Source organism: Phyllostomus discolor, chromosome 8 (genome assembly GCF_004126475.2).
Source record: "Phyllostomus discolor isolate MPI-MPIP mPhyDis1 chromosome 8, mPhyDis1.pri.v3, whole genome shotgun sequence".
Classification (NCBI taxonomy): Eukaryota; Metazoa; Chordata; class Mammalia; order Chiroptera; family Phyllostomidae; genus Phyllostomus; species Phyllostomus discolor.
The window spans coordinates 3,886,171-3,957,980 of NC_040910.2; the positions used below are offsets into that span (position 1 = coordinate 3,886,171).

Below are 71,810 nucleotides of genomic sequence, written 5' to 3' on the forward strand. Positions count from 1 at the left end.
CCGAGTTGGGGGACCCCTGGTCTAGTCCCCGTCAGCCCCTGACGCTCACCGGCGCTTCTGCCGCCCGGTCCCCCAACAGCAGCCTCAGCGCTGAGGCTGAGTTCCCAACAGGACTTCCCATTCCCAGCTCACGAGGAGTGGCTCCTACTCCTCGCCCAGCCCGACAGAGAGACATCACAGATTAATCCTTTTTTTTTTTTTTTGCATCTGAGTAACCCAAAATGTATTTCATCTGCTCACATAAAATATTGAAGTAGAAGTTAAAAATTCACATGGTTGATGATAGAACCCATTTATTTCCCACCGATCATTTTTTAAAATACAGTAGAATCTTTTTTTAATAAAAAATATTTTCATTTTCGGAAAAATACCCAGCTTCTACCGTCGATGGCATTTTTTTTAAGGAAATGTATGACCTATTTGGCAAGGTCATATTCTGGGGAGAGAGAGCTGCGGTCTTGTATTTTTAGAATACGTTTATGCGAGCGTTAGATTATAAGTTACCAAAATGTCACGTACAAAGAGGGCAACCAGAAATAAACGTAGTTGATGTGGTTGTGGCGTGCTGGCCTGTGAGGGCCGCGGAGAGAAAGCAGTGTTTTTCCTTAACTGTCAGCGGCCACGCTGGGCCAGAGCCACGGGAGAGAACTAAGGCTTGGATGCTTCCCGGGATGGCTGGAGTCTCTGTGACATTAAATATTATGGACAAAACAAGCCAACCAGCCAAAAGGCTCCTTTCTTGTGTTTATTTATTATAATCTCCCCTTCAATGCAGTTTGATTAATCTTCTCACAGATAATAGCTTTAAAAATGTACATATTTACACCATCGGGGAGGTTTCACCGGCTTTGAAATTCACCAGTGAGGGGTATCACAGAGGCCCAGGTAAGGAGAGATACACTGTAAGTCTTCACCGAGTGTTTTCCAGTGTCGAATTTCAGGCCTTTCTTCTCCCATCTGCCCCCTAATCCTGCCTCTCAGAGAAAAAGCAGCGGGGCCACTGCACAGTGTGGCACGGGAAATATAAATAAAACTTAAAAAAAAGAAAACACCCCCTCCAGTAAACCAGTCCCTACTGAAGTCACGCCAGCCTGCGAGTTGCAGTCCGCTGGAGCTCTCGAAACAAGAATAGAATTGCAGGAAATTATATCCCATGTGAAATGGAACACCCCTTTTTTCTTGCACACGCTGAACAGCAGGACAGGACTGCGACCGAAGTGGATTCTCTTTGTACGATACTGTAGGGTTTCGGGCCCGAGGCCTGTCATCCATATTCATCAGTCGGCCGGCTGCGCGCAGGGTTCACAGCACTCCGGCTGCCACCGAACCTCCTGCCCTTGACAGTTGTGGGCGTGGCTCCAGCCTGACCCCGGAGCACGTGCTGGTTAACCTGGGAGAGGAGGATAATTATGGCGTGTGGAGATTTACGGATTTATTTGTCCCTGGAGCCTGCTAATATATTAGTTGCTAAACGGGTGTTGTGGGTCTTCCAGACCCTGAACTTGCATGAATGATATAAAAATGCCGTAACATGAAATCGCTACTAATGGTATGAACTATGCCTGACCTTTAATAAATGAAATTGGAAAAACCAGTTTCTACTGTGTAAATGGTTTATGAAGAAAGGCCAGACGTGGTCCCTGCTATAAAAGAACTGATGCCTGAGACCAGGGTGGGAAGAGTTGGCAGGATAATATTTTGCCCTATCGGCTGTGGCCTTTTATTTTACCCCTCGTGTAAGCCCACCCCTTCCCTGCCAGCCGCACACCACCCACCACATCAAAGCTGTGGTGCTCCGGCACAGTCAGAGAAGATCATGTTCACGGAAAATGCCCACTCCTTGAGCGGGGCTGGGATGTAAAGAGCACAAGAGGAGTAGGAGAAGAAATTGCCTTTTCTCCAAGACCAGCTTTCCTGGGAGGGACCAAGGACTAAGGGGACTCTATGAATCCCGGAGGGGGCGCCTCACTCCTGTCTGCCCTGGAGCTCAGCCCGCCACCTCTCCTTGTGAGATGCACCCAGGTTGTTTGCAGAAAACAATGAAAAAGAGACCCTCTTGCCCTTGTTTGAATAGAGTTCAGCGCGGAGCGAGAGCCGGAGCGCTCCCCACGCTGCAGCCGGTAGTGCCGTGGGAAGTGCGGAGGGTGGGTGATCTGCCTGGGGCGGCCTCCACATCTCCCTCGCCCCCACAGCGCACAGGAGGAGCGTTAAAAATATGTTTAAGGCATAAAGAGGTCCAAAGTGGAGATGCATGGGAACATATCTATTCATCAATTAACCTAAGAAGGAAAAAGAAGCAAAGAACAGATAGAACCCGTGGAAAATACTCAGCATGTCCGTAATCACATTGAATGTGAATGGTCCAGAGACATCAGTTGGAAGAGACAGATTGTGAGGTTCATCAGGATCCAAATGTCAGGGCAGGGCAGGCTGCCCCAAATATCCCCAGAGGCCGTATTGATTCCTTTGAACCGCCTGACCAGCAGGCAGCCCTGGAAAGACACTTGACCTTCCTTTGTTTCCATGAAGGAAGCCAGTGCTTTTCCCTGTAGCCACAGCCTTCTCGCCGCTGCCCAGGACGCTGAGAGAGACGCCCTTCGCGCTGGAGTGGAGAAGTCCCGGGTTGCAAGTTTGCACAAACAAGCCTCCTCACTCCCTCGCTAACTCACTGCCACCCACACCCCACTTTGTTTAGACACCTCGGGAGGGAGCCCCCGGTTCCAAAGGGTCGCTGGCCTCTCGTTTCTCTACAAATGTATCGTTTCTTCGTCTAAACAGTGTAAAATCATGGCTGATCCATTGTTGCAGGGAGCGTGATTTATAGTATTCTGCACGCATGTATTAGATTGGTTTTCCTTTTGTCAATCTGGTGTTAACTCAGTTTTATTAGTGTAGCCATAGGAACTCAAGAAGGGGAGAAGAGGAGGGTCCCTCCCCCTCCTCAACACTTTCTACAGGAAACCCATTTTAAATATAAAATACAAGGGTGTTGAAATAAAAGAATATAAAAATATGTACTAAAAGAAGGCAGGAGTAGGATATAGCAGACTAATTAAGGAAAACATGCAAAATTCTTAATTTAGAAATAGTCTTTATAAAATACAACACCCATTAATGATAAGCACTCAGAGAATAAGTATGTGTATATTTATTATATATATCATATAGTTCTCAAAACTCAATAAGAACCAATATAATAAATGGCAAGAGATTTGGCCATATCACCCCAAAAGATACATGGATAAAAATGATTTCACTAGTTATTAGAGCAATACAAAGGCTAAAATCACTAGGAGATAGTACTATAAACCTGTAAGAATGGCTAACGGTTTTTTAAAGAGGGTTAATGCCACATGCTCACCAGCATTCAGAGCAAACGGAAGCGTCACAGAATGCTGACAGTACTGTGAAATGGGACAGCCACTTTAGAAAACGGGTTCGCAGGATCCTGTAAACACATGGACCATATGTGGGGGCTAAACAAAGAAGACTACTTGCCCTCCCACCTTCTCCATTCTTCTGGCTGGGCTAATCACAATCGCATTAACAGAGATGGATTCACAGGGGAAGATCAAATTTTAATGCCTACCAACAGGGAGTGCACGTAAGCATGAAGACAGTGAGGCAGCGTTGGGTGTGCGAGGTCTGTCCAGAAGGCCTCCAGCCAGGGACCATGAAAGGTAGAGACTTTTCCTGAAGAAGATACGAGATGCAAGAAACACTGTACGTAGGACACTGATGCCTCAGTCCCCTTCGAAGTAGGCACCCTGGGACCTCACACAGTTCTCCAGTCACCATCAGCTGTCTCGTCATCTTTTCCTGAATCTCATCAATGGTCTGAAATCTCTTCCCTCTCAAAGGTGATGCTAGTTTTGGAAAAAGCCAGAAACTACAAGGCCCAAAATCTGGGCTGTAGAGGGGCTGAGTCACCTGCGTGATTTGATGTTTCGCCAAAAAGCTCTGCATAAGACGTGATGCATGAGCAGGCACATTGCTGTGATGAAGCTGCCAATCACCAGTTGCGCATAGCTGTGGCCTTCCGAATCATCTGGATAGCTTTTGCAGAGGAGTGTTCAAGTTTAATGCAAAATTTGATGCAGATTCATTGCTCTACTCAGTCATTTTAATAGCATATTAAAATGCTATTTTAGCTGCACAGTACACACACTCAATAGCATCTACCGCCCCCCCACTGACTAGTACAGTGAAGTTGTCATTGTTCATGCATGCGCATTCCAGTCCACTCTCCTTGGCTGCCAGGTGACATCGATGTCACACAAGCCATTCTCGTTATATTAACAATGGTTGGACTGTTCCCGGACAGACCTCGTATATGTCATTTTGGAGAAAGGAAAAAACAGGGGAACAGTCCCCTCTCAGATTCCAGAAGTGAGAATGGTGATTCTCAGGTAACTGAGAAAGAGTGGAACACACACGGCAGGCAAATTTGTGCCAGGCAGCCCAGAAACAGTGGGACCCGGGGCTGGCCCAGCCCCATCCCCAGCCCCTGCTGAGAGCCCCCTCCTCTGCTGGACTCCGTTTAGAGCAGGCCAAGGTGACGACATCCTGATGTCTGTCCTGAAGCAAGCCTTCGCATCTGAAACTCTCGGGCAGAAAGCGGGGAGGGCCCAAGGGCCTTTTCTTTCTGAGTCCTTTGTTTCTTAGTAACCCGCTTCCAATCAGCCTCCCAAAAGGCCCGGTTCTTAGAGTGGCAGAGCTTTGGTTCCCTGCACGTGATACGACCCAGCGATCCCATTCCTGGGTGTCCGCCATGTGAATCAGAATCCTGTGCTCACACCAAAGGCCGTGCATGCATACTGGTAGCATCGTTGTTTGTAACGTCCCCAAATTTAAATAACCCACGTGGGTCTCGACAGGAAAATAAACTGTAGACCATCTAAATGGCTGAGTACTAGTCAGTAATAGACTTACTGGCATAGCAATGTGAATGTGTAGTCCATGCGTTTTGCTAGGTGAGAAAGTCCAGATGCAAACGGCTACATGGTAACGTGCTTTTGCACCACACAGCCTTCTGAAAAAGGCAGAACTGCAAGGGCGGAATTCGTATCGCCTGTTGCTGAGGACGGTGTGCGCGGAGGCAGGTACGGGCAGCGTGGCTACAAGGAGGGACAGGGGAATTGGGGGGAGGGGACGCAACTCTTCCAGATCATCTTGATTCTGCTGATGGCGGTTACTTGAATGTATACATTTGCCAGACTCGGTGAACAGAGACGCTAAGAGTGGGAAACTTTACCGTATATAAACCATACCATCATGGTATAAATTAAACACTATTGGAACCTGTAAAGTGAGCATCCGGGTCAGTCTGTGTGCTAAGGACCGTCCCGGTGACCAGCTCTCTGCCCGTGTGGCTCGGCCGCTGAACACCAGGCTCCAGGCAGTGGAGATGGCGTGACGTTTGTCTTGCACCCCAGCACCCAGTAGGAGGTCTGGCAAAAAGCAAAATTCTCAGTAAAAATTCGTAAAGTATATACATCGAGTGGCTTAAGAGTTTTAAAGCTAAGCTAACAGATTGACTCTATAAAATCAGTATCAGGAAGAAACTAATATTGATACCAAATATTTTTTAAAAGGCACACTACACGTGGATGACAGAAGAGCCAAATTTAAGAGTCCCGAATGGTTACTGCTGAAAGGTTCATTACGAGTACAGAGCATTTATTTTAAGAAAATTCTGGGTCTGTGACCTAACGCTGATGCACTTAACAGCCGGGGGCAGAAATGGCCGCAGCTCAGGCTGGGTCCCGGGAAGGGACCTTGCACACCTTCACCTCACTCACCGGGTCCTAGAAGGTCAGAGTGAGTCTGGTAGCGGGAAAGGAACGAATCCCCCAACACAGAAAGCGGAAGCTGTTCTCCCAGAAGGTGACGCGAAGAAAGAAGAGCTCCAGCCGCCCCGGAGCCTGAGGGATCCAAGGATTTGTATTTCAGTCTGCAGCAAGCCCGTGGGCCCTCCCTGCGACAGGCCTCCTGCTGTCCCCTCCTTCCAGTGCGTCTGATGGGCAGGGAGGTGCCTGGAGCCCAGAGCCCCCAGACCCCCTGAAGGCACTGAGAGTTAATTTTAGCCAGCAGGAAACACTCCGCTGCCTTGCTTCCCAGCCAAAGCTGAGAGCAGGGAGGAAAGGGTTCTACTTGGTAGACATTCAGAAAATTACTTGTTGAAAGAATACACGGATGAATGAACGCATCAGTGACTGAATGAATGAATGAATGAACGGGTCTGTAATTTCTTTGGAGTTTTTGGGTGCCGAAAACAACAGAAGCTGGGCGATTAACAATGATGCGGATTCACTTGGAGACAACAGCCTTTCAGAACGCCCTTTACTAATCCCCTTCCTTTCACATGGGTTTGCCGGTGGCAAAATTCACTAGCTTCTCTCATTTTTAATCTCCGAATTCTAGAGAGAGTTATCCCTGAGCAATTGTTATGTCATCTCATTCGCTGCATTTTAATTTTTCCAAAATACGTTCTCCTCACACAGCTCTTTAGAAAGAAGACTCATGCCTTTAAGAGCCCACAGGCTGTTTTTCAGTCTCATGACCCAAGGAAAACAATATAATACGCTTGTTTTCTCGTATTGAAGTCGAGATTATGCCCACTGTGGACAGCCAGAATCGTGCCATACAGGTTTTAAAATGTGGCAGTATTCCATCCCGTTACTGATTCATCATGGATGACTCAAACCTCTCTCTCCCCGCTGGAAAGGAGAGGGTACGGCCTGCCGTGCACCTGCCCCACGGAGCTAACGAGGAGATTTAATGAAGCACATGAACAAAACTGTGGACTCACTGAAGTCTGTTATGGAAGAGGGAAGTGTAACGCGTACTATTTAGGAGGTTTTTCTCTCTCAGCGCATTAAGCTCTGACTAGACGTCAGTTGGATCGATGGGCATTTGTAACTGATGGGCTGTACTACGTACAGGCATGGGTCTCCCCAAGGTTCAGCTTTTTGCATGCCTCCCCGTGCCCAGGTGCGCACAGTGACCTGGAGAAACCATTATCTGTGGGTCTGTACAGAGCAGGGAATCACGCTCTTCCCCCTAGGATTTGTCTCCACTGGACCTTTGACCTGTCCTCCTGAAAGGCTAGAATTTTCTTCCGACGTGACTCATCTCCGACGGCGGAAGAACCAGGGCCCGTTCCTTTAAAAACATCGCCCGCAAGTCTGCAAAGGCTTTTATTTAGTAGCGCTTTGCAAAATTTGGGTAGTTTAGTCCCCAAAGAGAGGGAGTGTTTTTGAATCTGAGGCAAATAAACAAATTGGATCTCTGATGATTTCCAAAAAGGCATACAGATGGCTTTCTGCTACAAATTACCTTGAAATGATACATACACTTCTAAGAATTTTTCCTGTGTGCATCTGACACATTAGTGAATACCATCCTCTTTTGCAAAATATAGATGGTAATGATTTAGGAGATACGCAAAGGGTTTCTGACATTTTATTAAAGTCTCTGAGGGTGAAAGATTCTTACTGTGCCCCTAATGCTTTGGATTGTATTTTGTCACTTTCTCCTTCCTTTTATTGCCTCGCATTTTCAAGTTTTTCTGTTATAACAATAATCTCTTATTTTTAATGTTACAAAGATATGAGACTTTTTTTCACGCTGTGCTTTGTCAGTGGTTCACTCCCAGAAAAATTAGGCATGTTCTAGCTTTAGAGTGAAGTTTACATAACAAATGGGGAAGGAGGGTATGGCCCTGGCTGGTGTGGCTCAGTGGATTGAGTGCCAGCCTGCAAATCGAAGGATGGCCAGTTCAATTCCCAGTCAGGGCACAGGCCTGGGTTGCAGACCAGGTCCCCAGTAGGGGGCACTCAAGAGACAACCACACATTGAGGTTTCTCTCCCCTGGCTTTGTCCCTCCCTTACCCTCACTCTAAAAATAAATAAATAAAAATCTTTATAAAATATATTTATAAAAAGGGGGGTATATCCGAGGCACAGGAGACAATGGAAAGAATTCCCAATGGCCAAGTTGGGCACAATTTGAACAACAAAAAATAGTACTGAATTATAATGCAGAGTATAAAATGAATATGTATGAGTTCGTATTGATATGGACAAATGATTGAATAAGTTAATAAATGAGGAAGGAGAGACAAATATTTAATGCAGAAACATTCCAAATAGTCACATACTACGTCACCTTAAAGGAGGGGGAACGTTTCACTCTCGGATGAAAGTGAATGAAAGGTTGAGGGCTTCTGCCCCCAAACTGCCCCCAGAGAGTTCAGTGTCAGTGCGGGGTGGGGGTGGGGGTAGAATAACCTTACAGTGAAAAATCCCAGTAAACATCCCTTCCACCCGGTGATGGGGATCAGCACGAGCAGTTACAGAGCCGGCCGACCCTGTGTTCTCTTGATCCACACGGTGAAAATGGTGCCTCTGTGGTCTCCCTCCTAAAGCCCCTTGTCCAGCCTACTAATGAGATGCACGTTGGACAGTCTCCCGCCGAGCAGCACCCCACCACGGCTCTGGTCTGTGCTCTTCAGAGCCACTAGGGTCCTCACGGACAAGGGCGGCCACGCATCTCAAGGAGAAGCCATGGCAACCCATACGCACCCTAAGGAGACAGGATAACGAAACTTAATGCGGTTTCTTAAATGGGATCCTGGAAGACCAAATCACATTAGGTGAAAACTAAGGAGAGCAAAATAACCTGTAGACATTAGTGAATAATAACGTATCAGCACGGGTTCATTCATTGTAACATATACGAATATAAATGGCTAATAATAAGAAACTGTGTAGACGGAATTCTCATTCAATTCTAAATAGAACGTTATGAAGTAGACAATGGAATGACAACAACTTTATGAGACTCAAGTTTAAAAAAGTTAAGTTCTCAAGATTCTGCAGTCGGTAAATATCACAGCTAACAGCGGACCCAGGTGTCTTTGACAAACCTGTGCTCTCAGCTCCCGTGCGACCTCAGCCATGAAGCAGCCACACGTCCTCGCAGGTGCCCTGCGATCCTAAGGAGCCAGAGCAGCGCCAGCCTGTGCTTTCTGCTCTCAGACTTGCAGCTGAGTGTGAACTGGAGTGTCTCCATATTACACCTTTAACTGTCGTGGGGCAGGAGACAAAGCACCCTTTCCCTTCTCCCTTCAAAATTCTTTCATCTGTCTTCTGTTGGATGTTAATTTTAGATGTCGTGTTTATATATTTGTAATATGCTTATTTTATACACACATGCATACATATGGAAGTAACACACACACAGAGAGGAAAGATTCTTATTTTGACATTCCAGTTTTTCCCAAAAGATTTCTCAAGGCTCATTCTTCCGTCAGTACAGCCTATGTTTCCTCTCCAGATTATTCCGAATCTTTCCATGACGTATAGGTTATAGATACGCTTTGCTAATAGCAAACTTAATTGCCAGGAAAAGAAAGTATTCTCCATGTGCTAGAGATAGCTCAAGATACAAAGTTGCACTCTTTTTTAAAAGCGTTTTCAGACACTTCATTCGATTGGGAGATGACAGGCTTCCTGGCTTCTGTTTCTTTAAAAAAAATACTGTATAAGAAGCAGGGGTTATTTTCGGTAAGTACAAAAACAATAAAGGTTAACAAATATATGTTGACACTACTCACGCCCCCTGGAGCGGTCTGGCACGTGGCACTCCGGGTATCCGTTAGCACAGGCGCTGGGTGAGTGGGGAGCACCGCTCAGGGTGGTGGCCCTCAGGCTGGGCCCTGGGTGGGTTCCCGGGGAAGCAGTCGGCAGGGGTTCCACAAACCGCGGGTTAGCGCCTGCCCTTGGGTCAAGGACAGACCTTGGAAGGCCCTCCCCTCTCCACCCTCTGATTCTTCCAGCTCCCATCACACTGCTCTCCATCTCTCTCTCTCTGTCTCCCATCACTCCCCTTGTCTGCAGTCCAACCTGCTTCAGCCCCCGCCCCCACCCCACACTCAGGCTTTCCCAGGATGCCTGCCTGGAAAGTCCCCGTGTGGTCTCGCTCCCCCCATCTCGCCCTCCCCTGCAAAGGCGCGTTCTGTGCGCGTTTTCTCTGGAAGCGTGTGCCACTGCTTCCCCGAGACCCGGGCCGTGGTAGAGTGTGCACCACACTGCAGTGGCACACCCGGCTGGTGTGAACAATGCCGTTTTGTCATCTTGGACACATCACACTGCGTTCTTGTTTTCTCAGTTACTTTCTTAGGCATGATCTTTAAAGGAGGAGGAGTCCCTCTTACGCTTTTTCTCTTATGTATTTTCTCATCATCCCAAAACACACACAGGCACACACATTTTATCTGGTGTAGTAATTTTATTCAAGGAGAATGAATAAATAGATATGCAGGATTATCACTGTTTCCCCTCCTCTGTAGCTGAAATTGTGTTCATCTTAATGTGGGATCACGTGAAGGGACCGCGGCTCATTAGGAAAAGAAAGACTCACCTTGGAAAACTAAGAGCTGCTACGTTGTTGAGTTCCCAGGAAAGTGAATGCTCTGGGTAAGAGTCTACAAGACCACAGACCTCACACAGACGCCGAACAAAGCTTTTGGCTTCCCCCCTGCGGCCCCTGGTGAGAACTCTCCCCCCTCGGTCAAGTGCTGTCGCCTCCATTCATGGGTTAGAGGCCGTAGCCACTCCGTGCGCCAGCGCGACGAATACCACGGAAAACGGGTGGGGCAAGTAAGTTGTCTCTACATGCAGTGTCTGGAATGAAAAAAATTAAAAATGGCTCAAGGAGCCTTTCTAAGTCACGGGCCTTTTCAGATGGCTACCTTCCTCAGCCGCTCCCCAGGCTTCCTTCCCCCCGGGACAAAACGGGCTCCGCGGCAGGGCAGGAGAGTGCCCCGTGTCCACACTGACGGTCAGAACGGGAACTGGGGGCCGGATCGGTCTGCAGCCCACGCCCGTCTCTCCACGATGACCAGCTGGCCCAGTGGAAAACAGAGCGATGTTTTGATGACACAACTGAGACTCTGTTGCTTAAACAAGGCTGTGGAGAGATGGTGAGATACGAGCCCCATACAGGTAGGCTAGCATTAAGGACACGGATCCACAGTTGCAGGAAAAAGCAAAAACAACATGCGCGTCAGAAAGACCCAGACTTAGAAAAGAAGGTAAAATGTGTTTTCACATCATTTTAAAAGGTGATATCATCTGTCCCTCCTTGGAAAATAAGGAAAAGGGTAAAAACAAAGAGGCTTCATTTTCTTTTAATAAAATAAGGGCAAATGCGGTTTTCATCCAGATGGAAATTTACACTTGTGTGCACTCACTCTAAAGTAATAAATCCTATCCCAATTAATTTGGCACCTGTGTCATACTCCGAATTATCAATATCTTGGGATCTAATCCTGAATTTTCTACCTGCTTCTACTGAGCCGTTTGGCGAATACCAGGTGGACACCATACTGATCTGTCTGCTGTACCTTTCCTGTGTTCTCCTGGAGGCTCGTCCTCCTGTGTTACTCTTTTCAAAATATTCTAGGCTAGTCTTTACCTTGGCTGGCGTAGCTCAGTGGATGGAGCGCGGGCTATGAACCAAAGCATCGCAGGTTCGATTCCCAGTCAGGGTACATGCCTGGGTTGCAGGCCATGACCCCCAGCAACCGCACATTGATGTTTCTATCTCTCTCTATCTCCCTCCCTTCCCTCTCTAAAAATAAATAAATAAAATCTTTAAAAAATTTTTTCTAGGCTACTCTTCGATACCCATTCTTATAAACTTTAAGACTGTTTTATCCAGTATTACCTACATGTGCACAAAATACATACTATCAGGATTCTGATTCATCTTTTCTTAAATAGTTGCTTTGTTCTGAGAAAGCCACATTTTTAAATTTAAAATCATTCTATCTAGAGCACGAGTCTTTCCATTTTCCCTCCCTCTTTTTTCCCGAATCATTGCTTGCTTTTCCCTCTCGGGGGGATTGCTCCTGTCCACGTAACGTATTTTACTTTTCTTAAAAGTCCCACTGGACCAGGCCTCCCTGGTCACCTCTCCCTTTCTCAGTCTTTGTGATGGAGCCCCCGGGAGTGTCCTGCTCCCTCTCTCCGGAGTGCCTTTGCTCCCCTTCTCCTGAACCTCGTTCTGACTGGGCCTCGTCCCCTGTCCCATCCCATGGACATGGTTCTTTCCAGGTTCACTGGTGACCTGCATGTGACCAAGTCCAGGGGCCGGTTCTTGGCTGACGTCTGCCTTGCCTCGTCATCAGGGTTTGACGTGACTGATCACACTTGACGCTTTCTTCCCTGGCTTTGCCACCCACATACTCAGGGGAGCTTCCTCCTTGGCTGTGTCTAAGCCGTCTCTGTAACCTCCGAGATCGGGGGGGGGGGGCTCGGTCCTGAGTCCCATCTCTTACCTAGCCCCCACTTCCTTCGTGATCTCGTGTCTGAGGGGGCGACCTGAAGACGCACAGATGCGTCCACCTGCCCCATGGGCCCACCCCCGGTGTGTGCATCCATCACCTCATGGCCTGTCCCATAGCCCCTTGAATTAAGCGACCTTAGTAACCCTCCTGGTAATGTAACTTTGACGGGGAGCTCCCGGCCCTCAGACCTTCTCTCTCTTGGAGGGCGCCCAACCCTGCCACGCTCAGCCTCCTGAAGTCCCAGCCCAGCCGCCGCCCACTGCACCGCAGACCTTTTCCCCGTGTGCCCCCACACCCCGGGCTGTCCCCCTCCAGTCTCTCTTCCCGAAGGGCGTCTCCTCCTCCGTGCCCCCCCCCCCACGTGTCGGACTCAACTCTCTCTCTCTCTCTCTCTCTCGCTCTCTCTCTCTCTCGCCGTTTCCCTCTTCGGAATAATCTCTCCCTGCCTCAAACTCTAACATCACTCATTTTGCATTCTGCTTAACTTTATTGTGTATTTGGCTGCCTCCGGGATAGATGATACATAAAACAGACTTTTTATTTAGAATTTTACATAGCTTGGTATCAATATTTAGGGCATGTCTACTATAATCGTTATGTAATAAAGAGGATAGTGGATTAGAAACGTTTTTCTGAGGAGGTGCTACATCAAAATATGGTCTGGAAGAAGTCTGTAGTAGGAGAGTTTTTAAAGTAAACCTTGGAAAATTTCTTTTCCAGCTTTTTGAGAAACACAAAAAAGTTAATGGAGGGTTCCAGTTAGATGGGTCAAAGCTAATCAGGATCGACTGTGGTGGAGCTAAAGTTCTTGACATGGCGCATACAAACTGGGTGAACTTCTTTCCTCTGAGGCTACAGACTGCACTCAAGCCAGTGGTCAAATCACCAGTCCATGAAAAAAATGACAGCTTTCTTTTGCCAAGCTTATTTCAGTTGTAAGCTCTGATTTCTTCGGCATCTTGTTGTTTGCTGATGCAGGGACCCCCTCACGTAGCACCGTGGGTTGCTGTTCCAGGTGAAGATTGCCTGCCCTCTTGCCCCCGGAGACGCTTGAGTAACTATAGCCCCAGCCTACAGCCGCTAATGAGCAGTGAGGTATATGAGCTTTTTTTGTTCTCCGTAGTTATTTTTCTATATTTAAAGTTTTTTTATTATAAAATGTTGGGTTAGCAATGCATCTCTTTTAAAGTCTAATTTATCGGATGACATATTGAACGTTAAACTCCAATTCTTTTATCCATCGTTATGTTTTCCGCTTTATGCCATGTAAGTAATTCCATCTTTTCAGACAGACATTCCAACCCTAGTTTTGTTTTGCATAAATGCAACTTACATTTTTCAGTTTTCCTTTTTTTCTTTTGCCTCTTTCCCCTAAATGTATACACTCTTCTTGTTTAAATAAACACTGGTTAAGGAAATAGTCTTGAGTTTCTCTGTAGTTGAGTTTCTCTGTAGTTGCTGTGTGTTTCTTTGGTGTAAAATATGCTTTGCTAAGGAAGAATCGTTTTCCTTGTTTGCATGTGAAATGAGTCTCCCCTGAAACGATGGCATAAAAATGCAGATTAAGTCTTTAGTTAGCGTATGTGGCAAAGCGACCGGAGCCCACACGGCTGGCCGAGGCCGGTGAGAGAGGGCGGCTCCCCGAGGAAGAGCCGAGGTCTCATCTGCTGCTCCCCAGGCTGGTGGTCGGCCTGGGTGTTCCCAGAGTCAAAACTCCCGAGAGGGGCGGGGGGTGTGCGGAGCACCAGCCCCAGGGCCTTTGCGCAGGGTCTTGCAGACCACACCTTAGAGCTCCTGGTCAGGAAGCTCAGCGGGCGGTGCAGTGACAACACTTTAATAAGGGCGGTACCCCACGGCCTCTGCCGTGTGTCCTTCTGCAGCAGACGGTGGTCCGGGGCCCGGGCCCCATGCTTCTGTGCGGGAGCCTCTCGCTGCTGCTCCGGTCCACTGGCAGCAATGCCGTGTGGTTTTCACTGCTGCTCTCGTCCTGTTTGTTACATTCAAGCATACACTTCTGTCGCCAGTGGGGTGGGGGGTTCACTGTTGTAATGGGGTGACACTCTGAAGTGTTAGAAAAGGTGGATTCCTTATATTTCATGCGGCCCTGGGAGCCTTTGGCGCTAGGGCCGCTCAGCCCCGCGGCCTCTGGTGCGCCCTCAGAGACACACACGTGCAGAATCAAAGCGCAGCCCTTGGGGAGCAAAGGCCGGCCTTGCTTACAAGCACAATCTGGCCAAGCAGAGAACTCAAGGCACAGAGATGCTCGAGGACTCAAGCATGAACTGTTACCACACCGTGTCCCCTCTCTCTGTCCCCTCCCCACCCAGGGGAGTAAGGGGATCCCCAGAAGGAGTAAGGGGGCTCCAGAAGTCGGGAGAAGAAGAGCCGGGAAGGCGGTGCAGAAGTGAGCCGATATTGGGGTCTGGGGCGAGCGATCCGAGCTCCTCCGAGGAAAGTCCTGGGGAGACTTCTGTCTCCGGGGACAGAAAAGGGGCTCCGGATGTTTTGTGGGGAGCGGATGAAGAGGGAAGCTTTGCCTCCTCTTTCCGGGTGGGGCTGAGGAAAGGGGGGCTCCTCAGAGTAGGAGGGACTTCGGCTGTCTCTGGGGAGCTGCCTGCACTTCTCCGCCGGAGGAGCAGAGGCCTGGGTTGTCCCCAGCAGTGGCGGAGGGGCGGGGACCCACGGGAGGCCTCACCGAGTTCTGGGTCTCGGCCCAGCAGAGCGATCCCGTACACCCACGAGTGCTAGCGTGACCCGTGGGGCCTCCGGATGAGATTAAAGGGTGTCACAGCAGCGGGCCACGTGGCAAGACAGCAAGACCAGACTCAACTGGGCCACTGCAGGAGATGCCGGGGCGGAGAGAGGCGGCTTCGGGAACAGGTGCCACCCTCCACCGCCTGGCGCAGTGCGAGCCCCCGGAGACGAGACGCAGCCCGGGAGGAGAGCGAGTGCGTGATTTCAGGGCAGGTGAAGGGGTGGCTACGGCGTGTAATCAGAGTTTACGTTAGAGATATCGTTTGGAGAAAAAATTTTCCCTTTTCGTTAAGGATTTTATTTATTTTTAGAGATGAGCAGGGAGGGAGAAAGAGAGGGAGAGAAACATCCATGAGAAAGAGAAACACTGATTGGTTGCCCCTCACACACCCCTACTGGGGACTGAACCGCAACCCAGTCGTGTGCCCTGACTGGGAATCGAACCAGTGACTTTTGCTTTGTGGGATGACACCCAGCTAATGGAGCCACACCGGTGAGGGCTGCAGAAAATTTTAAAAATCTCTTTCTTAAACATCTGAGTCCTGGGGCTAAAATGAAGACTTACTGTAAGAATCCAACCTATCCACACTTGCAGTCCGTGTCACACCAAGACAGATGGCCAAGGCCTTCACGTGTGTCCCTTCCAGGCCTGGATGGGCAGTCCTTCTAGTTCCTAAGCCATTCTAGGTCTTTCTGTGAGAAAGGGAGGTGCTTTGGCCCTGCCGTCCTTCCAGGCCTTCCTCCAGCCCAGGACTGGAGTCCCCGCCACCCTGGGAACTAGCAAACTAGGCTGTCTCCCTGGCTCCCGGGCACACGCGGCTGCCCCCCTCCCCCGCCCCCGTGCTGCCGTCGGAGCCGCCAGCACTGACTCGAGGGCCCTGCTCCAGGGTGCCGCTGTGGGCCCCTCCCTTCTTACTCCTGTTTCCAGGTCTCTCTCAGAGACGCTTTCTTAGCCCCCACTCACCCCCCACTCTCTTTGATCTGCCTTCTTGTTCCGTGACAAGCAGATGGTAAACGCCACTTGGCCCTCACTTCTCCACCGGGGCTCCCTGCCATCCTTTATCGCCCCCTGCTCCCCACGCGGCGTGTTGGTGCACGCTGCGCCTTAATCTCCTGTCTGTGTGGCTGGTGTCTTCACTTTGAATGTGTGGCATCGCGAAGGTGACTGTAACGATAATTCTCACCATGCACACTTTCCTGTAACGTGATTCTCCCTGTGCCCATTGGGAGGCGGAGCCTGTTTCTGCAACACTTACGTCCTGGGCCTGCTTGGACTGGCAGAGCATCACAGAAGTGCCCCTGTTTCTCTGGTGGGCGCAGCCTGCAGCTGGCATGGAGGCATCTGTGTCTTTCGTTTCGGAAGCCAGCTGCTACCAGGAGGGGGAGTGTTACGCTGTAACCGTCCCAGCTACCTGGAGAGGCAGCCCGGGAGGACTGAGTCTCCAGACGTGGGAGCGAGGAAGCCCTCTCGGATGTCTACCCATCAGACCTCCAGATGGTATGAGAGGCCCCAAGGGAGAATGGCCCCCTCTGAGCCCAGGCAACCCGTCCGACCACGAAGAGACGAAAGCTGGATTTTAACCTCACGTCTTCACACCTCAGGGTCTCTAGCAGTCTGCATCGGTGGTGAGAGCTCTGTTGTCCACTTGTCGTAGAGGCACATAGAAAGCAAAGAAAGTGTTCAAAAGTTCAAGCAGATAAAACAAGCAGATATATCTCACATAAAACTATGTTCTCACATAACCTTGATTTATCAAGCAGATAACTCTCACATAAAACTACTTTTTGCATGTCTTCCTAGGTACATAATTGTTCTTCCTTTTACTTAAATAATCTTACCAGGTGCCGTCTGGGAGCACGTGAGCACTCGCATGGCTAAATTAGAGCTCAGAAGTACCGGGACCTCCCCAGGGAGAGAGAGATTGCATTTTCAACATCGTCAGCTTTCTACTTACACAGCCCAACTCGGTCGATGTATCTGGAAACATAAGTAATTATGATTTATTTAAATACTCTTTAAAAATGAATTACTCTTCGGTTCCTAAAAGCTGAATTACAGAAGGAAAAATTCACTTTTATAATCAGTCGTGTTCATAGACATCTGATTATCATTTTTGAAAGGTGAATGCAATAATTATGAAATTATCAGCAATTGGACCAATTAATTTTAAAAGGAAAACATCACACAATATAATGAAGCATAAATTATAAGGAGAAAAAAACAGTTTCTATCAAATCAACTCATACTAGAACTATTCTTATTTAGCTAAATCATCCAAATATTTTTACACCATTGGATCCTGATGATAATTGGCATCTCTATTGTGGCAAAGCACACCTAGCGTGCAATTTGCCGACTTAACCATTTCCCAGGGCACAGTCTAGTGGCATTTAGCAGGCTCACGTAGCTGTGCGACCGCTCTCAGGTGAAGACTTTCCTCTTGCAAAACCTCCCCTCTGCACCCTTTACGCAGCGGCTCTGGCTTCTCCCTCCCCCTCCCCCCAGCCCCGGAGGCAGCCCTCGGCCTGTTCGCTGTTTAGGAGTCTGACCGCCCCGGGAGCCTCATCTCCGTGAAATCCTGCGGCGTGTTGTCTTCTGTGTCTGGCTTGGTTCACTCGGCGCAATACACTCACGGCTCGTCCGTGCTGTCGTGGGTGTCGGGATTCCCTCCCACTTGAAGGCGGAATAATCCTCGGTTGTAGGTATAGACCGCACTTGCCCTATTCACATCGGGCTGTTCCCGCCTCCTGGGGGTCGTGGACAGCGCCGCCGCTGCAACCGCGGCGCGTGCGCATCTCTGTAAGACTCTGCTGGGTCTCTTTGGGCCGTCTGCCCAGACGTGCACAGCCGGGCCCTGCGGGCATCCGCGTTTTCATTATTCAAGGGACCGGCGTACTTTTCTCCGTAGTGACTGGACCGTTTTCCACTCCCACTGACAGCGCACCCAGGTTCCCATTCCTCTGCCTCCTGGACACCGCCTGTTTGTTCGGTGGTAGCCAGCCGTCCTGAGGCGCCTGAGGCGCCCCCTCCCTGTGATTGCGCGTTTCCTTGGTGACTCGTGACACTGAGCATCTCTTTCACCAGCCTGCGGGCTGCGTGCCTGTCATCTTTGGAGAAATGTCTGTTCAAGTAACCTGTCTTGCGATTTTCTTTTTAATCAGCCTCATGTATTTACTACATTTTCTAAATAAACTACAGAAGAAATTATTTCTTTATAGGAGCAGACGTTGTATGTCTCAATGGTAGTGCTGTCTGTGTTTTATATACTTGTCAAAACTCATCACACTGTCCTTTAAAAATGTGGATTTTATTGTGTAAAAGTTATACCTCACTTAAAAATAAATTTAGCAATACTTCTGAATAAACAATCAATATACCAAGAAAACTATTTCTCTATACAGCAACACCTAGACAATGAAATAAAAATACCATTTCCAGCAGCATCAATAAGAAACAAATTACCTAGGAATATATTTAATGCATGCACCCACGTCTACACAGAAATGAGAAACATTACTGAAAATAAATTAGGTCTAAATAAATGAGAGATACAGCCAGTTCATTGATTGGAAGACTAAATGTATGAACAAATCAACTCACCCAACTCCAAATTGATCTGTAGATTCAATGTAATGTCAAACAAGACACCGGCAAGTTTCTCTTTTTAATGGAATCGAGAAGCCAGTTTTAGAAGCTCGGTGTCGATCCAGAATGCGGAGAAGGGCTCGGGCGCCCTGGGGAGACAAGGCAGAGGCCCCGGCTCCCAGACGCCAGCGTCGGTAACAAAGCCCCGGCGATTCAATGGGTCTGATGTTGGCTGGACGGACAAGGACACTCACCCGCATCACAGTACCTGGTTCATGACAGGTGGTACGAAAAGACCCCGATACATAGGTAATGCTGGGCTGATCTGATGATTAAGGTAAAACCACAGACATTGGAAGAAAACCAAGGAACTGCCATCGTGACCTTGGGAAGGCAAGTATTTCTACAACAGGACACAAACCAGTGGAACCACTAGAAAAGATTATATCTCATTAAATAAGAACCGCTGTGAAAACCTGTGAAAACATACCCTTGTGTGTGAGAAGACAAAGCACAGAATTTGAGAAGCTATTTGCACGGTATCTATTATGAAAAGGACCTGTATCCAAAATGTAAAAGAATTTCTAAAAAACCCGCCCTGGCTGGCATAACTCAGTGGATTGAGCGAGGGCTGCGAACCAAAGCATTGTAGGTTCCATTCCCAGCCAGGGTACATGCCTGGGTTGCAGGCCATGACTCCCAGCAACCGCACATTGGTGTTTCTCTCTTTCTTCCTCCCTTCCCTCTCTAAAAATAAATAAATAAAATCTTAAAAAAAAAGAATTTCTAAAAAACCAAGAAACTGAAATGGGCACAGGACAAATCTCTCCACAAGGCAGGATATAAAAATAGACAAAAGTCTTGTGTAAAAATGCCTAATTTCATTAGTCATGTCAAAAATGCAAATTGGAACCTCAATACAAGTATGCAACCAAATAGACTCACAAGAAGAAAGCACTGGACAATCCAAAGTGACGGAATAATCTCAGGGACGTACAGACAGAGACTCCTGTCCGCCTGGTGTGGGCACAGCCGATGCAGCCGTCTGGGAAAACCAACGTTCTGTGTTAACGCTAATCCTAATCACACCCTAGGACCCAGTAACTTCACTCCCGTTATTAAAAAGAAATGTATCCTACGGGCACCAAAAATACGTACAAAGATGTTGCCTGCGATATGAAGAGCCGAAAACTGGAAACAACCCTAATGTTCGCTAGTAGTAACGTGGAGTTTTGAACGTGTTCGCTGTGGAATTCTGTACAGTTTTAAAAGGACACACAATACTATACAGCAGTGGAACGGGGCAAATCACGGTTACGCAGCGTGGGGGAACTTCACAAACCGAAGCCAAAGAAGCCAGCACAAAAGGGACGCATTGCCCGGTTCCACTCGTAGGAAGTCTAAACAGCCAGCGCTGATCTGTGGTGACGAGAGCCAGAGCAGGGCTTTTCGTCACCGAGGGTCATGTCTGGGACGGGCAAGGGAGGTCTCCGACCGTGGGTATGGCCTGCATCCGGACTGCATCCAGATCAGGGGTGTGGGTGGGCAGGTGTGTTCAATTTATACAAACCTTCCGGACAGGAGCTTAGGATTTCTGGCTTTTCCTGTATGTGTTCTAGGTCACAAGGTCATACACGAAGTGGGATTACCTGGGCTCATTAAAAGTGTAGCGTCCGTTCTTTGGGGACGGACCATTGTATCAGTTTTCCCACGCGGAGCCCAAGAATAGGTAAAAGCTATAAGTGCATAGCGGGCTTCTAAATGTAATACGTGTTTTTAAAGAAATGTTCTCAGAACTTGGCTAAATTTTGCCAGGGTGGGAAAGACAATGTGTATTTAAGAGTAGAAGCCTATCTTGGCTATTGTAAAGAATACCGCGATGAACTACTGTTTCGCATTTCTTTGGATGTAGAGCCTTAAGTGAAATCGCTGGCCGGAAGGCAGTTCCGTTTTAACTTTCTGAGGCACCCCTCCACACACACTGTTCCCCACAGGGGCCGCCCCAGTCCGAGTTCCCGCCAGCAGTGCGGAGAGTCCCGTCTCCACCCCCTCCCCACCACTTGTTGCTGTGTTGACGACGGCCGTTCCGACAGGTGAGACTCATTGTGCTTTAACTCACTTTTCTCTGACGACTGGTGACCCAGAGCGTGTTTTCACGTCCACTGGCCCTCTGTGCGTCCTCCGCCTACTATTTACTTGGATTGGCTTTTTGGTGTTTGTGTGTGTGTGTGTTGAGTCGTACAAGTGTCCATCGGTAGACAAGTGGATAAAAGCTGTGGCCCATGTATACAACGGAATACTCCTTGGCCGTAAAAAAGAATGAAATCTTACCCTTTGGGACCTAGAGGTCATTGGCTGAGTGAAATAAGCCAGACAGAGAAAGACGAACGCCATGTGATTCCACTTACACGTGGAATCTAAAGAACAAAATAAAGGCGCAAACAAAACGGAAACAGATGCATAGACTCAGAGAACAGGGTGATGGTCCCCAGAGAGGAGGAGGGGGCTGCAGGGCTGGGCGAGAAAGGCGGAGGGGCCGAGAAGTGCAAAGCTACCAGTTTAGTCACAAAACAGTCACGGGCATGCGAAGTGCAGCATGGGAAATGCAGTCGGCAGCACTGTAGTAACTACGAATGGTGTCCGGTGTGTCCCTGGAATGTCAGGCACATCATTTCGTGAAACGTGAGAGTCCAACCACCGTGCTGCCCACTTAACAACTAATTCAAAATAACACTGAATGCAAATTATAACTGAAAATAAAACTAAAAAAGGCAGAAACCTAAAAACACAGTACATTTCAAATGACTCCATTTCAATTTGGATAATTTAAATTTTACTTATAGTAAGATAGGCCTTCTCTTAAAAATAAGATTAGGGCATGTATTTGCAGAGTGACTGAAATTTTCCCAGAAATTCAGCAACCTAAACCCTCAGTGTGTATCTCACTACTGTTCGTTGGAATCCTTCCAACGACTAGGGCAAAGGAGTGAAAACATTAATCACTGCCAAGTTCTCGTAGTGTATTCCTTTGGACCGCCAGCTAGAAAAGTCCGTGTTTATTTAGTCAACCAGCCTGTTTCAAAATTCTTCTATGTAAATCACCCATTTGTATGTAAACATCATTAAAAACTTTGAGAATAAGGTTTCTATGAGTGCAACAGATTTTATAAAGAACATAAGGTAATGACGGCAGAACCCTGTAATTATAAAATTACCTAACAGAAAATACTGCCATGGCCTTTCTAGAAACCTCTCTTTAGAGCAGTACCAGAACACAGACACCCACAGGAAGAGGTGACTCAGGTTTACTCAGTGAACAGTACATAGAAATTTATTTGAAAAATGGCCACGTTTGCAGTGAAACTCCAAAATATCGAGAGCTAGATGGCCGCTGTATTCTGACGTCAGGGAGGGTCCACGCACACAGTTCACGGTGTTCCAAAGGCATGACACATACCTCGGCGAGACAGTGCCGTGTCCGTCGGGAAAGGAAGGAGCTTTGGGAAGATTTACAGGCCAGATCTTTTTTTCTGCCTTCCTTTGGAAAGTTCCCTCTTTCCCTCTCCCTCTCTCTCTCTTTGCAAAATGGTTCCAAATTCATGTGCTCAGTACTTATTTAAAATACGTTAATATGCCCTGGCTGGCATAGCTCAGTGGACTGAACACGGGCTGTGAACCCAAGTGTCACAGGTTCGATTCCCAGTCAGGGCACGTGCCTGGGTTGCAGGCCATGGCCCCCAGCAACCGCACATTGATGTTTCTCTCTCGCTCTCTTTCTCCCTCCCTTCCCTCTCTAAAAATAAATAAGTAAAATCTTTAAAATACGTTAATATGTAAAACTGTTAGCTGTTTTACTATGAGCATGGCATGCATGTTCTGTTGGTTCAAGAACAAAATTAAGACAAGATATCCTCTGTAAAGCAAATATATTTATTATGCACTTTCATATACATAGGGATTTTTGCTTAATATAATACAAGGAATAAAATAAAACTTTTACAATGTGAAGTTCAATGTACATTTTAGGCTATTTACATACCCCAAACCAATGGAAAAGTAAAAAAAGAAAGTATTTCTTGGCATCTACATTTGCTGAGACATGTAAATAAATGGAGGACACGGAGCAAAACAAACATTTGCATAGCCAGACAATGTTGAGAAAAGCATGGACTCCTGCTTTTGAAGAAGGAATTCTTTTTGGTGAAGATTCGCGTAGGGGTGGGACAAGGGTGAGGGACAGAAGACACCGCTGGGCTATGCAGGACACACTGGGCTCTGGGCAGACTTTCCTACAACCACTGAGATCTTTACTCTTCGTTCCTGTACTCCCCATCACTCCCCGTTTGTCAGCTCATGACTCTGAGGGGCAGGCAGAGCCGGAGTATTCCAAACGTGTTAAAAGCACATGGCATCGTAGGCAGGTAGTGGTGTCAGGTGATTTACAAAATTTAGCCAGTTAAATTTTAAAATAGCTTTTCAGGAGTTATAGTTGGGGGACTCCTTTTACTCTCCTTAGTGGATTAAAAGCCATTTTCAATCACGGTATGAAATCCCCCACAGAAAGAGACCAGCAAAGTAGGGCACCTGGGTTTCCTGGCATCCTTAGCCTAACTGAAAGCCATTTTTTGTTCTATTCCAAAACGTAATATAAAAACATTCAGAGGAATACTTACTTTCGAAAGTCTTATTTTTCCAGCAGGTTCTCTTCCTACCAACTGTTTCAAGTCTTTATCGTATGAATATGAAAACATTTAGCTGTTTGAAAAAACATAAATCCCTTCTGTAATGAGTCATATCTTTGCCCTTTGGCTACAAGGTGCATTTTTGTAAAAAAAAAAAAAAAAACAATAAAATTAAATAAATACAATTCCAATAATTCAAGGTTAATAGAAAAACTGGCAGCTTTCAGGGTTCTCTAAAAAAAATACACCTAGTAAGAAATTAGAGCTTCATCTTCCACAGCAATGTAAATGCACTGTATCTGAGACGTGAGCAAGATTGGTTCTCATAACAGTATGTGTTCATATTTATTAAAGGAATCATTAACACTTTTAAGGCTACTTTGCAAGAGTCCTGTTAAGTGTATTAATAAATGTCCCATGGGGACAAAAATTCAATACTTGAAACATTCACATTCGAGCTCTCCCTATTGCCGTGTCACCCTATTGGCGACAGAACTCATTACTGCACCTCCTACTCCCGACTCGGACTTGGTGGCACGAACAAGACGAGTTTTGCCAACTCTGAACAACAAAAGCAAAATGCAAGGCCTTACAGAAGATCCGAGTGAAACAGTGACCACAACCAAGTGCACGCGGCTTCTGTTTGTGTGAACAACGCGTCACGTGGAGATCCTTCCTGCGAGATGACATTACTGACCTCGGTTACCTAAGACATTTTCTAAACGTTCTCTTCTCCTAGTGGCAACGGTTTTGTGCTGAATCTCCAAATTCTCTTTCCTCATTCCTCCTTCTTACCAATGGTATATGGGAAGCACTGAATTTCTGGATTGTGTAAGATTTTGGGGGCTCCTAAAAAGATCAAACACAAGCCCTTGGCTTTCAAATACACTCGAGCCTTTCCGGACGCGTGCACGCCCATGGAGGCTGGCTCCGCACACCCACCCGCTGGAGCCCGTCGGCTCGCTTTTGCATGGTCACGGACCTCACCCTCGACCCTGGCGGCCATCCCGAAGGCAGGTGTCCGAGGAAGAAAACAGGAAAGAGTATGTGGACAAAGCTTAGTGTTTATCAGATACCCAAAACCCCGCACACGTGCTATGACGGGCAGGTTGGTGGTGTCCCCGGTGAAGGGCAGCGCTTACCACACCCATCAAGAACGTTCACCCCGCTAACCACTGGAATCGACCCAACTGATTTTCAGCGCGGACTTGTTTTCAGCATGCTTGATTTGCAACATAGAAGCAACTGAGAGAGAAGCCAGCATTAAAACTCGCACTGGTAAATTATAGTGTATTCAACTCGACGGAAGAGATGAGGGCAGTCGATGAGCTAATTGTTTGGGGATCGGCAATCTACCCTCAGAGACCGCTGGGCCTCCCTCTACATGTGCGCCACTGAGGTCCGGCTCTGTCCTGGGCAGTGTCTGGCCTCGGGGGCGACCGTCCGTCTTCTTGGAGGTGGAATGACCCGTGGGCGGAGGGTGCGCTCACACCCTGGTGAATGGGACAGAACTGTGTTCTGCCTTGTCTGTTTTCCTTTCTCCTCCCTGATGCTGTTACTCAGAGATCGGGAGGGTTCCACTGGGAAATCCCAATCTCAACGACTTAGAGCAGCTCCCTAAAAGACTAGAGACTAGTTTGAAATCTATGAAGATACCGTTGTCTTCACCTCAAGGTGGCATTAAACGGAAACTCCGTTTAACCGATGCTGAAGGTGTAGCAAGTATAAATAGTTGCATGGTTTATTTTATTGAGTGACATTTTTAAAGATACAAGAAACAAGCCGAACACTACAGCAACGCGGATGTGACTCAACAGTAGGCTTAAGATTCATTTGCCACAGAAACAAAAAAATAAATACAAGGAACACTGCCTTTTCATATATATTTGATCATGGCACATGCACATTTATCAAATCTTAACTTAAAATACGTAAAGTTTTCTCAGCTTTTATCAGGGAACTGCAGCATACACCTGCATTTTAAAAAGTGCTCGTTCTGGTGGAGTGAATGGACACAAAGCACACGCAGTGGAGTTTCTGAAGCACGAGAGAGGGTCACACCAAGACGGCAGCCCAGGAGTCAGGCACAGGGCGGCGCTCGCGGGGGGCCGCAGCTCCCTGTGGATCGCACGCTCCCCGCCTCCTTCCCACAGGCGGCGGGCGCTGTGTTGTCATCCGGTGGCTGAGGAACCGCCCCGATCACCAGGTCTTCCGTTTCACAGGATGGGGAACTAATGCAGGATTAAAAAAAAGATATATATATATATATATATATATATATGAATTTCTACATTGTACTTACTGTGCGACTACATACAGTGTCAGGACCACATAGAATAATATATACTTTCTGTGTAATGCACAAAGTAGACATCAGAGATTCACTATTTCACTTACAAGGCACTTCTAAAGGTCCCACAAAATGCTTCCTTAATTCATGTGTTCTGCTGCTCCGGACCCACAGTTTTACTCTGCCTTTACAAAGGTGTCATGAGTTGGGGAGTGGTAGCATAGAGCAAAACATTTTTAAGATAAATCACATTGGAGGATGAACTAACGACTTCATACATATTCTTTTTGAATGGGATGTGGCCACACTGAGGGGCATCTGCTAGTAAAAGGTATAGGAAATGATTTATGCTAATGTGGCACCTAAAATATGTCTCCAAAGACAAAAGAAGCATTAAGAAAGAGCTTTCCATTTGCTAGAAGGAAGAGTTCCATTCTGTTAGAGGGTAAAAATGATTAAGCAAAGCGGGGTAAACACACCTGTAAAAGTCAGGAAAGGTTCCTAATGAAATATTTATCGCCAATGTCAGAAATGTGCTTCTAGAAAAAGCATAGATAAAACAAAACTCTGTATCTATTTTCCCACTAACTTCCCCTATATAGTTAATGAAACATGCACTGAGGTGTTATTTAATAAATATGACTTTATTTTTGAGCTTTTAACATTTAATTCTTATGCCTAAATATAACGGCCTCTAAAAACTCCCTTGCCAAGACACCCATCCATCGCCTTTCCACACTTATGCTTGGTGGGCGCAAAGTTTACTTAGAAGAGTCTTAAGAATCTGTCTACAAAAAATTACCTTTGGCTGATTAGGTCTTTGGCTTCCAGGGTGAAAAGTTAGAAAATTAACATGTACTATCATCTACTCAGCACTACATACACTATTTTATTCAAACCAACAATCATTACAGAAATAGTTCCTCCCTCTATTATCATCCAAGAACTTTTAAGAGGGAAAAGGACTGTAGAGAAGGAATTCTTAATCTGAGACCCATAAATAGTATACTCATTCATCCATCCATTCATCCATTCATTCAACACATTTTTACTGAGAAACTCCTATAGGTCCAAGGAGTATCCCAAGTACGTGGAGCGAGCAAAACAGATAAAAACCCCCACCCTCACGAAGATTCCATTTAAGCTGGAAGGGGGCACATAATCAACACAATAAATAGAACACAGGAAGTACGTGCAACCATCCGCACTCCGGACGACAGAAGCAGGGCAGGGAAGAGGGGGTGCTCGGGGTGGGAGAGGTCGAACCCCTACGCGGGAGCCAGACCTCTGGCGTTCTACTCCGTGTGCCGAGCAAACGTTACCTGTTATAATGGCGTTTCCTTTTTATAGTTGAAACTGGGGTCGGCACCATCGATCTGAAGCTTCAGGGCTTGTTTAAGGCTCAGTTCTGTCTCCGACGCCGGGTACCCTTCCAGCACGTCCTGGTGCCCCCGGTCCTGCACTGTGCGGGGGACAGAGACCCTGCCGAGAAACACCTGGCTGCCCTGGAGGTGGTAGTTCGGGTTCGTCATTATCCCGTTTCTCTTCTTCTGCTCCCCACTTTGCTGGTGAATGAGAAACGGCTGCTGAGACCGGCCGATCTCCTGCTGGGCGGGCGGCGCCATCATTCTGCACGGAGGTTCCGCTGGCGTCTGCTTCGGGGGCGCGCCGGGCCCGGGTTTGGCTGCAGGCCCTCTCGCATCGAACTGAGTCATCTCATATTCTAAGACCTTTGGCTGCGAGGCATTGTTCTGTTTAGCCTTCTTCCCAGCTGACCCCGATTTACTGGAAGTCTCCGACTTCCCCCCTTTGTTTGTTTTGGTGGATTTCAGGCTGGGCTTCACCTGGCTCCACTCGAACTCGCTGCTCGGGGAGCGGTGGCTCTGGCCCAGGGACTGCGTCGTGGAGGACGGCGACACGATGGACTGGCGGCTCCTGCTGCGGGGCAGCGAGTGCTGCTGGATCTGCTCGGTAAAGGACAGGCTGTGGAAGCTGTCGATCGGCACGGTTTGGGCTGTTGCCGTGGAGGAGGTCGTCCTCAAGGAGGAGTTCTTTGAGCTCTTCAGGGAATTGTTGGACAAGGACGACTTCTGCCGGTCCACCGTGGAATCTGGAGACTCGGAAGGGGAGCTGAAGGCGTGCGCCGGCCCGTTGGGCAGGCTGCGCAGGGGAGGCTGCACGTCCCCTGCGCCGGTGCTGCCAGAGCTGTTGGACTTGATGGTCAGCGACTGCATCTTCGAGGACACTGACTGCAGGGGCTTCTGCTCCATCGTGTGAACGGGAGATGGGGAACAGCCGTTCAGACTAGACGCGCCGTATTTCTCTAGTAACTTAATGATCTGGGAGTGCCCGTTCTTGGCCGCGACGCGCATGGCGGTGCGCCCGAACTGGTCTGCGTGGTTCGGGTCGGCGCCCTGCTCCAGGAGGACCTGCACAACATCCATGTGCCCTTCCTGGGCCGCGATGCAGAGCGCGGTGGCGCCCTGGTTGCACGTGTGGTCGACCGCGGCGCCGTGCTCGATCAGCAGCTGCACCACCTTCACGTGGCCCTGCCAGGCCGCGGACTGCAGGGCGGACCGCTTCTCGTTGTCCGCCGCGTTGACGTCGGCGTGGTAGGCGATCAGCGCCTGCACCATCTCCAGGTGGCCCTGCCAGCAGGAGACGTGAAGCGCCGTCCTCCCTTCGGCGTCGCTTGTCTCCACGTTCGCACCGTTTTCTAGAAAGTACTCGGCCATGGCCAGCTGGTTTTCTAAGGCCAGAATGTACAGGGTGGGCCTGCCGTCAGCATCTCTGTAGTTGACGTCCGCTCCGTGGCTGAAGAGCAGCTCGACTATGTCCCTGTGTCCCTCTAGGGCGGCAACCCGCAGCGCATTCCTGCCGTCATAGCCTCTCTGATCCACGTTGGACTTGCTCTCCAGCAGCATCTGAACACAGTCATAGTGGCCCTCTTGCGCGGCCAGTATGAAGGGTATCCGCCCATCATTGTCAATCTCGTTGGTTCTAGCACCCTGCTCGATAAGTGCCTCGCATATCAGTCTGTGACCTTCGAAAGCCGCCATGTGCAGAGGCGTCCACCCGGCGTCGTCTCGGTGGTTTTCATCGAGCCCCCGGTCCAGCAGGGTGCGCACCACCTCCACGTTCCCCTGGGCCGAGGCTATGCTGAGCACCGTCCTGCCCTCGCTGTCGATGCTGTCCACCGCCGCCCCCCAGAACAGGAGCGTGTTCACCACCGAGGCGTGGCCCATGGAGGCCGCGGCCAAGAGGGGAGTCCGGCCGTTGTTGTCGGTGTGGTCCACGTCCGCGCCCCCCTCCAGAAGCAGGTCCACCACGTCCACGTGCCCCTCGTAGGCGGCCACCAGCAGCGGGGTCATGCCGTCTTTGTCGCAGTGGTCCACCTCGGCCCCTCGGTCGATCAGCAGGCTGACGACCGAAGCGTGCCCCTTGCTGGCGGGCACGCAGAGCGCGGCCACAGAGAGCGCGGTGCGGCCGTCCACGTCCTCGTGGTTCACCTCCGCCCCGTGGTCCAGGAGGTGCTCCACGATCTCCCTGTGCCCCATGTACGCCGCCGCGATCAGCGCGGTCCTGCCCTCGTTGTCCGCCTTGTTGACCTCGGCGCCGTGCTGCAGCAGGTTGAGCACGATGTCCTCGTGCCCGCCCCACGCTGCGGCCCGCAGAGCGGTCCGGCTGTCGGCGTCCGCGCAGTCCACTTTGACGCCGGCGTACAGCAGCGCGGAGACCACCTCGGTGTGACCGCCCCAGGCGGCAGACCTCAGCGCCGTCCAGCCGTCCTGGTCCGTGTGGTTGATGTTTGCGCCGCACCCGATCAGGCAGTTCACCACCTTGGTGTGCCCCTGCCTAGCGGCGAGCGTGAGCGGCGTGTGTCCGTGAGCGTCTTCGATCTCCAGATCCGCCCCCCTGGAGACCAGCAGGTTCACCACGTCCAGGTTGCCGCTGTACGCGGCGTTGGCCAGCAGCGTCCTCCCGTTGGAGTCGCACTGGTTCACGGAGGCGCCGTTGTCGAGCAAGGTGCGGATGGAGTCCTCCCGCTCCAGCGCCTGGCGGACTATGCACGAGGCACGGTCGTCCTCGCTGTTCACGTGCGCACCGGCCTTCACCAGCAGCTGCAGCACCTCCTGCTCCTTGGGGATCAGCGTCGACAGGGAGTCTCTGACGGGTGTGCCGTTCCAGATCATCCACAGGGCCAGCTCGGCCGGCTCCAGCTGCAAGTTCGAGTTAATTAAGTGCAGTGCAAACTCTTGTGCTTCCAGCGGGGTCAGATTCTTGGCCTGGCAGGTATAGCTCATAGCCAGCATCCTGTGTCCTTCCGCCGCATTACATAAATACTTCTGAGTACAGTGCTTCACGTCCAGAAGCCACTCTGCAAAACTGTAGTGAAACAGTATTTTAGTGTTTCCCAGTCCGTCAACAAGGAGTTTGGAGAGGACGTCTAACTTGCGTTGAAAGTCTTCCAAGGTTAGCGACATGTTTTTGGTCCACACTGCATGATACAACTCCGTTATGGTCAAAGGTCGGCAGGCTGCAAGGATCACATTCAGGATAGGCTGCACCTTTGCAAACTGCTTCCTCACAAAAAGTCTCTGGCACAGCCAGAGATAGAGCCCGTTTAGAGTTCCCGGGATGTCACGGATCTCTCGTAACATAATGAAATTTTCTACAACTCCATCCAGAACTCGTTCCAGATAAAGAAAGCACCCGCTGCTTTTAATGTGCAGCTGATTCAACATCTCCGCCGTTTCTTTCGTGAGGTGTTGTCGCAGAGCTTCTTCTTGATCCAAACGGTGAAGAATGTACTGTTGCACGTCCTTAACAATGTACGCCTTCCGAAGGTCATCTAGACTTATCTTCCGAAAACCTAGAGAGACAAAAAGTAGACGTCACCCTTCGGAAACGATGACCGAAGTTGTCATACACTCAGAGAGAACGCCTTCAATATGTAATCAGCTAACAAGCAAAAAGGTCAATGATAAATCAACCAGTACTAATAAACTGATGCCTGTTAGTACATAAATCAGTTTTATTTTCCTTCTATAAGCACGCAGTGATGGCAGACACACGATTTCGTTTTCCAGCCCACAGGTGCAGCCGCTCCGGTGGCTCTGCACTGCGCTCCACTCCAGGGGCGAGCGTTCGACGGTTCTCCACACGCGCCCACACAAACACGGTGACACCCGCGGAACTCGCAAGCGATTAGGGAAAAAAGTTGTGGGAAACACAACAAATAAGACTTGTTTGTTTTTACTGTTGATGTTTTTCATATGAAAAGTTTATGTATTTCCATCTCCATAACTAAATGTATACTACTAGCTTTAATTAGGGGACTGAATATTCATATCTAATTAGAATATCACCTGTCACCGCCTTTGAATAACATTATTTTACCTGTTATCAAATTAAAGTAATTAAATGTCACACTGTCCAAAAAAACAGCCTGAACCTTAAGATGCAACTTGGTCAAATTATGCTGCCACAACTTCAGCATTGTAAACATAAGGCAACTTAATATAATTCAAACCAACATGAGAACATCCTAGTTAAAGCTGCTTGAAACTCACTTTTAAGTTCTTGAAAGGGAACTGTAATTTCATTTCCTAAAGGGAGGGGGTGCCCTGATTTATAGGTATGAATTTATTAGGCAGGTGTGTTTTCATCTTACAGAAGAAAAAACTACTGAGTGAATGAACTCCCTTAAAAGACATTACTCAAGAAAGTCCGCAGAGATTAGTAATGGTCGATGAATACTGGGTGAAATGCTCTTGCCCAACTCAGTAAAACAAATACATATGTACCCAGGGCCTGGCACAAATACATTGTACCCAGGGTCTGCACAAATACATTGTACCCAGGGTCTGCACAAATACATTGTACCCAGGGCCTGGCACAAATACACTGTACCCAGGGCCTGGCACAAATACATTGTACCCAGGGTCTGGCACAAATAACGCCCCTTTTTACTACAAAATCTTTTATTACAAAATCATAAGCATGTAATTCTGTAACATGACAATCCCACTCCAGCACACCGTATGACATTTTAGGTGGAGTGCTCAAATTAAGACTATAAATTACTACACCCGCATTACTGCCCTACCCACCACACTCCAGCAGGCCTCACTGCTGCGGCCCCTGTACATCAGCTACTGTGGGTCGGGTGCTCTGTGGGATGACGGGACTTTCATCCTGAGATGACCCACCAGTGCGGAGTACGTGACCAGACCCGCACTGTGGAGGGCAGGCCAGACGCCACAGCAGAGCTGGGGCCGAGCTGTGGGCAAGGCTTCTCCGAGGAGCCTGCAAGCCAGTCGGGGGTTGGGGTCAGGGTCGCTGAGGGCCTGGGCCACCGCAGCAGCACAGAAGAAGTCAGACGCGGGTTTGGGGACTGTCAGTAAGAGCCAGAGCACACGGAGCGGGCCGCAGCTGGGGAGGGAGGGACAGGCGGGGGGGCAGGCAGGAAGCTGACTCGAACCTCTGGCCTGATGGAGCAGGCCGGAAAACGCTCCCTGAAGGACCACGGGTCTGGAGAGGAAGCTGACAGATTCAGTTTTGTGATACTAAGCTTGCAGTACTCACATGAAATAGGTAAATGTATTAAAAATACATCCTACCAGAATGACATATAAAGAAATAACAAATTTGCACAGCTCTAAATCTATACAAAAGTGGAATCTAGAATTATACATATACATGCATGCAACTGATTATTAACTAACTATACAAATAGATTACTTTCAATAGAATTTCAAAAGATAAATTTTAATGATTAAAAGGCATTCTTGATCTAAGGAGAGTTTAAAACATGTATTAAAATTTATATCCCTCTACATTTACCAATGGTATAAGGTACAATAACTTGCCTCGAAACCTTTTTCTGTGTGTTCATTTGCTCTTGGACTTACGATGTCATTAAAACAATTTAACTTGGGAAACATGTGGAATGCTGTTAATAAAGACCATTTTTTAAAAAAGTAACTATCTTACATATTACAGCTTTTCAAAGTTTCCAAAATGATCTTTTCAATACTGACTGATTTATTTACATGAAAGGGTATGGTACCTATTATGAGTCAGTATCTATTAATTTAAACCTACTTAACAAAGATATCAAGACTGAAACTTGAGATAATTAAGACGGAATCGAGGCTACACCTCCATAGCAACAGGTTCAGTTCCCAAGAAACAAAGAGGTCATTCAGTCAGTAGTTTTAAAGCAGCACTTCAAGCACTAATCGTGCCTAACTCCTCTTTATGTCACGCCTGTGAGGTAGGTCTCCGCACTTTAAAAATGAAGGCGCTAAAGCTCAAACAGGTCAGTGTAACCGCCCAAGGTAGAAGGGCTAGCAAGCCACAGGCCAAGGACTTGGACTGTTCTGACCCAGAAGTTTGCTCTTCTCATTAAGATGGGAATGGGCGGGAAGGTTGTGAACTCAAATGTGAGTGCTGGACGGGGTGAGGGCTGGTGGGCGGGGCCACAAGACTGACTCTAAAAGAGAGGAAACTTAGGAAAGTAACAGACAGGAAATGCTCACAATTAAAAGAACAAAGAGCTTCCAAATCAAAATGTGCTTAGTTACATGAATTTACACGGGATCAATTAGTGTTCCTCACTAATGATAGTTATCTGTTCCTTAATAGAAAACGAAGAATATTAATCAACAATTTGAATATCTTGAGTTAAAGTTGCTGAAAATAAGTGCTTTTTTTGGAGGGCAACTCCTGCCCATTTTACATGTAATTCCTTTCTGTTGAACAGACACCATTTAATACATTGCTACCAAAGCACTTTAAAATATTTTTATAAGGTTGACAAAGGCTCGAGAGTTTTAAGGCAAGATAAGTGATTTACTACAATGTTCGACCACTTTTGTATTCTCCCTTAAAACATTTATCAGGGTGTGCGACTCCTCAATGCTGGGGACAGCAGAGCGACAGAACGCTAGGACCTGGGCCAGTCCGTATAGACCAACACTCGCTGCATCCTTTATTGTCCTGAGGACTCCGTGGGGTGAGAGTGTGGGAACACTTAAAAGCACGAGAATAGGAAAGTTAAGTGAATGCTGGCATACTGGTATACTAATAAGTTATATATCCATGAAAATAGATATTAAGAAGACGACAATACGGTGACACTGAAAGATCTATACATGTTAACTTTACAACGCAGAATTGAACTGACATAGAGCATGATCTCAACCAGGGGGTAACATACACAGAATTCAATCCACAGTGTTCGAGAGTGATTACTACTTCATCTCTGAATGATGGGCCAGTTGAGTATGTTGTCGCTTAAAACAGTCTCTATAGGGAGCATGTTTATCACTTTTGAATCAGGTAAACTAAATATGTATAAACATCTTCAAAAGTCTTTGAGTTTAATATTTTATACACAAAACCCTTCCAAACGGGCTGCTGTTCTTTCAGTCCCGTGACACGTGTCGGCAGCCGGCAGCCTGTGACCACACCCTCACGTGTGGGCGAAAACCCTGCTCAGCGCCGAAGGGGTTGTTCGTGCGACGAGTCTGACGCCGTTTGCTCTCGGTCAGCACAGTACGCGCCCCAGCAGAGGCACTCTCTTCACAGAGTGTTAAATGCTCAGATACGAGCAGATGGAACTGATTCAGACACAGTAAAAACCTTAATGGTACTGCTCTATGGGTTATGTACCTGACAATTTTAAGTTCGGATGCATAGATCTCAACTCAAAATCCACGTATTTCAACTTAAAACATTGGCAAAAAGCAGGAAGAGATGTGCAGGACATATATAAGAATAACTGAAAAATCTAAGAAAAATGTTGAATAAATGAAGAAATGCCATGTTCATAGATGGAACCAAAGCATATATATATATTTTTTATCGCCACCCATGGACATTTTTTCATTGTTTTTAGAGAGAGAAGGGACAGAGGAAGAGAGAGAGACAAACATTGCTTGGTTGTGTTATGATATACGCCCCAACCAGGGCTCGAACCTGCAACCTGGGTACATGCCCTGACTGAGAATTGAACCCGTGACCCTTTGGTCCACAGGACGACACTCCCACTAACTGAGCCACACCGGCCAGACCTAACATACTAGTACTTTTATGTTCAATTTTATTAAGAAGTGTACAAATCAATTAGGTTTTACCACACTGTAAAATGCACAGACCTACTTAAAACTGACGTGGCTACTTGGCGAGTAACTTCATTGCTTTCTCTCCACTTACACTGTAAATCCTGCGAGTGGTCCCTGTTTACACTCCTTTTATTTACAAAGCACACAGAATGCTTTACATAATCAAACAGGAGTAATTACAGCTATATTGTGTTAGTACCAAAAGTGAAACAGTTCAGTTAAAAAAACCCTGATCGTGTGCTTTTATACATTATTTACACACGCTGTCCTTTCCCATATCGGGAAAGGGTTTCAGAAAGGACACAGTTCGGGAGGCACCCCAAAAGGCTGTGGACCGCCTCTGCTCCCACACGGGAAGGCCACCTCGCCAGCTGCCACTGGCGGTTTGAGAAGCGGGCCCACCGCTCTCCAGATGCTCGGTCGCGTCGGAGGAAACACCACAGGCGGCGGTGCCGTCACTGCGCCATAAACGCACCCCCACAGAGGAAGGCAGCTGGGGGGCATGAAACACCCCCGACATTTACGAAGGAAGTCAGGAAAACAATCTTGAAAAAGGTAACGGTTCAAAGGATCCTGAAACACTCTGTGGCTCATTTTCAATAGAACTTTTTAAACGTACTGTTGAGAACAGCCGACAGGTGCAACCCTGGACTTCCCACCGTGTGCGCCCCTCCAAGAAAGAGCCACCCAGACCAGGTCACCGACGAGAGCATCCGGGGACGCCAGTAAGGAGTCATGCTTACCCGTGAACATTTTAGTGACGGCCTTGCTCTGCTTCCGGGCAGAGCAGAGCAGCAGCAGCCACGGCGGGAAGAACTCGTGGTGGCCGGCCAGGAGCTCCGCCACGGTCCCGGACAGGCTGGTGGGCGTCTGTTCGCCTCCGGCGACGTCGCAGCCCTCATCCACAGAGTCCACGAGCAGGTAGAGGCTCTGCTGCGGCGGCTTCATGCCCAGCAGGGGGAGCAGAACACACCTGGAAGGCACATCCGCACAGGCAGGGTGAGCGGCGTGGGCGCTGACGCGGACCTTTGTTATGCAAACAGGAGGCTTACCCGCTACCGACGTGTACAAACACGCTTCAAAGGTGAACTCAGGTTTTAGCGTGAAAGCACTGTACAGGTTTCGGTTCCTTCCTTTAAGGAGGAACTCCTCACTTCACTTTCATCTGCACTGCCAATCACATTTTCCACAGTCGAGTGTATGAGTGTGTGTTCAGTAATTCAGCACAGGTAAGGAAGAGCAGTGGGGATGTGAGGGAATGGTATTTCAGTTTTCTCCAACCTTCTGAATTGGCACAAAGCTTGAACTGTTTATAACAAAGCTAGAATGTGTTGCAAAGGGGGGAGAACAAATTCGGGGACCGCTCTAACAATGAGAAAAATAGGAAAGGTTCCAGAGAAGTCAGAAGTGTTGTATCACCGTCTCTCTTACAACAGGGCTGCACTGCAGGCCAGCTGGTCACACAGCCTTTATCTAGAAAGACGGTGCACAGATGAGCTGCAGGCTAGGTCCCTCTAGACGGATTTTCAAACTCCAGTGCAGGGGATAAACTGCTGGGTACCGTTCCACTGAATATATTTCCTGCTCACAGAATTTACAGTGCAGCTCAGTATAACATTCTCACAACTAAAGCCATGCTCATTCATCTCCAACCTGTATGTACTTACCGCATGCCGTGTGCGGACTCAGACCGCCGGCACCGAGGAGGGCACGGCCCCCCCAGCCGTGACAACAGTGCACGGGCAGTCCGCCCACCACTGCGCTCTCCCCGGGCAGGCCCACGGCACCCCGAGCCGCCTCAGCAGTGCATCCCGTCCCCATTTCTTCCGTAAAAGTCTCAAACCCACCCCAGCTGATCACACCGTCGCCCCAGGCCAGCGCCCTCCGGCCTCTTTCACCTCCTGGCACACACACGGCAATTGCTACAATTCTGTGGCACACCAAAAAAAAGGTTTTTTGCCGAGGTGACAAAATAATAGGTGTGACTTTGGTTCGTTCCCACGGGGCGGCGGCTGCTGTGCTGGCCGCTGTCACCTTCCTGCCTGCCAGTCTAAGGGCAGAGGTGGGTGCCCCGACCCAACAGTCCGTCCGGTGGCGTTGCTCGTCTTGAACACTCTCGCGGCCTGCTGGCTGCACTTCGCTGCCCGGGTCCACACCACCGTCCCCTCTGTCACCTGGGCCAGGGTGACAGCCACACGCCTCCTCGAGCCCCCCTCCGGAGCACCCACTGCAGCCAGACACCGTTCTCAAAGTGTCCCTCCAGCCACAGCAGCTCCTTTCAATGACTTTTATTAGACACAATTACACCAGGGGCCTTTTCATTTAGTTTCCTCTGGCTGGCACCGCTTCCCTTCTCTCGTCCTGTAATTAACTCATCAGGGAAACGCAAATGGAAACCGCAGGAAGACACTGCCAGACACCTGTTGGAACTGCCGAAGGAAATGAAAACCGGGAAACTGCCGAGGGCTGCCGGTGACGTGGCGCAGCGACACAGCCGTGCCCACGTCGCCAGTGTGGAGGGGTCTGGCGGCTCCTCAGACAGTTAGATGCAGACCTACCCCATGGCCCGCAGACCCTCTCCAGGCATTGACCGAAGCGAGGTGAGACTCTCGGGGACACGGCGGTCTGCACGTGAGGCTGACGGAAACCTCATTCATAACCTACAACAACACACGAGCAGCCGGAACTGCTGACTCCCATCCAGTGGGCGGCGCTGTGTTCATTCAAGCCGCTTCGTTCCTAGAAGCTGGTCACCGACCAAACTTCTCAAGCACTAAACGGCCCCAATCGGACAGCAGGATACTGATCTGGAAATGACTGACCTGCCCTGGCTACGTTCAAGCAGCTCGGCTTCCTGGCGCTCCAGGACTGGGGAGCAGGCTGTGATGCCTCTGCATTCTGTATTGAGTATGTGTACAACGTGTGTTAACTTACTTTCCTTTGGAAACCAAATATTCAACATGGGAAAGCGGGAAACACACAGTCGCCCGCACACTTGCTGAGTGTGGACGAGTGTGGAGCACCGCTCGGCTCGGAGTGGTCCCCGTGGGCTTCCCTGTCTACTCCGCACGGCAGCCCCGCGACGCACAAACGGTCACCGTCCCCGTGCCGCAGGCGAGGAAACGGGCACAGAGGAGAGCAGCCTGCACGGTGACACAAGCCGCAAGTGGCAGAAGTGGGAACAGAATTTGATGTTTCAAAGTTCCTCTTCTTTTTTATGCTAAACTGAATCTGAAAATATCAGGAAGTTGTATAAACCTTGAGGTCCAAAGTTCTTACAACAACTAAGTTCGCAAGCCGCTAACTTTTTAGCATTTAAGTACCTGAAAATGGTTTCATGGCAAAACCAAAATTACCATATTTTCAGCCACACCAGCCAGGGATGGATTACCTTCTTTTTTATGGCTGAATAGCATTTCATTTATTTTTATATATATATATATATATATATATATATATACCATAATTTCTTGACCCATTCATCTGCCATGGACATAGGTTGTTTCCCTATTTTCTTTTCTTGGGAACAAAATTATCCATCCAATAAATTAAAGCACATGGTACAAGGGTAAAACAATGAAAGTGTAATTACTATCTCCAATCAGTTAAAAATCAAATATTATATATTTGTTCATTTTTAAAAATCTAGTAAGTAAAACCTACAACTAGAAACAGGTTAGAAGTTTGGCCCATATGCAGGGTGAAACTTCTCTCTGCACTTTTGACCAAGATGTTGTCCTGACTTCATGCTCTCGTGCACTGAGAGTCATGTTAAAATCCAGCTGGGAAATATGGAATAGGAAAACAAAAAGAAAAATATAACCAGTCACAGATAAAATAAACACTTCAAAGCATAAGAAACGGGAAGCAGCAGAATGCTGAAGATGAACCTGGAACTCTGGTTTGCCAAGAGAGCAGCAGCAGCAGCAGCTGGGACGCGCTGGAGGAAGCACAAGGGCCCGCACTCAGGCCTCCACCAGCAGGACTCACACTCGGGGTGCCAGACGAGGGGCTGGGGTGGGCGGCTCGCTGTCACCCAGTGAGAGGAAGGGAGAGAGCCCCTCCGGCCCCCACTGAGGGTCAGGGCCTTGGCGCAGCAGCAGGGAGGACCCAAAGCCGGCCCCAGCGGAGAGGGAGCCCCACTGGGCAGGCCACAGCTCAGGGACCACGTTTACAAAATCGCCACGACCGACCGACCGCCTTGGAGTGGGGCCTTCACACCTTCGCCATCAGCCCCTCGTCCAAGACCACAGCGAAGGTGAGCAGTGCTGGAGGCGGAGCAGGGAGGGCGAGGAGGTCGGAATGGTGGCGGGAGGGGGTCCGAAGGGGTGAGTGAAACGACACCGCAGGCCCCTCGCGCCCAGAGGCCAGCAGCGAACCCGCAGCCAGAACGTGCGCTCACATCCCACCGACGGGGAGGGGATTCGTAAATAAAACTGCCAAAGGACTGAAAGGGAGTGTATTTGTGTTGTACAGACAAAAATGAAATTCATTAAAAAATTATTTAACATGCAAATAAAGCAGCAAAGAACCAGGAAAATCCTCCTCACTGGGACTCCTACTGCCAGATAGAATGGAGTGGGTGGCAGCGGCCCCAAACTCCCGCTGCACGACTGCAGAAGTTGGGTGAAGCGCAAACTCTAGATCCTGCATGACGGGGAGGGCCGCTGAAGCGAGAGAGCACGGCGACCGAGGACCCCAGGGCATGGGAGTTCTCACACGGCGCGCCCAGGACGCCCTGCGCCGTCTTCGCGGGAGCCACGTGCCGACTCGGGAGGCACCCACCGCTTCCACGTGGGGAGTATGTGAGAACCACGTTGGCCCACCCTGAGGCCCAGAACCAAAGGGATAAAACCAGCGAGGTGTTTCGGAGGCTAGTCGCACCCGTTTTAGAGAGCAGAGTGCAAAAAATATACGCAAGGTGTCACGAGCAAAGGTGGGTTTTCCCGAAAGCACATTTGCTACATTCTGCGCTGTGCATTTTTAAAAAAAGCCGGGAGCCAGGCCGAGGGGGACCCGCCAGCGTGGAGTCTCCCACGGTCCACGTGTCAGAGACGAAACTCTGCTCCAGGGAGACTGCTTGCTTTCAACACAGACCCGCCTCCCTCAGGACGATCTGCTAGAATCTGAGCTATACAGGACCGGGACACATAACTGTTGGTGGCGGAAGAAACGAATCATCAACAGTCTCTTCAGAAGCCTCAGGCAGAAGCTCGGAAGGACCCCCCAGAACCTGGATGATGAGCCAGTGGTCTCAGCCCCACGGCGCAGGAGCCACTGGCCCAGCCCAGCCTGGCCCGCCCCTGCCCCGCCCCCGGACGGAGGCAAGGGGGAGTCTTGTCTGGGGAAAGCCCAAGAATGGAAGGCCACAGTCGGTCACACACTGTCCGACACGCAGTCAGAAAGTCCTGGGCAGGAAAACGGGGGAAATGTAGCCACAGCACTGCTCGCTGCCTGCACCACCTCGCCCAAGGTCAAGCACCCAGCCTCTCCCCCGACTGCTGCACCCCCAGCTCCTGGCCCCCTGGCCCCCCCCTTGGCACCACGGGCCTCCACCCCTTACACGCTCAGGCCGAACAATGTCACTCCTGCTTCAAAGACTGAATGGCTTCCGCTCTTCTCAAAGTGAAAATAAAAGCGAGTGTCCCGACGACAGCCCCCAGGTCCATACACTGCACGGTTCCACACTAATCCTCCTCCTCTTGTCTCCTGCTGCTCACCCCCGGGCTCCCTGCTCCGGCCGCCAGGCACCCTGGCTTTCCCAGACAGTGTCCACCCAGCCCCCAGGTTGGGGCTGGGACGCTGTTGTCAGAATCGTCCTTCAGAGACCCCAGCCCCCACCATACACATGGCTCCCCCGTCCCCGAGCCACCCAGCACCTCGCCCCCACCCTCCCTACTGGGGGCTCATTCCCGCATTCATTTCCCACCCGGTGATGGGCTCTACAGTGTCTTCCCGACTCTTCATTGTTTTACCACCCACGCACACCAGTCCTCGCATTTTAACACACACAGATGATGTGTGCCACTTTTTATTTACTAATATACCCCACTATCAAGAATGGCATCTGGTAGATTCCTGGTATCAATGTTTCTTTGGTAAATCAATGAAGGAATGAATGAACCAAAGTAGAACCCAGAACTCAGAAATACACACATTTGTGTGTGTGTGTGTGTGCACGCCTTCCTGTGTGAGTATCACAAGTTAACAGTGGAAGGTGGGCCAGCCATTCAACGAATGTTGCTGGATCAGGTAGAAGACATGTTTTAAAATGTTAAGACCCCAAAAGGCCAACCACAAAGGACATCATACAGAAAAGGACTGATGTATTTCACTGTATTCATTTTTACACTTCAAAAATTTTCACAAAATGGCAAGCCACAGGACCGAAGATATTTAAAACAGTAAGAGGCCGGTTCACAGTTACCTCACGAAACGTAAGAACCCTGGCAAGGGAGCACGTGCAGGGGACCCGGCGGGTCACGGGAACCCGAGGACACGAGGCCCCACCGGGACGAGCTGCGTGGTTGGGGGAGGGGGCCGGCACCGTCTCGCAGTTGATGACGGACGTCCGCCCCGCCACCCACATCGCACCCGAGTGTGAACCTGGAGTCGGTGTTCACGCTCCGGAGCGGAACCCGAGGGAGCCCGAGCTCACTCTCAGCAGCGCTGCCCAGCCAGGGAGCCGGCACCGTAGACGGTGTGGACACGGCAGCAACAAACGCAGCCCAGCCCAGCACAGCGGGGGGTTACACGCTCTGCGGCGGTCGGCAGGAACCGTGCAGACCCCCAGCTACCAGCTCCGGGGAGCTCGGAAACAGGGCTCACCATACACCCCATCCTGCGGGCCGCCGTTTGCAGGGTGAGCTCCAGGGGGCGCCCAGGAGCCTCCTGCCCTCCGCACCCTCGCGGGGCCGTTAGAAACCCAGGTGTGCGGGGTGCCTTTTTCCACTCTCGTCTCTCGCGAGAACACAGTGGGCTCGCTGGAGGCTGCGTGCAGAGCGGACAGGAGAATCCGGGCGTCTTTTATTAAGCTTAACGCTAAAAAGATTTGCCAGGAAAAAAAAAAGTAAAATAATGCCACTCTACTTTGGGGGGGGGGGGTCTTGGACAACATATGTATTCTTACTAAATTTATTAATGCATATCGGTAAATTTACCTGCTAAGATTTCACATGAGCCGATACTGATAGGCAGAACCCACATCAACAAAAGGCCGTTGAGAGTGTGAGCGGGCCAAGAGGAAGGCGGCCGGAGACCGGCGGTGCGAAGCCGACCGCGTGCACAGCTAGAGCGGGTCGCAGAGCGCGTGGGAACTCACGCGTCTCCCCGCGCGTACGGACCGCGCGGACTCGCAAACTACACAGACAGGACTTCACCGGAGGGTCTCCCGTGGGGCGTGGGCAGATCACACTTAGGAAGAGAGGCCTGGTGGGCTCCCAGCGCAGATTACTTTTCTTTAAAACACAACAGAAAACCCAGACTTAAATGTGGCAAAATGGGTGCATGTGCACTTATTTAATTAGTTACTCTCCTGTACAACAGAAGCACGCTGGGGGAAGGAAGGGTTCCCACAGCCATTTCTTCCCTTTTGGTGCTGTTAGTTTTTCCCTTTCGAGTCCTGTGAGGTCCACGGGTTTTCGAGCTGCTTCTCTCTGTAGAGAGGCAATTTAACAAACCCATTAACTGAGACTGACTACAAAAGTTTGTTCTCCTTTCTAAGTGAATGTAAATTTTAAATGATAAAATGCCCATTATCAATGTGACAAATCATAATGTTCTGAGTTAAAATACAGTGCATTAGTTCAAGAAATAGTCATCTGGTCTCCACCATATTCTAAACCCTGGGGATTCACAAGACAGGCCAGCGCCCTGCTCATTCCAGTAGGCGGGCAGGAAGTCAGATCAGACAAATGCAGAAAATAAGTCCAGATCATGAAACACACTGAAAACGAAGGCACAGAAAACAAAGTGTGGCGATGTGATTTGAGAAAGTGACCAGCTGGGAAGGAACGTCTTCTAGAGACTCAGTGGACAGGGGAAGTCCTCTGAGAGGGGACAGTGAAGATACACACACCTGAGTGAGACCAGAGCAAGGCGCCATACAGAAACCTGCTGGCCAGAACCTGACCCATGTCGGGGTCCAGGAAGGGCAGCGTGGAGATCGTGGGCAGGTGCAAAGCAGGGGGAGTAACAGGGTCTGGCCCTCTGTCTGCTCTGCGGAGGAGGACAATAGCGACACGGCCAGTCTGGAGGCCACTGCAGCAGTCTGGGCAGGAGACAATGAGAGTGGCAGTCGGAGAGTCACAGGCTGGAGAGAAGTGGAGGGATCAGTTTTATCTTGGGACAGAACAAAAAGAGCTGATGGATGCAGGGGTGGGGGGGGAGGATGAGATTGAGGGATCAATGAGGGCACCTAGATTTTTGTGATGGAAATTAGTGAGTTCCCACTAAAACATCACATCCTTAGTTTTTGTAGTGTTAACCACCTTCGTGTTGCTGGTATATCAGAAACCACCGCGAACCCAGTGGCTTAGCTTAAAATAACAATCATTGTGCTTCTCTTGTGTCCGTTTGTGGATCCACTCCAGGCTCGGAGTCGCCGCAGGCTGCGACTGGTCCGCTGCACACCGGCCCCTCCTCCTACAGCCAACGAGCTAGCCGGGGCACGTCCTCCTCAGAGGGATGGCCACACCAAGGGGACCGGCCCAGCCGCCTGCACGCACGTCAAGCCTCTGTTTGGACCTCGTCTGCTAACATCCCACTGGCCCGAGCACAGCGTGGGGCTGCGCCAGAGGCAGAGGCAGAGGCGGAGGAGTGCCACCCCCACCCCCGCCAGCGGAAGGGCCGAATGCCAAAACGGCAAAGAGCAAGAGCTCGCGGAGGGAGGAGCAAAAGCGGATGGGTCAGTGCGCCACGGTTTCCTGTATTCAAACCAGGAGTCGGAGTTGTAAAAGGCCACTGGTTTTTGGAAGGATCCAAATCGTTTCTCAAGGTAACCAACAGGTAAGACATAATTAGTTCTCTTAATTAATACTATTTTATTAAGTGATTACACGAACTGTATTTCGGCACACACGTGTATAATAGAGAAGAATGACGGTAGTATCTCCGCCACTAGGAGACATGAGGAGAGGCTGGTGTGCGGGGTAAGACGGTTACACTCGGTGCCGGCACTGGCCACAGGGTGAAGATGGGCCACTCATCAGAATACACCTCAAAGATTTCTAAGGGCAAAGAATGAGCAATTACTTATTTTGCTTCATGAAATCAAATTAATTCACTGCGTAAAAACCATTTTACTCATAAAATCTTTAGAAAGCAAAATTGCCAAAAACAAAGGGCTAAAAACCAAAAAAGTCTGCAATATATACAACAAATAAAAGGCTGAATCTTTACTATGTATATGAAGTTCTTACTAAACAGTGAGGAAATAATATTTAGTCTTATCTCCTATCGACTTGAACACTTTCTCGTTATGTTTAAAAATATTTCCTGAAAGACTAAATGAGCTCAGTGTGCCCAGATGAAGTTTGGAAACATGATACATACGTTCGCTGGAGCAGAATCAAATTATCAGGAGCTTTTAAAGCCCGGCAGAGAGAAACCTGAGCCCGCGCAGATTACCACGGGCTCCGGGGGAGGACCTGCAGAAAGCCCTGCTCTGCTCCGGTTCGCTGGCCAGCGGCGACCACAGGGATGGGAATAAGGAGGGGCTAAAATGAAGCAAGCCAACTACTCGGAGATGAACAAAAATTCTAGATTAGAGTAAAAGGATTCAAGAAGCATTTCAGGAAAAAGATTAGGTATCTTCGAACAGAACAGGAGACGGAGGAGAGAATCGAGCCCGGGACGGTGCCTCTCAGATGTCGGTGGGCGCGCGCGGGACACACGCGGGGGACCTCAGGTGCGGAGCCGGAGCTAGTACACCCGAGGTCCTGCAGTTCTCGTGACCTCCCTCCCACGTGCTGCCAATATTGTTGATCTTCAGATCGCACTTGTAAGTAGAAAGGGTCTCAGAATGAGACACTAGTAGAAAGGGTCTCAGAAGGGACACTAGAATGATGATGGAGCAACCTAAATAATCAGTTTTCCCAGACTTCCCGATAATGACCAGGCTTCCTATTACATCTATTTTTAGCGTCCCGTGTCCCTGCTGCTTAGCATTTCTCAAAGCTGCACTTCTTACGTTTACTTTTGTCATTATTTGTCTAGTGCCCTCCCTCCCACTTGGTTCACTGTGCTGTTTGCCTAGCCAACCCCTTTAGCCCCGTCACTCAGCACTCCCACCTGGCACAGAGCAGGCACTGAACGCTTATGTGAGCAGTGGATGAGCGAGTCCGTGCACAGATGTGCTGGAAGAGATGCTGGTTCGAGCACTGGGAGGTCCGTGAGGGCCACGCCAGGAATAAAACATATATTGATCAGAGTGAAGACAGAGGCTGCTGATGCCGATTTGGTTGCTATGGTATCCATGTTAGTGCACATCATGTTTTCAAGGAGTTAAGTATCGAGAGAGAAGACCTACGTAAGCGCTGTTGGACAGATACCCAGGTGCAATCCGGAGGAACGGCTACCAAGGAATACAGCTGGGTAGGGGATTCAGAAAGGAACAAAGTGCAAATAATGAGAAATAGTTCTGAAATGTATCTCCTGAGGCTACAGATGGACTGAGCAGTGCATTCCGAGGCTGCCGTGCCGCCACAGCTTCCGGCGACCGTGCAGAGAGAGAGGCGAGACCTCCGTAAGGGGGGAGGAGGAAGGGGCAGGGAAGGTGCACTCGCACGCACAGACTCCAGGTGATAGGAAGGCACGCTTAGGGGGAGATAAAAGGACAGGCTTTCTTGTTGCAGAGGAATAGGAAACATGTTCATATTTTTTTTTCAATTTTTAAAAATTAAAGAAAAAACATTTGCTGATGTGGGAGAGAGGAAGGAGAGGAGACACAGAGACACGGCCTTGTTCCTCCCCTCACTTACGCAGTCACTGGCTGGTTCGTGCATGTGCTGGGATCTGGGATCAAACCGCAGCCTTGGTGTATCAGGACGATGCTCTAACCAAGTGAGCTACCAGGCCAGGGCACATGGTCGTGTTTGAAATTGCCTGTGGGAGCCAGGGTGACATAGAGGTCTGTCCATAAAGTATCTAGACAGGACTGTGGAAAGTAGGGACATTTACTGAAGAAGATACTAGAAACATTGTTCACAGGACAAGGACACCCCAGTCCCTTCACAGTAAGCAACTTGGGACCTCACACAGTTCTCCCAGCATCTCTTCCACCGCTCAAAACACTGCAGACCCCTTTGTTGAAATTGCCATCAGCCGCCCTGTCGCATTTTCCTGAATCTCATCGATGCTCTGAAATGTCTTCCCTTTCAAAGGTGATTTTAGTTTGGGGGAAAGCCAGAAGTGGGCTGTAGTGGGGCTGAGTCACCTGGGTGATTTGATGTTTCACCAAAAAACTCTGTAGGAGACGTGATGCATGAGTGGGTATCTTGTCGTGATGAAGCTGCTAATCACCAGCTGCCCATACCTGCAGCCATTTTTGTCGTATTGCATCTTTCACCCGATGCAGAACATTGAGGTAGTCCTCCTTACTGTTTGGCCTGGCGGGGCGTACTGGTGATGGGCAACACCTTCCCAATCAAAAAACACAGCGAACATGGTCTTGACCTTCCTACAACGTCTTCAGGCCATCTTCCGGCATGGAGAGCCGGGCGCCTTCCAGTGGGACAGCTGGGCCTTCCTTTCTGGGTCACAGCCGTAGACCCAGGATTCATCTCTGGTTATGACCTCCTTGAGGAAACCTCCTTCACTGGGAGTGGTTTGAATCAAGTCATTGGCAGCTGCAGCACAATGTTCCTTCTGCTCTGGTAGCAGAAACCGTGGAACGAATTTTGCCACAACACGTTTCATGCCAAGGTCCTGCGTCAAAAATCTTGGACACAGTCATTTTGGGAATCCCCAGATCAGCTTCTGGTTCTCACACTGTCCATTGCTCACCTTTGTTGATTGCAGCCCGTACACATTGAGCATTCTCAGGGGCTCTGCTTGCTGCAGGCCTTCCAGAACGTGGATCACCTTCAACAGATTCCCGACCACCTCTGAAGCATTTGTGCCACACTTCTATTTGGGCTGCACTCATTGTATCTTCCCTGAAAGCCTTCTCAATCATCCAAATAGTTTCCGCACAGGAACGTTCAAGCTGAATGCAAAACTTAATGCAGATTCATGGCTCTGCTTGCTCAGTCATTTTGAATGTGACAGACACACAGTGCACATGCTCACTCAACAGCGTCTGCCACCCCCACTGACTAGTACAGCGAAGTCGTCATTGTTCACGCACACACATTCCAGTCCCCTCTCCTTCGCTGCCAGGCTACACCCATTCTCATTATATTAACAATGGCTGGACTTTTCCTGGACAGAGGAGGAGACAAACGAAATGGTCTTAGGACAGAACAACAGAGTGTGTGTGGGGTGGGGAGGGGCCGGATCGAATTAGGATGCACTGGCGTCTAAAGACAGCAGCTAACTCAGCGAGACTGGTTTACTGCCTCACAGGAATGAGAATCTAATATTGTCAAAATTTCCTTTTCCCCCCCAAGAAAAAAACAATGATTTGGGTATGTGTGTGCAATGTCCCGAATTGGGTAAAAACACATTTAACCCGTGGGGCACCACTTCCCTCTCTCGGGTGCAAGGAAAAGCCCGAGTTATCAGGAAATGCACGAATAAAAGCGCGGCCAAGCGGGGCTAAGAATGTGGCTAACGTCAGGCGTGTACACTGGACTCGCACGTGGTGCTGTCATTACGCTGAAGGGGTTCAAGGTTAAGGCCGGTTCTGCAAACGACAGATAGTACCAGGCACCAAGGGCAGCCGCACTCAGACACGAAGTATGGAAGAGCGAGCCCATCTGGTGGGGGGGAGAAAAGGTTCCCGTTCACTGTAGGAAGTGGACGTAGGAGAGGCTGAATGAATGGGAGGCCGTGGTAAAGGAAATTTAACAGTCAAAGGTCGGAAACAACAGACATGTCAGTGAAAAGTGACCATTGTAGACTAAAGGCAATGTAGAAGTTTGACTATGAAGATAATATTTTTATCTTATTCAAAATCTGACCAGTAAAGACACTTTTACAAACTATTTTAATCTGAAAATATTTAGGGATGGATAGTATTCAGGAACAGTCATCGTACATGGTATTAGGTATACAAGGCAGATCATGCACAGGGAGTACTTTGCCTCGGAAAGATCCACAACTGAGGCTAAGAAGGAAACACATGTTCCGGTCCCATTCTGCTTCTCGTCCCTTTACTGAGTTTGCCAAAGACACCTGGAGCCAGCTGAGACGGAGGACGGACATCGGGCCACTTACAACTATCTGGACCTGTGCCATACACATACGTGCCAAAGAGCAGACAGCGGGCTGATAAATTAATCATCACGACACCAGTGTGGGCTGCATGTGACACTGACCTGAGTGATCCAGCATTTCTATTTCCTCTCATGTGCAAGAGCTTCTGCTGCCCTTTAATCAGATTCAAACATCTTTAAAGTAGCATTATTCAGTCTTTCAGCTGATCATCATTTAGCAATTACTGTATGAGAAGTGCTGTTCAAAGCACAACTGTGAATATAAAAAATTAATCACTCATGAATAATGTCATGAAGAAGCATGTGCCTAGCAGAGGAGAAAACAGGAGACATATGCATAAATAACTACAAAAGAAGCTACAATCTATCGAGATACATGTGAAGGGCTACAAGTGTTCAAGAAGGAGATAAATAGGAGATGCCACTATCTAACGATTCCTATTCGACATCAAAAACAAACGTCAGAGTCCAGACTTCCTGTTCCGACCCTCACAAGACACTGGCCTTTCGCCATGTCCACGTTTCTGCTGACTCTCGGAGTTTAGAGCCATGGGTCCTTCATTCCTCTTCACAATTTTATTCCATTTACACTTAATTTGTGGTGACCCTGAAGCTGTTTAATGAACTCCTATCCACATCACAAGAACACAATCTTTTTAGTCAACATGGGAAAATTAACACCATGCACAGAAAACTCACATCTGGTCTTGCAGATTGTCAAACAAAGAAAAACAAAGGTTTTTATTTCCCACATCAGTCTACATCTCCTGTGGGTTCAAGGACCATGACAGTGGGGACAGGAGGAGGTCAGAAAGGAGTTTCTGGTTGGATGAAATACCCATCTCCAGTTGTGCTGCTAAACCAGGCACAGGACCCCAAACCGCGACCCCACCCCGATTCCCTAACTCGGGTGCCTTGACCCTATCATTACAATCACCTACTCTGATCTCCATCTCCCCCAAAATATTAACTCCTGGAAAACAAGGATCTTCCGCCCACGGTCCACCTGTTGAGCTGTACCGACCCTGGCTAAATAAAATGCATTCCAATGAAAACTCTCACAAGGACCTGTCTAACAAATCAGTCACAGTCACTAATAGAACCTACAAGGAGACCTTGACTATCTGTCCAAAAGTAGCGGTCTACATGGTCGAATGCCACCATAGACTACGCAAAAATGTTTCCTTTTAACTTTGAATTGTGTTCTCACGTGTCCATTTGGCTGTGGTTGTATGGTAGCTTCACAGTCGTAGAGGAAGTAGGTATCTCGTGAATTATCAGAAACCGTTGTTCCAATACTAAGATTATCTCATTTGTTTAATGATTAATCACTTTAATGATAAAAGATAAAAAGTGACCCAGGCTTTTGAAAGCTCCGGCAGGAGGTAAGGTACAGCACCCAGTGGCCCAAGGAGACACAGTGGGTTTTCTCCACCAAAATGCAGACCGGGGGCCCAGACCGTCCGTCCGCTGCTTCCGTTCGTCTGGTCGTCAGGTAACTGGTACCCGCGTGACCTCACACCTGGCTCCGCTGCTTCCTAGTTCTTTCTCGTTAGTCAATGACGGAAATTCACACAGGAACGAAAAGGAGACGACCGAGTAAGGGGTCTTACTGTAGAGAAAGAGCTGCTCAGGATCAGGACATACCAAAAATATGCAGCTATCAGACATGGTTTCAAATATTTAAAAGGAGTAGGATTTTAATATGAATCCCAATGAAGTAAAGTGCATGATTAGTTATACTCTTTGGAGGTGATTTTCTAAGGTGTCAATAAATCCAAATAGCTTAGGAGATGATTTATAAGAAATGGAAATTCAGCTCTTCAACTAGTGACAGTATCTTTAGAAAAAGCATCAAGTCGACAAAAATGAGTTGTTTGTGTACAGAGACCTGAAGCCTCTTGGAATGTCAAGTTTCATACTGAGGGCAACACCCGACTGCACACGGTGACGGCATGCTGAACACCGTCCACCGCGCCTGGCCTCATACCTGCGCCGCAGGCATCGCCTGGGCAGGTGTCCTCACTGAGTTAAGGATGATGTAATAGTTTTAACCCAGATATTGTTGCCAGCGGCAAAAGATAACCGATTTGCCCTGAGTTTTATTGGCTAGCACTTACACATTTTGAAGGTCTACAGGAACATCACACCTCTCAAAGACACCACCCTTTGCTGACTTTAGTAAACCTCTCACCTGTTTGAATTCTACACCGCCAGTCACAACGATCATTCCAGACTGCCACTCCTCATGTCCACGGGTGATCTGAAAACCACACTCGGGCCACAGCTCTGACACGCCCTGGTCTCCACACACTTCAAAACCCCTCCTCTTCCACTAGGTCCTCCAAAGAATGTCTGTGATCGCAAACCTGTATGCTACGTGTGTCTTCCAAACCCCGGCTCTGCCCTTTACTGCCTGTAACCTTGAACAAGTTCCTTCGGCTCTCGTGCTTCGGTTTCCTCGTCTGTAAAACTGGACCAACAGTACCTGCTCACAGGACTATTACTGGCACAGCTCTTAGAACAGCGGCTCACACATACTGTGTGCTACTGTCACTGCTAGTTTCACATCACACCAGAATTCATAGATTCCATACCATTAGATCTGAGGACATCAAAGGAACAAAATCACTTCCACAGCGATTCACATCCTGCCCAGATGACTCCTATAGACTCTCACGCAGACACACACCCACACTCCCCTCCCTGCGGACGCCCCTGCCTCTTTGGGGAACCACACTAAGAACTACTCACCGTGTGGGGGACGAAAGTGCATGACTAAGGGACAGAAGCAGCAGCGAGGCAACAGCAATTGCAAAACAATTTGCCTCCTCCTTTTACAATGAGCAGACGAGTAACATACAAAAAATTATTTTCAAGAGATCATTTTCTTAAAAACACATTTTGACTCCAGAATCACTCGGGGAAAAAAAAAAACTCAAATCACTTCTTAGACCACTCCTTCTACTACGGAAAAATGCGTAATTGAGATTAGGTAAAAGAAAAAATTTTGGGGGGTATCACTTGGTAAAAGTACTAAAATGATGCCTAATTTTCATTATTTTGTAAATACCACCTATATCAAAATATCACTGAAATTTCCATTTACTTGAAAGGTGAATAAACAGCAAAGCACATTTGTAAACTTTCTTCGGATTCTCAATGGCCAGTGGTCTCTTTCAAAGAGAACTTTCCTTATTCAAAGGAGTAACAGTACAAACACAGATAGTAGGTTGTCTGATGAGAGTTCCTCTAAATTCAGGACCAGTAAGTTTGCCCTTCCTAAAAATGCAGCCTAGATTCCGGGTAGCTAACTGTTCTTCTCTACCATAAGGACAGCTATCCCTCACCAATTACAGGTAATATTAGAAGAGTAAGTAAATAATTGGCGTAAAGTTGAAAAATAATTTGTTTCTCACAGTGCTTCAAATGTTACTATAAAAGACATCCTTTTAATCCATAGCCTGTGCAAACAAAAGCTTAAATTCTGTATCCTTCAATATTCAAATCAACTGGTTTATTCACAACCACAGATTATCCCCCAAATCTACATCAGTAGTACAAGCACCCCACAAAATTTTAAAAAAACTAAAAAAATCCAGAACCCATTTTAACTTTTGCACAGAAGCTGGCACACCGTGCCATTCTCACCGTTACCTTTTAAACGCTTCGGCAGGGTTCCTCTCGCACTCCCCGGGCTGCAGGAGGCTCTGCACGGCAGGGTCCCTCAGCTTGTCCTCGTACCCTGGGAGCAGTCCACTGTGGCAGATCTGGGCGACCAGGCCTCTAATAAACCCTCCGACACACAACGTGTCCGAGTCCTGGGCCTTGCAGAAATGAAAGGCCAGAGCCTGGCGATGTAAACCTCTCTGCAAGCTGGTAGGTGAACTTGGCCACAGGAGCTCAGTGCACAGGGCGGTCTTGCCACTGCCAGGCCCTCCTACCAACAGCACACCCCAGGCGGCTCCTTTGCCAGAGACAACGCTAGCGTTGCTCCCAGAATTCACTGAGAGGGGCGGTGTGTTGAGGGCGCTGTGGCAGCCGTTCGCCTTCTCCTGGAGGCAGTGCTGAAGCTTGTGGAAAACCCACTCCCTACAGTAAAACGGCTTCCCCTGCAGCAAGCTCGTTTGGGCCATTTTGCAGACTTTCTCCTCCCAAGGGTTAGTCATAGCAGGCTTCGTGTCTTCAACCTTCGCTAACATCGGGGCACATCAACACAGGTCTTCACGTCCGCTGGGACGCAACCTGCGTATCAAGTTAACTTGGGCGGACGGAGCAACCAGTTACAGTGAGATTCAACAGCCACGGGGTCCATCGGGCCACAGGATGTGCGTGACTTTATCTGGTCCTTTATTCTTGAGTATCAGCAGAGAATGTATCGGTTTAATTGTTGAACTGGTGGAAAACTGCCTGGTTCCCAAGCTCAGCAGCAGCCTTTCTCTGTCTTGACGGGTCACACAGCTTCATGGCCAACAACCAGAGTTTATGTGACTGTGCGTCTTTCAAGTATGCAGATGAGACAACGCATCTGGAAAACTAAAGAGAAAGCCCAATCTTCCACTTTGTACAAAATGCTTCTCCAGATTCCACGTGTTAATCCTGTATCTGGAAATCAGATCAGAGAAAGTGTCCGTTATAGTCACTGTCGCCAGAGAGATCCCATGTACACAGGAGGTAGGTAGCTCTGTACCTCTCCGGGAAGGACAGCCACTCACACCACCAGGCCTGCCACTTTCGGGCACATGGACCACTGCCAGGGAGGCAACTGTGTGGCGAAAATGACAGACCAGTGTTAGCATCTCTTCATGCAAAGCATTTATAAAGTGCATTTTTCAAGACAGATTCTTAATGAACCTTTTCACAGTTTCCTCTTCATAAGACACCCTGGTAATCAACAATTTCCACCAGTAACTGAAGTAAAATATCATAGTGCAAAAATGTATGTTAAAAGTTTACTGATCGAAGGATTAACTTACCAGTTAACCTCAAAAATCATTTTTTTGCACTTTCAGAAATCTGAACAATTACCTTGACATCCTGATTATGTTTTCCTTTCTGTATTTTTCTTCTACCGTGGTCATAATTCCCATACATCTACATTTTCACCAAGTTACCCTAGATGTCTCAAACCTCACTGTTGACGAGGGGGGGAAAAAAAGACATGCTCACACAGTTAACATCCTTAAGCCTGGCCAGGGAGATCTTTCCACTAGCCTGGCAGAAGGGCGCCAGCTAAGGAAGCTCTATTAACCCGCCCAGTCCAGCGAGTCAAGGACTCTGTTTACTTGACTAGCCACACTTCTTTGTTGATAGTTTGCAACATCTAGGGAAGGACTGCCATGGCGGAGGCTGGGTGGCAACGGGTTAAAAAAAAAAAAAAAGGAAGGGAGGAGGGGGATGATCTCACGCGAATGATAAATCCAAACACAGAGCAACGTGAATCCTTCCTTGCTCTGCGCTCGAGGTGAAGGTTTCGGATGGGGGCGAGGAGTGCAATCGCCTCCGGCGCTCGGAGGAACGGCTGGGCTGCCGGGGAGAATTCCCTCCGAGGCAGCAGGGGCCCGGAGCCAGCGGCCCCGGCGGCGCAGGGGGTGTCTGCCTCCAGTTCCGGCCGCCGGTTTCAGCTGACAGACAAAAGGAATTCCGGGATCCCCGGCCACAGAGCCACCTTCGTTTGAGCAGCCCCGAAGAGCCACAGGGGGGCCCACGGCGGATGGGCTGCGGACGGAGGTGCAGCCACCCTCCGAGGTCTTCCCTCGCAGGCGCCGGGACAGCCCGCCCCGCCCCGACACCGGGTGTGTCTTTCGAAGGGGGAGGGGTGCCCGACGTCCTTGCCAATCCCTGCGGAGGGGTCGCCTCCGGATCCGGGTCCGGCTGGGCGCCCGCATCCCGCGCACCGATCCCGCCCCCTCCCGGCCCGCGGCGGAGAGAGGGGATCGGCGGCGACCGGGGTCCTAGCCTGGAAAGTGCGCGGGCGGGTCAGGTCCGCGCCCCGGAGGTAGTCCCGAGCTCCCACCGCCGCCGCCCCTCGGTTACCTCGGCCGCAGCCGCCGTGGCCGCCGCGGAATCTCAGCCCCCGACACTTGCTCCGCTGAGACGCCGCCGTAGCCAGCGCTCCCGGGGTTCCAGCAGCCGCCGCCCGCTCCGCCCTGCCCGGGGCGCGCTCCCAGCTCCGATCGGCCGCCCGACCCCGGGGACTGCCCGTTCCAACCGCGCCGGCAGCCAGGGTCACGCTTGCCCCAGCCCCCACCGACCAACCGCCGCCGCCGCCGCCAGGGCAATGACTGTCTCAAGCAGCCCCGGACCGGCCGGCTCCGCCCCGCCGCGGCTCAGGCCCCGCCCCCTCCCGGCCCGCAGCCTTTCTTCGCCGCCAGCCCCGCCCCCTCCTCGCCCCGCCCCCAGCGTGCGGGCCCGTCGCCGCCCGTGCCGGGGCGTGTGCGGCTGCCTGGGACCCGCTGCTCGCGCCGCGGGGAGACCTTTCTCGGGGCGGCCTTGGGGCTCCGCCTTCTCGGGGCGGTGGGCGGGGAAGGGGGCGGGGGCTGCGTTCTCACGTCCCCGAGCTCACGCGAGTCGCTGCTCCCACCCACCCCGTCACCGCTCGGCCCTGAGCTTTCCTTTGTCTTCCAGGCCCGAGGGACTCGCTGGCTTTTGGGGCCATATCCGCTCGTAGGAGGAGCAGCGGGGCTGGGAGAGTTGGCCCCTTCCTCTCCCTGAGCCCCCTTGCCCCAAAGGGCCACTGCAGACCCATCCTCGCTCTCAGGCGTGCGGGTTCCCTTTCAATCCATTAAATTCCGGGGATTTTTTTTTTTCCTTTCTCAGGATGAGCCTAAGAGCAGGAAGGAAAACCCTGGGAAGAATGCTGCAAAAATAAAAATAGCAGGGGTACAGGGCGGCGTGCCTACCGCCAGTGGACAGGACCTGACCTCCCCCGAGGGAGGTTGAAATCAGCAGCCGTGGCGCCTGGGGCTCCTGCCCTGAGGGACAGTATGATGACTTCCAGGGGCCACTATAGGGGAGAAAGTCCATGGTGGTGGTCAGACTTCAGAGTCAGATCAACGGCCCTAGAGGCCTGGCCACAGGCAGGAACTGGTGAATTAGGCAGGCCAGTGGTTCTCACTCGCGTGGATCTGGATCATTCAGGTTTCTGCTGGGAAAGTAAATTTACTTTCTGTCAACTGATAGAGTAGAATGTGTGCTATCTTTATTATTTGATTATTTATGCTAAAACCATGAGCTGTCCACCTCCCATTCTCCATTGATTTGAATGTGTTTACTTCCCAAATATTAAGCCCATTTCCATCTGGTTTCAGAAATTTCAAAATATAGGTATCATGCTCAAGTAGAAAAACAGATAATGAAGTGGAGGGTGCTGGTCTGACTCTTCCCTTCTCTTTACTCCCATCCTGTCCATGGCACTTGAGGCTGGTCGATCTTCGTATTTTAACTAGAATTCATTTACTGTGAATTCTGAGGTCCTTTTCCAAAGCAAGAAACAGAAAAAAGACGGAAGAGTATAAATTATCTGGAATTTAATCTATCAAGGAACGTTGATTTTTAAAAATCTACAAATTTATAAAAATCTACAAAATTGCTTAAGCAATATTAATGACCAGGTAGCTGGTTTATAAGCCTAGCTTGCATTCAGCTTTATACTCGATGACTGCCTCAGGTTCTTGGCTGTAAAACTCTGTTTAGAGAAAAAAATTAAATGTCTATCATATTATCATTTCCACTTAACAATTTGCTAAATGTGATAATCAAAAGAATTTTTGCCCAATAGAGAGAGTTTACAGAAACTTTTGGTTTAGTGGGTCTGTTTTTTTATGGCAACTAACCATCCTGGAATGCTGTTAATTGCAGTGAAAGCTAAGCTGTAATTGATCTTCACACTCACTTAGAACTTTTTTTTGTTTTGCTTGAAAGTTGATTTCACATTTTATTTCTATGGCTTTTAGCTTTCCCTAATTCCTTACCTGTAAGGCGGAATCACAGTCGGGACATTAGGAGGCTAGGTCTGGGGCAGAGCCACCACACACAGCGGAGCGGCTGCGCACCGCCCAGCTGCAGCAGCCATTCCGAGGGACCCGCGTGCTTCCCGGGCTACAGTGTGTCAAGGGAGTGGGTGCAGTTCCCCGGGGCGTCTGAGCGCATTTAGCAAAGCTCGCTTCCAATGTTTGATACATCAGGGCTTGTTTCTCCTAGGCAATAAAATGCCCGGCGGGGCATTTTAGGAGACGGCTCCAGGGGGCGCTCTGCAGTGCCCTGGGGCATCCCCTCCTACCTTTCAGACAAGGATAGAGCACAGCACACGCAGGCCTCGTATGGATTTGGCCTGTATGGATAAAACTGTATACTTTGACTTTTTCAAAGATAACAAAAATCTATATATAATTGTTATACAATAAAAATTAATTCAGAAATCACAAAAATATTGTAAAATAGTACACTTTTTAAAAAAATCAATATTAACACCTTCTGACTTAGTAGTAGAAGAAAAATATCATTAAAATATCGACAATAGTCTTTTGTAGCACATTTGCCAAAGAGGCTCTGTAGTAAAGAGGACAAATTTGAAAGTTAAACTCGTTTTTCACCTCTAAATCAACTTTTGGTGGGGTATTAGACTTTTGGTGTGCCAGGTATCTGTTGCTATATATCTTATACCATAACTGACGGCTTGAGGGCTTAACACAGCACTGGTTCCTTATTCCTCCCAGTTGTGTGGACTGACTGGGTGGTTCTGGGTGGTCCCCCCCACACCCCACTCCCCGCTCGTGCACTTGCGCTCAGCCGGCTTCACTGCCCTGTCCGGTCACCAGCTGGGCTGGCGGCAAAGGCTGTGAGGTGTGTGCGCCTTCTCCCAAGGCTTCTTCCCCGCAAGTGGGCTCAGAGCTCCGTGAGGACCAAAGAGCCTCTGGAGGCCTTACTCTGGAACTCGCCCTGTGTCACTTCTGCAGGTTGTATACGTCAAAGCAGTTCACCAGGACCGGCAGACACAAGGGGTGAACTATACTCCGCCATGGGAGGGAATGAGGTGCAAGATACTATGGTCCTATCCTTCAAGTACCACGGATGGAAACCTTTGAGAACTTGACACGTAATTTAAACTCTCCACCAGAAAGAGAAAAAAAAAAGCAAGCTTATACAAAGTCTGTGTTATTAGAAAGAAATAATGCCCTTCTATGTCACAGGACTCCGGATTAAGGGACCCTGACTCCCACAGCTTCCCTTAAATTCAATGAGCCACTTAACGTGAATAAATAGAAATACAGTCCAGATATATATAAATATACATACTATATCCATCCACACTGACACTTTTCTCAGCATTAGGCTCTGTGTTTATCAACATTGACATTTTTATTCAACATAACAGGGTTTTGAAGAGTTAAGGCTCAGAAAATGTGAGTATCATAGTTAAACAGAGATTGATGATTTGTTTGACTTTGAATGAAATATTAGTTTATAAATTAATTCATAAGATAATATTCTCTTTTCTAGTCTTATAACAAAAAGTTCTGGTTTTAATCAACATGTCACTCTACCTTTGGTTAAATTCTTTTAATTTAAGGAGGTTCAAAAATTTTTTGTCTTCTTTAGTCGTTGGTGGAAAAGGAACTTTTTCTTCAAAGAGGAAAGTGAAATAGAGTTTTTGCTTAGCTTGGTTAATTATTAATAAACTAACTAGTAAATTAACTAGTGTTTATTGAAATATACATCAACATGAACATTTTTCAAAAGTATTTTCACGCTTAATCACTGACAGCTGAAATACTTCTCAAAATATATTTCTCATTTAGTCTATCTTTGTAATGTGAACAAATATCATAAAACGTGGCGGTTTAATTTGGCTAAACCCCAATGAAAATGAATGAAGACTCTTTTATGTTATGACTTGTATTTGTTTATATACATTTATCATTTGCTTCCAGAAGAATTCTGAAATGTCACCCAAGTGAGTGCCAGGCACTTCAGGCCACAATCTGCCACTGATAAGATAAAAGCAAGGCTTTCGGAGACGCACACGGGCTGCGTAAAGGAAACCCTCCCAGGGCCCCTGGGCCTTGAGAGAACAAGGCGCTGCCGTTTGCCTGTGAGAGCCAGAGGCTGGGGAGAGGAACGTACCTTACCCGAGGTGTGCTCTCAGACGGAGGCGAGCTGATGCTTGAAAAGTTCACTGTAGGGAGGTTATATCGGAGTCAAAGTCCACAAACTACACACTAACTCAAAATGAAAAATCCCAGTTTGATGCATTTTTTAAATTTTTATTTTTGATTTTTTTTTTAAAGAGACACAGGAAGGGAGGGAGAACGAGAGGGAAAGAAGCTTCGACATGTGAGAGAAACGCTGATTGGCTGCCTTCTGTCTTTGCCCTGCCTGGGGACAGGAGCCTGCAGCCCTGGCATGTGCCCTCACCTGGAGTCGAACCAGTGACCTTTCTGTCTGCAGGATGGACAGCGCGCAACCAACTGAGCCACACCGGCTGGGGCCCAATTGGAAGGATTTGATGCACCATCGCTCACTTTGAGGATGGAGAGGGCCATGAGCACAGGATGGAGCAAGGCCATGGAGAGGTCTGTGTAACCCAAGGCCAACTGCCCACAACAGATTGGGGAGCCTAGTCCTGTCACCCCAGAGAACGAAACTCTGCCAGTAACACGCATGAGCCTGGGAGAGGACCTTGAGTTCCACATGAAAACACTGTCGGTAGCTTTGCACAGGGACACTGTCATAGCCAGTGAAGTTTATCCGAGGCATGATCATTGCTAATTGTAAACGCTGTCAGTAGACACCTGGGTGTCAGCCGTGAATACACTGAATCCACTTGAGCCTGCCCGGACTCCTGATGTGCAGAAACTGAGAAATAATCATTGGGTATTGTTTTAAACTCCCGTGTTTGCAATCATTTATTTTGCAGCAGTAGAAAACTAGTGCAGATCTTGATACCGAGGGAGTTAATGTAGAAGACACCCCCAAATGAGGAAGGGGTCTGGAATCAGGCAGCGACCGGAGGCTGTTAGAATTTTGAGGAGGTTGATAGAAACAGATGCTTTTGCTTCGAAAAGACCGTTGGTACGAAGGACACTCCCGGCGCTGCTGGCGAGGGCCCGAAGGAAGCGAGGAAGACATGACTGGGAAACAGAGGGAGAGAGAGTCTTGCGAGGTCTCAGTGGGAAGCTGAGGAAAATGGTTTCCTGCTGTAGGACTTGTGAATGATGGACTTGGATATTGAGTCGAGACGGTTCCCAAGCGAAGTGTTGAAAGTGAGGCCCGTTTCCCTCTTTCCACTCATAGTAAAACGCGAGAAGAGGGAAAGGAGTTGGAGAAGGGACTGTAACTCAACAGGGAACCGGGACTGGACGACCTGGGACAGTCTCACCCTGCAGTGATGGCAAAAGACGCTGACATGAAAAGATTGCGCCTGAAGGTGTGGCACAGAGGAACCGCCGTGGGCTGGCTGTGCCACCCTGGACAGCCCCCCCTCCCCCGCCCAGGGAGAGGAGGGTCCGAGTGTGCAGTCACAGGCGACTCCAGGTGTGCCTCGTGGGTCCCAGTCGAAGCAGGCAGCCTCAGAAAGCTTATGGGCAGCGCCCCTCTGCCACCTCAGCTGAAGCCCAACATAGAAAAGGAATTATTTAAAAAAAAAAATCTGAGCCTTTTGTCCACTTAAATCCACCTAAAGCCACGAGGTGCTTGGTAGTACCTTTCAGCAGGAGCGCTGCCAGCGGGGACCGACCACAGGGGACAGAGAGCTGGGGACTTCAAAGGACACTCACCGCCCCCCACAGTGTCGGGCAGGAGGCAGGGCTGGTAACACCGGGTGGCTGCAGATAGACGCACCTTTCCCGAGAAAGGATTACCCGGATTCTCATGGTCACCTCTCTCCACAGCTCTGATACAAGTGTAAGCTCCCGGGGGCAGGGACCTGCACGCTGCTTATTATTGTGCTGCCCACCCCCACCCACTGCTGCCACCCGGCTTGTTATTCCTCAGCGAGGAGGTTGAATAAACACATAAATGCACCATGACTAACACAGGCAACCACATAGCGACTTTGATTTAAAACACCACCTCCTTTACTATACCGAGAACATGGCATTTTCATTTTAATTCAAGAGAACGTGTCTTCCCATCACACACTCATCTGTTCCTCCTCCTGGGCGGGCCCCTACTGTTGGGCTACGTGGTCCCCTCGGTTGCTCCAGGCAGAGAGAGACCTGGGAATCTCCCCACATGTCTTCCTTGTCTTTCCTCTTCATACGGAACTCTAGGTTTCCTCCTGACCCCCCTTCGTTCCCGTCCTTCTCCTCCTCATCCTCACTGTGTAGTTCAGACTCCCACCTCGCCTGGGCTCCCTGCTTCAGTCTCGGCGTCATGCTTTCCATCTCCCACGGTTTTGCAAGAGTGATCTGCGGAAAACCGAAAGCCGATATCACGCTTCTTTGTGAATGTGTTTATTGGCTGCCCCTAACATATGTACGAGCGCCTTTGTACAGCTCTTTGTAATGGGGAGCCTAACTCACAGCTCCAATGATCTCTCGGCTTTCTTCCAGGGACTCTTTGGTCCCCTACATCACTCGGGCTCCTGATATTTCCATACCTTTGGAGGCATGCTCTGTAGGACACTTCCTTCTCCCATCTTCAACTCGCCAGAAAGACTCCCACATGAATGCCAGCGTGAGGTTCCTTTGCGAAACCTCTCCCGATCCCGCCCACAGCGTTAGCTGGGCCTTCTCTTGTGCTGGTGGTCCGTGCTATGCCTGCTCTGGTATAGCTGCGCCGTTGTGACTGGTTTGCCGTTAGAGCCCTAGGGGCACAGGCCTTTTACAAATACGCGTGGCTTTAGAATCCAGGGGGATGTATTTTGTAGTCATTCCATAGGCTCGTGATAAAATAAATTCTTGTGAAAAAGAATAGTGAGTGGGGAGGGGGAGATGGAGACAACGGTACTTGAACAACAATAAAAAATAAAAATAAATTTTAAAAGAATAACTAGAAAAAGAAGAATTGAGGAAGAAGCTAATTCAAATTCTAGAAAATGACCCTCTTTGGTCCTTAAATTTTAAGCCATATACTCCGTTGTCAAATACTCTCTTAGGGTGTAACAAGCATTGTCTTTGTTCGCCGCAAAGGAATAGCCATGAAAACAATTATAACATAAATTGACAATAATAAACCCCGAATTTTAATTTTCTTTAGTAAAAAAGAAGTAACCAACACTACACTAGAATGCTAGACTATGCCTACATTTATAGTTTAATTAAATTTAAAAAAAAACACAGCACCGTGTAGTTTCTATATGTGATACCTTAACACATACTGATGTTCATGTTCAAGGATGAGGACCAATACGTTGGCTTTTGCCAATGAAGGTCACCATCAGTTGTGTCACCCCGATGCCCATCAGATCTGCATCAGGCAAAGAGAAAGGAGGAAGGAGCGTCCGTCCCTGGGATGACAGGCAGATGCCGTGTCCTTAATGAACAACCTATCCGAGTAGTAAGGAATGTTATTATACTTCAGTAAAACGTCAGTGTGTCTTGCACCGCCACAGTGGGACTGGGCAGCTCCACCTGCGGCTCCCGCCTTGCACACAATGCTCCTGAGTAGTTCTGGAGCATCGACAAACTCCACGAACCCAACTCCCATCCAGTGATAAGCTGCACTCCTCCACAATAGCGCCCACGTCACAGTTCTCTGTCTTTGGTGACGTCTCAGGCCGGAACTCCGATTACTGCTCCGTAGTTTCTGCTGCGTAAGTACCCGGCCTGCGCCCTGCGCCCTGCGGGTCACGGCGGCACCCGTGGGGCAGGCCTGGCCTGCTCAGGGCAGGGACGGACCGGGCACGTCGGTATGCTAATTCCTGTGAGTAAAGGTATTTTTTTAAAGGCCTATCATTCTTTTTTTATTTTTAAATCCCCTTTGGCTAATAAAAGATTCTTGTGTCAGTGAACTGCGTTGGCTGAGGAAAAACTAAAGCCGAGTGATTCTAACGGACCGAAGACCGCAAGGACAGCCTGCGGGGAATGACTCCAGCGACCTGTGTCGTCTGGTGCTGAGCTTTGTTGCGACAGCTTTGCACAGAGGACATGCCCAAAGAATATGCCAGCACGTGTTTTTGTAAGAAAAAAGAAGAAAGGAAAATTTCTCCATAAGACCGGAGAAGATGAACCACCCAGATGCAGCTTCCTCTTCACAAACTCGCCGCGTGCGGGGAATGGGAGAGTGGGCCTGACGAGCCGTCGGGGTTCCCAGCATCACGTATATTTGTCATTCCCAAGCTCCCTTCTGCTTGCAGACGCGTGACATTAGATCGGTGGGTTAGAGACACAAAACAATGAGAGCCGCTCTTCACAGGAAAGGCGCTGGGCCCGAAACCCTGTGCAAGGCCCCGTTTGCTGGCCGTTCAAACCACCTCCAAACACAACGGTAGCTGAATCCACTTCACCTTTTCTCGGCTCCTTGGGAGGGTTTTCTGACCTTTGTTTACTCAATAGGAGAACAAGAATTGGTATTCTTTGATTCTTGCACTGGAACCCTCTTTTCTACGTAGCCAATACATAGCTTGGTTTTGTTTCCTAAAGACATGCATTGGGTCTGGTCCGCACCCGGGAAAAACGGCTGAACTGTAAAACCCCGTGTCAGGTGATGCCGTCACACACGGCACAGCCACTCACAGACGGACACGGAGGGGCCCCGTCTGCTCTCCACGGCTCTCCTTCCTCCCGGCCCACGCAACTTCCCAGGGGCTCTGACGTCCACAACCCTACCGTGGGCCACACGTACTGTTCAGCTCGTGTTGTAAACAGTTTGCTCTAGAATTCGTGTCTCTACGGTCCGGATGTCTACAGCCAGAATAACATTTACCCCGTTGCAGCCGCAGCACCTCTGGGGTTAGCCTGTCGCCTCTCCCTTCCCCAGCACGACGTGGCCATCCGCTTAGTGGTTTTTGGACGCAAAAGGGGAAAATGAAACAAACGTTGGCACGGAGGCTTCGCCTCCTGGCCAGCCTCCAGTCTGACAGCCGTGTCCTCAGTCCAACACGAGGACGTCCCAGTCGTCTCGGCTGTTGGGGGGAAGCAGGGAAGATAACGGGGCAAACAGTTTGGGGGGGGGGGGATCATCCAGGGCTACAAGGTGGATTGCCGTCTACTTTGCCAAGAGGAAAATCAGGTTTTTTTTAAATTTTTAAAAACATTTAAGTCCTCGCTAGTATAGCTCAGTGGATTGAGTGCGGGCTGCAAACCAAAGCATCGCAGGTTCAATTCCCAGCCAGGGTACATGCCTGGGTTGCAGGCCATAACCCCCAGCAACCGCACATTGATGTTTCTCTCTTTCTCTCTCTGTCTCCCTCCCTTCCCTCTCTAAAAATATATAAATAAAATCTTAAAAAAACCCATAAACATTTGTTTATTTATTTTTAGAGAGAGGGGAAGGGAGGGAGAAAGTGAGGGAGAGAAATGTCAATGTGTGGTTGCCTCTCACACGTCCCCTACTGGGGACCTGGTCCGCAACCCAGGCATGCACCCTGACTGGGAGTTGAACCAGTGACCCTTTGGTTTGCAGGCCGGCACTCAGTCCACTGAGCCACCCCAGCCAGGGCAGTTTATTTTATCTTTAAAGTTTAGTAGTAAATGATCTAAATGCAGGTGTATAATCATTTTCTGTTGCAAGTTGTATCCAGGTTATTCAGCATAGTTTGGCATTTTATTTTCCAGGTCTGTGTTATAAATCATTGGTTCGCATCTTAAACTTAGTAATGCTCAGTTCCTGATTTCTAACAGCTTGTTTTACTAGTTTGTAAGAGATAGGCCATGGAAACTTTTTTTTTAACTCCCTTTTTTTGTTGGCTTGAGTGCACACGGAAGGCCAGGGAGGCTAAAACAGTGGCTGGTGTTTTCTTATTCTCTCTTGCTCCCGCCATACTGCTTGTCATTCCCGTGTTTTCAGAGAAAAGTCCTCCCCCAGGGACGACTGTTGTAGGCAGTAGCGCGGTGTTTATCTCATTGTACTTTAGAACTTCCATGGAAATACTTCAGTTACGTCATTGTTGAAGGCCTTTCATTCTCCAGATTAGAGAAGAGAAACCCAAAGTCCTTTGAACACAACATCAAGAAAACACTTCAAACGGATTAGTGATGGGTAGATGAATGACGCCATGTGTTTGGAAAAGGAGCAAAAGTCACAGACCAGTTCTCATTGATTTCTCCCTTCAGTTCCTAGGCTACCGCACTGCGAATGTAAACGAGCAAACGTCTCCTGTTTCCTGTCTCCCTGCCTTTATCTCCAATTGTTTTTGTAATTTCTTGATTTTTAGAGAGAAATAGAGGAAGGGAGAGAGAGACTGAGGCCGGGGAGAGAGAGAGAGAGAAAGAGAGAGAGAGAGAGATTTGTTGTTCCACTTATCGATGCATTCATTGGTTGCTTCTTACATGCACCCTGACCAGGCATTGAACCCTCAGCCTTGGCATAGCAGGATGAGGCTCTGACCATCTGAACTACCTGGCCAGGGCTGCAAATTCTATTTTGTTTGCAAATAAAATTAAACTGAAAACCGTTACTTGAAATTGTTCACATTATGTAACAAATGGAGCCATAAACACATTTTAAATAAAAAACCTGAATTGGACAGATTCTGTTAAATTAGGTTTCACAGAATATAAATTTACAGAATTTTTATTTCAACTCATAAAAAATGTAAACACCAGGTGGAAGCTTATGGTTCTTACCCTTCAGGCCTCCTCACCTGGGCACGGGCCCCTCCCAGGGTGACATTGAGTAGTATTGACTATTTCTTTGAAGAGAGCTATTATATTGACAACATGGTTTATACCAGGGGAAAAAGTTCTTTTTATTTTCAACAACCCCCTATAGTTTAAAATTTTCTGCCTATTATATACTATTTATTCAAAGAGTATCTTCCTCTTTTATCTCAGAGGCTATTAAACTTTTCTTCATTCGGCAATTATACTTTTTTACTAAAAAATCCACGCTACTAAAGTATAATTTTCTCATTATAAAATGTGCATGTCTTAATTGTCCCACACTGACAAACGTATTACCTGTGTAACCACTGCCGCAATGAAACTATGGAACAAACATTTCCGTCACCCGGAAAGGTCGCTCATGCCTCCTGCACGCAGGGGTGCCCCGTCTCAGGCAAACAATTCTGTTTATTCTCTTATTTCAAGGAGTATTTTTAAAGCAGTTTTAGGTTCACAGCAAATTTGAGAGGAAGGTGATTCATATGACCCCCCAACCCCCACATGCATGGTCTGTCCATTATCAACATCCCAGCCAGAGCATCACGTTTGTTACAAGTGACAGAGCCAACCTTGGCCATCACAGTCACCCCAAGTCCACAGTCTACCTTAGGGTTCATCCTGCATATGGTACAGTCTGTGAATTTGGACAAATTTATAATGACTTGTGTCCATCATTATAGAAATACACAGAGTAGTTTTTCTAACCTACAAATTCTCTTCGATCAGCATTCATCAACTCCATCCCACACCCTGGGCAACCACGAATCCCTTTCCTTTCCCTACAGTCTTGCCTTTCAGAGAATCCGACAGCCTTTTCAGATTGGCTGCGTTCACGTAGCAACACACATTTAACTTTCCTCCATCATGGCTGGATAGCGCATTTATTTTGGGGGCTGAATAATATTCCGGTGCTTGGATGGACCCCGGTTTAGTTACCCATTCACCTCCCGAAGGACATCTCAGTTGCGTGCAAGTTTCCGCAATGATGAATGAAGCTGCAGTAAGCATCGGCGTGCAGGTGTTCAGGTGCCCGTACATTTTCAGCTCCTTGGAGTAAATACCGAGGAGCGTGACTGATGAGCTGTATGCTAAGAGATGATGACATTAACACAAACCTCTAAACAGTCTCCCAAGCTGGTTGTGCCGTTCTGCATTCCCATCGGCAGTGAATGAGAGTTCCCGTTGCTCCACACCCTCACCAGCATTTGCTGTTGTCCGTGTGTCAGATTTTGGCCGCTCCGGTAGATCTACAGCGGTGTCTCGTTGTTGTTTGAATGTAAACGTCCTTGGTGGCAGATGATGTGGAGCATCTTTTCATGATGAGTTGCCATGCTTTCCCAAGGGTTTGACCTGATCAGGTGAGGAGGGTGGATTGAAGAATCTTTAAGGTCTCTTCCTACTGACGTGTTTCTGCCTTTCGGAAGGCAGCTGTGGTGGGCAGAGCAACCGGTCCCCAGGGTAGCTGGCTGATGCCACTGCTAAGCCCAAGAGAGGCGAACAGAGGGAGTTGCCAGGTTGGTGAGCAGAGGGAAGAGCAGATAAATTTCATTGTATCCAGAAGAATTCCTGATACAGAAGATTTCTGTGACCCTTTTGTAAACATTGTTCTCAGTGCGACAGGTGAAGCTCCCTTCTCCCTTCCTGACCTTGCCCTTTAGGCTAAAATTTGCCAGTGACTTCAATGGCTGCCTTGCCCTCTTTGAACTTGGTTTCACTCACAACAAAATGCTGCCTGTTTCCTCCCCTGCACTGCTGGGAGGGGTCATGTAAGGCGACCCAGCTGTTTTGGAAAACACTTTGGCATGAAGGATCACAGTGCTTAAAAATATGCATAGCCTTTTAGCTTATAATCATGATTCCAGAAAACTAGCTTAAGGAAGTGATTTTAAATGTTGTTAAGGATTCAGGCAGGAAGATGTTGACCACCACGTTGTATGACTTACAGTTGTGAAAAAGTGGAAGCAACCTAAATGTCCGGAACAGGGGAATGGTAAAGGGTTAGCATACTGAGATGACGAAATGCTGGTTAACAAATGGTATTAAAGGGTTTAAAGAAAACGTAGGGGCTGCTCAGTTGCGAATGGCAAATAGAGAAAGTGAGGTACGTCCTTGCATGGTGTGATTTCAACCCTGTAAGCAGCAACAACAAAAACATAGAAAAACATTTGATGACACATACATCCACATGCTAACAGTGGCATTTCTGGATGCTGTGATTCTTTCTTGCTCCTATTCCTCTATTTTTTATTGGTAAGCTTTTACTATCATCTGAATAAAAATATCATCATGCAAATATAAAACGACTAAAAGTCAAGCCCGTGCTCCCCTCGGCATTCGTGGGGATGTTTCTGAGAAGCTGTGCACGCTCATGTTTTACTGAGCCGTGCTAATACGCTTTGCAAGTTTCCTGCCAGAGGTTTCTGAAGATTCATCAACTTCCTTCTCTTCATGCCGCTGGAGCTAACTGCAGCCTTCCCTGTTGTAACTGGAAACAACCGTCGGCTCTTGCTGTCTGAATTAATGTTAACACTTTGCAGCTGTTACACACAGCGCTTTGCTTTCAAGCCTCCAAGTATCCAGTGAACCCAAAGGAAACTGGAGGAAAAATTGTGAAGCGGGTGGTTTTTCTTCTTCAGCACCCTACCTCTTTCTCATGAGCCATCCAACTTTTTTATAAAGATTTTATTTATTTATTTTGAGAGAGGGAAGGGAGGGGGGAGAGAGAGAGAGAGAGAGAGGTCCATGTGCTGTTGCTGGGGGTCATGGCCTGCAACCCAGGCATGTGCCCTGGCTGGGAATTGAACCTGCGACACTTTGGTTCGCAGCCTGTGCTCAATCCACTGAGCTACGCCAGCCAGGGCGCCATCCAACTTTTACTGGTAGCTTCTGTCTCAGTCCCTCCCTCTGCCCGCCCAGCCACCGGGGACTTCTTTCTGGGGTCCACTGGCACCTGCCCTTCTCTAGGAGGGACCCCTGTTTTCCAGCCCTGCTCCCGCGTCACCTCTCCGAGTCATTTCCCACGGAACAGGCTGCCTCTCTTTCATTTCCTCCTTGTCTTGATTTGTGCTAAAGTAAATGTGGACATATAAGTATCTATGCGTTTATGGGATGGATAAGATGCTACCTGCTCCAAGGGGAAGGATTTATACCTTAGTATTCACTCCATGGTTTTTCTAAATGAGACAATCCATATAAAACCATGACTGCAGCCCCTCTCCCACCCACAGCTTTATTGTGCTTTCAGAGGTCTCAGTGATCAGTGGTCAGCTGTGGGCTGAAAGTATGATGGAAAATTCCAGAAGTAAACAATTCATGCGTTTTAAATGGCACGTGTGATGAAATCTCGCCGGGGCCTTTGGGTCCTAAACCATTTGTTTGCTGGTCTGCTCCACGTGCCCGGGAGTCACGTGGTAGCCGCCCTGTTATGGAACGGGCCGCCTCGGGCCCCCCGGCAGGTGTTTAGGCGACTCTTCGACCTCCTAACAGCCCCAAACGTGCCCGGGGAGGGATTCTCGGGATTCAGACACACCCAGGAGGAGCTGTGCTTGCCTGCTGAGAGGCGAACAGTTTTCTACTGAACAAGGAACGACGAGAATCATCTTGTGCCGAGGTGGCTGAGATTTACGGTAACGATGAAACCTCTGTCGGTGAAACGGAAGCAGGGAGAAAAAGTTCATGCGCACTTTGCTCCCACGCCGCAAGCTGCCGAGGCCACGGCCGCAGTGCGCGACAGGAGCTCCGTCACCGCGGAAAAGGCGTCGGGTCTGCCGTGGGAGACGTGAACCGAGGCTGCTTCCGACTCGCTGCAGCGAGCTGCCCAGGAAGCACGGAGCCCACACGGGGACTCCAGCGAGGGGACCCCTGCAGCGAGCGACCCCCCCCCCCCCCCCAGCCACGCCCTGCAACGGAAGGACAGTTACACCGATTCGGGAAGAGGTTTCATCTTGTCTCCTCTCACATCAACGCATGACGAACGGTGAGTCCGGTCCTGTACGGTGTTGTGAGGGAGAGAAACCATATTCACGTAACTGTTATTGCCGTAGAGTGCTATGATCGTGCTATTTTATTAGTAGGTGGTGGTGTTAATCTCTTCCTGTGCCTACCTTATAAATTAAACGTCACCTTGAATTTGTGTGTATAGGAAAAAACAGTATATACCAGGGGGTACCAAAAACAAACCCGGGATGTCTTCTGGAGGACAGGCCCCTTGTAGTCTTTCCCCCTAGGAACCCACCTGTATTGGTGGACCAGCTGGCATTGTTGTGAGAGGGAGAGTTTGGCTCCAGTGAATTTTTCTGATGGCTCTTTCAACACCATTGCCCGTTTCATGATGTGTGATTTATGAGTGCACCTGCCCACACCGCACTGAGGGGCTGTTCAACAGTCTCTGACCCAAAAATGGCATGACCCCCCCATGCCCTATTCGCCAGATCTTGCCCCTAGCAACGTGTTTGTTTGCTTGTTTCCCTGGATGAAAAAAAGTCCTCAGAGGGAACCGTTTGCTGATGTTGAAGAGGCACTGAGCACTAAAACTGGCAGAGGAGCTAAAAGGCATCAAAACTGATGAGTTCAGTCCTGGCTGGCATAGCTCAGTGGATTGAGCGTGGGCTGTGAACCAAAGTGTCGTAGGTTCGATTCCCAGTCAGGGTACACGCCTGGGTTGCAGGCCATGACCCCCAGCAACCGCACATTGATGTTTCTCTCTCTCTCTTTCTCCCTCCCTTCCCTCTCTAAAAAAAAAAAAAAAAACCAACAAAAAACCCTGATAAGTTCAAAAACTGTTTTGAGCAGTAGAAAAAGTCTTGACAGGTGTATTGCATCAGATGGAGAGTATTTGGAAGGCGACTGAAGTTTAAACTTGTAAGAATAAACACACACATTTTTGTATATAAATCTCAGGTATTTGGGTCCCCCCTTTGTATAGGGCTCAGTACGACCCTTGGTTTCAGGCATTCACTGGGGGATCTTAGAGTGTCCCCGCCAAGGGTAAGGAGAGAGGACTGTGCCTAAGTTTCTTATTTATAGGAATTATTTATCTAAAACTGATATTAAGAGAAAACTCTTGTGAAACACTTTACCTTATGACTCCTGTGCTCAAAATGTTTCGCTTTGGGGCCGTCCCCTATGGCAGAGGTCAGCAAACGTTTTCTGTGAAGAGCTCGGCAGTGCCTCCGGGAGCCCGCAGCCCACGGGCCCTCTGTCACGACCACCAGTCCCGCGTGGGGTGGAGGGTGAGCGCCGTCCGGGACATTCCCTAAGTGAGTGAGCACAGCTGCGTGCCCGTCAAACCGGACTTACACAAGCAGGAGGCAGGTCAGCGTTAGTCCGCGGGCAAACATTTCCCAACCCTGGTCCCTCGCCCGAGAACGGACCCCTTGGACGTGTGCCTAACGGCCCTCAACACGTCTGTCTGCAGCCTCCGTCTCCCCGCACGTGCTCACCAACTCCCTCGTCTTTTCGTTCTGCGTGTTCTTTAGTTTTTAAACGTGTACTCCGCACTCTCCTGTTCTGTGCTCCTGACAACCGGCGGGCGGGCACTCGAGTTCTGGGAAAGGCATCGCGTTCTCTGTGAGCCTCTGTGCTCTCCTGCTCTCCCCGGCACCTCCTTAGGCCTTTATTCATGCCTATGTCCCAGTGCTCTCTTTGTGCAGTCACCATCACTTTCTTCGTTGGTATTTTTCCTAGATTCATTTAGGTGTAGCTGATAAATCAAATTACTTATATTTAAAGTGTGCAATGTAATGACTTGATACTTTGAAGTGATTACCATAATCAGGTTGATAACACATATGCCACTTCCCATCGTTACCGTACATGTGCGTGCGCGTGTGTGTGTGTGGTGAGAATGCTGAAACTCACTCTCTCTGCAGATTTTAAGTACACACTATAGGACCGTTACCTGCGGTCACCACGCTGTGCAGTGGGTCCCGGAACGTCCTCATCCTCTAGCTGAAGGTGGTCACCAGGGTACTCCCGAGACCCTGGTGACCACGCTCTTGCTCTGTGTATGAGCTTCACATTTTTTCACTTAGGTTCCACGTATAAGTGAGATCATACAGCGCTTGTCTTTCTCTGCCTTATTTCACGTAGCGTGATATCCTCCAGGTCTATCCACGTTGGCACAAATGGCAGGTTGTCTTGTTTCTCATTGCTGAATAATTTTCCATCGTTGTACCCATGCCAGTGTGGCTCAGTTGGTTGGGAGTCATCCTGCAAAGCAAAAGGTCGCTGGTTCCATTCTCGGTGAGGGCATGTGCCTAGGTTGCAGGTTCGGTTCCCGGTGTGGGCACGTACGAGAGGCAGCTGATCGATGCTTCTCTCTTGCATCAATGTTTCTCTCCCTTTCTTTCTCCCTCCCTTTCCCTCTCTGAAGAAATAATAAATAAATGTCAGTAACATTGAATGGGAGAGATGAGTGTATGTATAGACATGTGTGTGCATAGGATGCTGAAGCTACTGAAGAGAAGAACACTTTCTATCCGCCCAACTTCAGGGACTTCTGTGTGAGGACGCAGACCACACTCGTCTGTTCACCTGGCCGGAGTGCGTGTACCAGGAGCTGTGCGGAGCGCTGGGCCTTCGCTGGTGCCCACGGCAAGTGGGCCCCGATCCCTGCAGCTTGTAACTGAGTTGGGGAGGATGCTGTCGAATACGTAAGTTGACAGGTGGTGAGAAACTGTAGTGGTTACTCCCTCTGAAGTGGATTTATGCTCTGAATGCCCTTGTCAAATCCCTTTGTTGAAGTTTCTCCCCACCAATGCAAATGTCAGCGATAAGGCCTTTCCAGGCGTGATTAAGGTTAAATGAGGTTAGGAGGGTGGAGCCTGGTCTGAGAGAACTGCTGCTCATATAAGAGACGCCCAAGCTCT

The 71,810-nt window shown here is 48.9% G+C and overlaps 1 protein-coding gene across 1 annotated transcript; it reads right to left on the bottom strand.

Moving 5' to 3' along the window:
- Positions 1–22,605: 22,605 nt before the first annotated feature.
- ANKRD50 (ankyrin repeat domain 50) lies at positions 22,606–54,489 on the bottom strand. The gene is made up of 5 exons (XM_028520850.2): positions 54,212–54,489; positions 51,833–52,780; positions 35,543–35,772; positions 26,991–30,541; positions 22,606–25,609 (listed from the first exon to the last, which is right to left on the bottom strand). The coding sequence occupies exons 2-4, from the start codon at positions 52,375–52,377 to the stop codon at positions 26,994–26,996; spliced, it is 4,323 nt and encodes a 1,440-aa protein (XP_028376651.1). The 5' UTR covers positions 52,378–52,780; positions 54,212–54,489; the 3' UTR covers positions 22,606–25,609; positions 26,991–26,993.
- Between the last annotated feature and the right edge of the window lie 17,321 nt (positions 54,490–71,810).

What these genes read in the sequence shown, in the direction of transcription:
- ANKRD50 (XM_028520850.2), bottom strand. Translation starts at nt 52,377, where the DNA reads ATGTTAGCGAAGGTTGAAGACACGAAGCCTGCTATGACTAACCCTTGG. An exon ending in CCTGCCGAAGCGTTTAAAAG is followed by an intron (nt 35,773 to 51,832) that starts GTAACGGTGAGA and finishes TGTGCCTTCCAG; the next exon opens with GTGTGTTCTGCTCCCCCTGC. An exon ending in CGTCACTAAAATGTTCACGG is followed by an intron (nt 30,542 to 35,542) that starts GTAAGCATGACT and finishes TTGTCTCTCTAG; the next exon opens with GTTTTCGGAAGATAAGTCTA.